The sequence below is a fragment of the Gossypium hirsutum genome, chromosome A02 (genome assembly GCF_007990345.1).
Source record: "Gossypium hirsutum isolate 1008001.06 chromosome A02, Gossypium_hirsutum_v2.1, whole genome shotgun sequence".
NCBI lineage: Eukaryota > Viridiplantae > Streptophyta > Magnoliopsida > Malvales > Malvaceae > Gossypium > Gossypium hirsutum.
In genome coordinates this window covers 5068610-5140698 of record NC_053425.1, presented here as the reverse complement: position 1 = coordinate 5140698, position 72089 = coordinate 5068610, and the positions used below count along the sequence as shown (strand labels likewise).

The window sequence follows — 72089 nt, the reverse complement described above, 5'->3', positions numbered from 1 at the left end:
AGCAAGAATTTTGTACAGCGAATTAAAGAGGGTTATGGGACGATAGTCTTTAATCCCAGTGGGGTAGTCACACTTAGGGATCAATACTAAGAAAGAGGAGTTGACACCAGTGGGAGCTCAATTTTCCCATGTTAGCAAGACTAAGATGCTGTTATTAGCGATTGCGCTCACCTTTATGCATCTTTTCTAGTTTATCGGTACTACAAATTTAGCAATCATTCGAATGTATATTTCTCTTTCATTGAACTTTTATGACAGTCACGACATATAATTATTACAACGATGAGAACAGGTAGTTTCAAATTTCATTTTTGTCTAGTTTTTTTTTTGTTTTAAATTTCATTTTGTCTAGTTTTTTTTTGTTAATTTGATGTTTGTTCCAATTTGTAATTAATTACAAGTATTTAGCGGGTTACATTTTCATTTTAATTTGGTACCACACAAACTTTTTATTGTATTGTCATTTAAAAAGAAATTATCATTACACGACAGAAAAAAGTTTAAGTGCTTAGTCCCAACGAGACAGAAATTGGTAATGGAAAGCAAAATGGAAAGGGAAAAAGGGTATTCAATCATTTCTCATTAGTCATTACCGACAGGTATGCTTACTTTAAGGTACCTAATTTTGTCTTTTTCTTTAACTCATAAATAAAAAAATTCTTTCACACCTATGCCTAAATTAAGATTCAATTTTTAAATAGCAACATTTAACAAATTCAAATTTCAACAATTATTGTTATTATTATTTTATTTAATTAAAACATTTGCTCTCAAACAAAACTTAGACACGACAATCATAAGATATCGGTACCATTAACACATTTAAAGTCCAAGAATTTATATTTTTCATTGTAGAAAGTCTAAGAACTTATGGGGCATTATTATAGTAGTATCGTACTATTTTGCAATAAAACTCCAACATGAACACCATTTGGAACTTTATATGCTATGCCATTGTTTATAGAAATTCTTTTCACTTTCGGTTTCTTGTTCATATACTTTTCATGTCTCAAGCTTCTTAACTTTATAAAGAAAGTAATACCACATAGAAAATGAAGTAAATACGCATGGTCGAAAATTTCAACCAAGCCTACATGTTTTCACTACGATCGCAACGTTAACGCGTACAAGACTAGGGCATGTGGATCCATTGTCCAAAATTTCGACTAAGTGGGACCTAAATGGACCTTATTTCATTTGTGAATTACTTAAAAGACTAGCTGACTATTTCCAAAGGTATGAAAATCAGAAAATTGTTTGACACTTCGGCTAGCAATAAGGTTTCTTTACCACTATAACAATGACTCTTCTCATAGCACCGTGGAAAGCAAAGAGCTCAATGATGTCTACTATACACTTGCTAATATTGCTACTTGGAGTGGTGGCTTTCGCCACCCCTTCTTTTGGTACCTACGAGAATTATGGGAAGCCTCCTACTCCTGTTTACAAGCCTCCTAAAGTGAAACCGCCACCATATGAACATAAGCCACCTGTTTATGAACCACCAAAGAAGGAGAAGCCTGAGCCTAAACCACCTGTTTATACATCACCAAAGAAAGATAAGCCTGAACCCAAACCACCAGTATATGAACCTCCAAAGAAAGAAAAGCCTGAGCCTAAGTCACCAGTTTATACACCTCCAAAGAAAGAAAGGCCTGAACCCAAGCCACCAGTGTATGAACCACCAAAGAAGGAGAAGCCTAAGCCTAAGCCATCAGTTTATACACCACCAAAGAAAGAGAAGCCTGAACCCAAGCCACTTGTGTATGAACCACCAAAGAAGGAGAAGCCTGAGCCTAAGCCACCAGTTTATACACCACCAAAGAAAGAGAAGCCTGAACCCAAGCCACCTATGTATGAACCACCAAAGAAGGAGAAGCTTGAGCCTAAACCGCTAGTTTATGCACCTCCAAAGAAAGAAAAACCAGAACCCAAACCTCCAGTTTATGAGCCTCCAAAGAAGCCACCAGTGTATGAGCCTAAGCCACCAAAGCCACCAGTTTATGCATCTCCAAAGAAGGAAAAGCCTGAACCCAAACCACCAATGTATGAACCACCAAATAAGCCTCCAATGTATGAGCCCAAGCCACAAAAGTCACCAGTTTATGCACCACCAAAGAAAGAGAAGCCAGAACCAAAACCACCAATGTACGAACCTCCAAAGAAACCTCCTGTACATAAGCCACCATATGGTCACTATCCAAGACACCCTCCATTGGGGAAGCCTCAATAGAGAGGCCCCATCAGCTAGCCATCCCCATGAACTGAGCTAGTATGCCTATATAGATAAATTAGTATCTATACAATAAGAGTTGCTGCCGACTCATGTTCTGTTTTCTTGTATCTCATGTAGTAAAGTTTTCTTTTACTAGCGAGAATACACACGACAATATTCATTGGGATGTCTATTCTATATCTCCTTGCTACTCAAAGAGAATATCCTGATTTCAACATATATTCCAAATGCCAACCACAGGATTGTTATCATAGACTTTTTCTTGTATTCTCATATATGTGCATGCCTTTTTGTTCATCCAAAATAGCTCCAGATCAACACAACATTACTTATGTTTTAATACATGCATGGCGAAATGGTGGTAATCATTTTGGCGTAACATAACAAAAATAAATCTTAAGGCACTCGTATATGTTATTTCCAACTTTCATTTTTCATTATTTTTTATATTTATATCCAACATGTATTTAAACGAGTACAATATATAATACTTTAAAATTTTTCTAAAATCAACATATCTGTATATAAATTATATTCATATCGAACAATCATACTCAGCCCCAAATAATTATCTTTTTCATTTAGATGAACCAAATGAGAGAGAAAAGCATCACCTTAAGAAATTTGGCTAGAAAACTATGCAATTTCATTTGTCAATGTTTTTCAATTTTATTTTAATCTGATTAATTTTATTCTCCTTTTGTTTTGCCATTAACCAGTAAAGAAAAAGTTAAGCAATGTATAAACAAATGTTGTGAAATAGTTTTTCAAAAAGTAAATATTGGACCATTTTTAGAATATATATATGCCATAATGCCACAAATATGAATTTGATTATTTCGATAAGAAAATCAACTGATAAGTTTTATAGAAAGGATTCTATAAAATTGTGATTTTATGTTATCTCTATCCTTTTTAATAGAGAGATGACAAATTAGATTTTTTCTCCTAATTTTTAGCATTTTTAGTTAGATTTGAATTTTTTCAAGAGGAAAAAGTTGAAAATCAAGAGAAAAAATCTAATTTGTCATCCTCCTATTGAGAAGAGATGGTAGAATCACTGTTTAATACAATTCTTTCTCTAAGTTTCAATAGTATAGTCTATCTCTATAAATTTCACACAATAATTTATATTATATAAAATTTTGACCTCTTATGTAATATTTAAATTATTTTTATAGAATTAATTGCACTAAACATCCTCAAAATATGACCCTTATTGTAAATCGGTCTTAAACTTCAAAATGTTCTAGGTATATAAATTATCGATGTTATATCAATAAGGTCCTTCCATTATTAAAACCATTAATTTAAAAGTTAAATGGAATGTAAAATCTTTTATAACTAAATTTAAAATGAAAATTTTAAATAAATAAAAAGTTGTCATATAATTTTTAAAAATAAAAATTAAAAATAAAATAAAATTGAAAAAAAGAGAACAATAAAATTTCTATAAATACTTCGAAAACCTCAAAATTAAGATTTTTTTGTAATTAACTCTTTTTTATATAATACTACTTGATAAACTTTCAGTTGGGATCATGTGTTTACCTAACCTTACCAATGAAAGGCCCTCGCTGCCCCACCATTTGTTCGAGAAGTGAAAGAATTGTTAAAATATGATTTGAGTTTATTTAAGTTTTAGATTTTAAAATTTAAGTTTAATTATTAATATTATTAAATTTTTTGGTTAAATTTTTTAGTATGATTTTTTTGAAATTAAAAAATACTCACTTGATAGTCATATAATTAAAATATAAATAAAATAATTTTAACAATGTTAATAATTGAATTTAAATTTTTAAAATTAAAAATATAAAAAATAAAATTTTTGAAAATAAAATATAAAAATTTAAATTTTTTATTTTTAAAAACTAAAAAAATTCTAACATATTTTAAAGCAGAAAATTTTCGGCTTATTAAATAATTAAAGGTTTAAATTGATTTGAGAAAAGATTGGCATCCATGTCAGCTGCAATACCTACAATTGTCAAATCCTTGAAACCAGGTTTTTTTTTTATAAAAAAATATAAAAAATAAAAATTACAAAAATGGCTTGAGGAGAAATTATTTACGGGAATGGGTTGTTTGCTATGGTATCTGTCGGTGCCACCTAAAATGTAACATCCCGAAATAGGGCCTAAACGGAACAGTGGTTACGAAACCACAAATTTGAGGTAGAAAAATTTATTTTATTATTATTTTAAGGTCTATGGCATGATTGCATGATTGTGTGAAAATTTCGTTTAGAAATTTTATCGATAGAGGGTCCAATTTGATATTTAGGACTAAATTGCAAAAGTTGTAAAATGTGTGTTCTAGTTCACAAAGGTATTAAGTACTTGTGAGTAATGGGTTTTTAAAGTGGAGTTCCTTGGATAGTAATTAGACCATTATACTATTTTGGACAAAAATACCTAAAGGAAAATAAAACACCATAGTTTTTAATTAAGGGCATTTTGGTCATTTAGTTATTAAAATGAATTAAAAACAAAATTAAAAGCCAATTTTTGTCCATCTTCTTCATTAGGCCGAAATTTCAAGGGTTCTCCATATCTAGGGTTTGTTCCAAGCTTCCAAGCTCCATAGTAAGTGATTCCAAGCCCCGCTTTTAATGTTCTTTACGTTTTTGGAATCCCGGTAGCTCGATTTAGCTTATGCTAGCAATAATTCAACCTAGGGTTCATATTTGGAAAAATACCCATAGGTGAAATTTGTGTATTTTTGTGTTTTATGATAGAATATGAGGTTTTAAATTATGTTAAATAACTTATGCTACTCGATTTTAAGTGAAAACGAGTAAAAGGGCTTAATCGGTAAAAATACCTAATAGTAATAAGTACATGTTAAAGTGTGAATTTGATGTTGTTATAGAAGGGAAAAATGATCAGCATGTCATAAAACATAAGAAAATAGGATGAAGTTTAATTTACGAGCCTTGGGGTAAAAGTGTAAATATGTAAAAGTTTAGGGGCAAAAATGTAATTTTTCCAAAGTTTGGGTCAAGGACTATTTTAATAAATGTGAGTATTAAATAAGCTAAATTTTTTTATTATAGATCAAGAAGAACAAAATTCGGAGTTAGACCGGGGAAAGAAAAAGATAGTGGACTAAATCGATATAGTTGATCGTATTTTGTTTCGAGGTAAGTTTGCGGTAAATAAATGCAATATTCTATTGTTTTATGTTAATGTTGTTAATTTCCAGCATGTGTATATTTATTTTATGAAATTATTCAAAGAAGACTCAAGCATGAATTGACGGAGAAGTAATTTCAAAAAGTCCCGGTTGAACCTTAGGAATGTGTGGGATACAAATGTCATGACATTAGGGTTCAAGGATACCATGTAAGACCATGCCAAGGCATGGCATTTGGTAAGGTCTCTAAGGCAAGGAAATCATGTAAGACCATGTCAAGACATGGCATTAATAAGTTACTATAAGGCAAAGGTCCCATGTAAGACCATGCCTAGGCATAGCATTGGTGAGTTCATAAGGCAAGGATACCATGTAAGACCATGTCAAGACATGACAATGGTAAGTTTCAAAAGGATACCACGTAAGACCATGACAAGTCATGGCAATGGTAAGGTACCCGTGTATCCTTAGTATTCCAAGTGGTTCAACGGGAAAATTTAAAGAGAATATCAAGGTAAGGTAAGGTAAGACGAGTTATACTAAAAAGGTAAGACAAGTTCATGCTAGAAGAGCAAAGGTAAGTACATAATGTTCATGTATGCTTGATAAGGAAAAAGGTAAGTAAAATGTATTAATAAATTTGATTAAGTAAGTAAGTATTTAAGTAAGTGAGTAAGTGAAGCAGTTTAAAATATGTCTATGACAATTAATGAAGTTGCATTAAGTAGTATCATGCCAAGTAGTAAGATAATTCTTATGAATGTTGTTATTTATTTGCATGCAAACTTACTAAGCTTAATGCTTACCCCCTTTATTTTCTTTCTTTTTATAGTTTTGTCAAGCTAACTCGGGGATCGTAAAGTACGTCGGAGGTCCGGGCACACTATCACAAGGATTATTTTGGTATAGCTAGACGTTTCATTTTGAGTATGGCATGTATAGCATCGTAGCTATTTTGTGTGTATGATCTTATGATATGGCTGATGAATGGTATGTAAATGCTTGATAATGATTAGCTGTTGGAATGGCTAATCAAGGACATGTTTGGTGTTATGTATGCCTAAATGCTAGTTATTCCATGGAAATCATGAAAAATGTGAAATTAGCTTTAAAACAGTATCAGACAGCAATAATGACGTGAATTTGGAAAATCACTAAAAATAGTAGAAATGGATTTAGATAGTGAATGAGATATAGAATTAAATATTATTGAGTCTATTTTCATATGAAAGAAACAGAGTAAATAAAGGAGTTGTATTTTACGAGATATTTAAATTTCTGTGAAATAGGGCCAGAGTGATTTCTGGATCCCCTGTTCTGACTTTAAAAATTTACTATAAATTGTAAAAAAATAATTTGGAGTTTTAACTTACATATATGAAATCCTTATTGAGTCTAGTTTGAAGACAAACAACCAGTATAATCATTGAAACTCTGTACAGGGAGATATTTGATTCGTAATACACAGAGGTCAGAGCAGTCAAACCCTGAAATAGGGGAGACTTTAACTAATAAAATATACTAATTGGCATGACCAAAAATTCTATAAAAAACTTAATAGATAGATATATGAGTCTAGTTTCAGGAAAAATTTATGGAATTGGATTTTGAGTTTCGGAACTCAATATATGAATTTTTAAGCGACTGTGACGCAGATAGACAGCTTATCTGGAAATTCTAAAATAAATTGTTTGAGCTGTTTAATTAAGGAATTAAGTGCGTTAACACCTCGTGTTTGACTCCGACGACGGTCTCGGGTACGGGGAATTACATAACATATAGAATGTAACCTCTCCAATCTGGTCTAAACGTTAGGTCCAAATTCGAAAGATTTATTAGCTACCGAAATAATCTAGAAAGCTATCGGAGTTTATAAAAAATTATTTTAAAACATTTGTTTATCTTAGAAGAAAACTTAACCTATTTTTAGAAAAACTCACAAGTTAATAGAAACATATTAAGTTTAATAGTTTCTTTATAACAGTGACTACTTTAAAAACTTAGTTAATTTCCCGTTTATTTATTACTCAATTGATTCATAATCTAGTATGGGAAAATTGAAATTCAACCTAGTTTTAATTAAGTGAAATAAAAATTATTTTATACATAATTAATTCTAAATCCATGATTCAATATCTTAAATTCAAATTAAATTTTATGCATGCTAATAAACCCTAACTTAAGTCTCATGCCATAATTTAAATAAAGCAATACAGTTCCAAAATAATAGGAAATATAAAAATATGCCTACAATACTTTTATATAAAAAACGATTCTGAGCCTTCCGAATGTCGCATCCGTAACATGTATTCAATTCAACACTAATAGTAAACATGCTTAAGATGTATTCAATAGGGTGGTAGCAATGTTAACACTAACAATTTATCTGTTTCACAATAACAGTAGCATGAAATATTCACTTCTTTTACAATATAGCCATAACACTTTATGTAACACCCCCTACTTGTATTCTGAGCCTAGAATAGGGTACGAGACACTACCAAACTTAATATGATCAATCATGTAAAAATCAGCCATAAAATTTCTTCTAAATTAAAAACTTTCATACCTATGTTTAACATCCCTTATATGGGCCTACGGGGCCCAAAACATACATTCAGGGTGGTTCGGGGCCAAACCGTAAACATATGAAACTTTTGCAACACTTAGAAAATTTTCACACTTTGGAGAATCACACGCCCGTATTTTCAACCCGTGTAACTCTCTGTTTATAACTTTATCACCCTTGTCAGTCGTACACTTCATATAAATAACAAGAAACGTGTATGGGCTCAATTCTCATTAAATTTCTCATATATACACACAATTTCATTATGTAATCATACAACATATATCAGCCATATCTCTGTAATCTAAATATATTTTCATAACAACTTATCTTGATTTCATACTATTTCATAATTAAGCTTAAATAACCAAAGTATTTGAAATATCATCTTATGCAAATAGTACCCATGAGGTATATAATTCCATAATTATGAATAAACACATTTATCAAACATTTTCTATATTCATATATCAATGTCTCATGTCTCCATATATCAATAACCGTCATTTTCATGAATTCTGAGTTCAATTTTATAATTATTTGTCTCGTGTTCAATTTATTCCATGTCGGAACTTTATTCATTAAAACATTTGAATTATCAATACATATGGACAGTACATTCAAGATGAACAATTATATAATCACAAATGAATTCATTTATCAACCAAGTTTTATACTCATATCTTATCAACTCGTACTTGTATCACATAATTCCATGTAACACTTACCAAACTTTGTCAAATTAGTGAACGTCTTATGGAATTGAGTACTTCGTTTTCTCGATGCCATAGTTCAACTATGGTTTTACACATATTCATACATTGATACCATAGCCCAGTTATGGTCTTACACGTAATCACATATCACATATTGATGCCATAGCCCAACTATGGTCTTACACGAATCACATATCTCACTGATGCCATATCCCAGATATGGTCTTACACGGAAATCACTTGTCACTTGTAGCCGAAGCTACCACTATTCACTGATCAGGTAGCCGGAGCTACCAATTTTCACTGATCAGATAGCAGAAGCTACCACTTTTCACTGGTCAGGTAGTCGAAGCTACCACTTTTCACTTGTCATTTGTCCTTGATCAGATAAGTGTAGCCGAAGCTATCACTTATCACTTTCATTAGTCCTTAATCAGATAAGTGTAGCCGAAGCTATCACTTATCACTTGTTGCCATGGTCCAACCATGGTCTTTTCCTTCAATTCATCTTGTCACTGAACTGAAATGCTCAATTTGATCATTTATTCAATTTTCTTACTTTTATATTATTCACGATTTTATCATCAATACATATGAAATAACAATCATGAAATTCATAAAATTAACAAATAATCACTAAAATTTAGCCATATAAACTCACAAGTTCAATTTTTGTATTATAACGATAATCATAATTTCATAATAAATATTCCAAATAAAACATTATATCATTTCTAATCCAACACTTATCGATTATAATCGGGTATGTGATCAATTTATACATGAGTCATTCATATATTTTTCCTCCCCCTCCTCTCCATCCACATCCTTGGTATAAATAACACACTTGTAAGTAACCTTATCCATAATTTTCACTAATTACATATGTGAATATTCAAGCTATCCACCTGTGTCATAGTCACTAAATTATTTATATCTGAAGCTACGAAACTCCAAATTAAGATCCACTAATTTTCACTGAAACTAGACTCATATATATTCTTACCATAAAAATTTCATAATTTTTTGTCGGGCAAATTAATACAGTTTATTCATTGAAGTCTCCCCTGTTCTGCTGTCTGATAGTTCTGACCCTTCTTCACTAAAAATTAATTATCTCCTCGTACAGGATTCGAATGATGTTCCCGTTTGTTTCTCTTGAAAATAGACTCATTCAGGATTCTAAACATATAAATTTAAGCCCTAATTATTTTTATCCAATTTTTTATGATTTTACAAATTCAAAACAGGGGAACTCGAAATCATTCTGACCTTGTCTCACAAAATTTATCATATCTGATGATTTAAAATTCCATTGCTTACATCATTTCTTCTATAAGAAACTAGACTCAATAAGATTTAATTTCATATTTTATTCATCCTCTAATTCCATTTCTACAATTTTTGGTGATTTTTTAAAGTTAGACTACTGCCGCTGTCCAAAACAGTTTTAGTGCAAAATGTTGATTTCCATTTTGCCCCAAATTTCACAATTCATACAATTCAGTCCTTGCTCAATTAACCCCTCAATTAAGATAATTTTCTCAATTAATACTTTTACTATACATTATAAGTTATTTTCATAACTATTGAAATTTATAATTTCCACATAAAACTCTAACTTCGAACTCTTTTACAATTAGGTCCCAAGCATTCACTTTCTATTCAATTCTTTCAATAAAATCAGCATATAAACAATTTAAAGCTCTAATTCCATGCCAAATCATCATATAATTCCAGCACATATTCTTAGAAACTTTCAATTTCTTTCATAGAATCAAAAACGAATGAATTCAACAAGTGGACCTAGTTGTAAAAGTCACAAAAACACAAAAATTTTAAGAAATAATCAAGAATTGAACTTAATTGAAGTAAAAATATGAAAAACCAGCTTAAGGTAACTCTTTCATGGCATTTTTGCTGATGAGAATGCAGAAAACTAAAGAGAAATATAGATAATTCCACTTTAGTCCTAGCTTTATTATGTAAATTTTGTAATTTTCCAATTCTGTCCTTAATTCTCCTTATTTTCTTGCTGATTTCATGCCCTTGCCGTCCAGCCCAAAGAGACCTTGGGTCTATTTTCCTTTTAAACCCTCTTTCTTTTATCATTTAAGCTATTTAATCATTTCCCACAATTTTGCATTTGATAAAATTTAGTCCTTTTTGTTCAATTAACTATCAGAACTTTAAAATTTCTTGACGAAACTTTAATACTAACTTATTAACACTCCATAAATATTTATAAAAATATTTATGGATCGATTTAAAATTCTCGAGGTCTCGATACCTCGTTTTTTATTTTAATTATTTTAATATTTATTTTTAGTACACTATTCACAATTTCAAAATTTTTCCTAACTTCACATTTAACTTATACTCACCAAATTAATAATATTTCCTACTCATTTATTGGATTTAGTGATCTCGAATCACTGTTCCGACACCACTGAAAATTAGGTTGTTACACTTTAGTTATTAAATCACAAATTCCAGAATAACACAATATTAGAGACTAAATTGAGAAAATAAAACTCTAAAAATAATTCAAAGAATATACAGAGACTAAACTAAACATATCATAAATTTCTAGGTAAAACTATAAAACAGAGGTTACACGGCCGTGTGGCCAGGCTGTGTGAGAAGCTATAGGTCGTGTGAAAGGGTTACACAGCCGTGTGTCTAGGCTATGTAGCAGATTGTAGTCCTATGACAAATGCAAAAATTAACCTATAGGAGAGACACGATCGTGTAGTAGGCTTTGTGGAAGGTTCTTGGCCATGTGATAATTGAAGTACCCTAACGTAACAGTGGCACATGGTTGTTTCGTGGCCGTATGGTCCTATTCTTACACACGATTTGTCTCGATTCACTTGTAAGAGAACATACACCTTTCACTGGGGGTTCGGTCGACGTTCCTTACGATCAAATTTGATCTGATTCACCTAAATTAGGTCCTTCAACAAAAAATATACACAATTAACAATTGGTATCAATATTTGGGAAAGATTCGTAAAAGATTTGGTAAGAACCGTAAAAGATTGTTTAATCATAACGTCAAATAAAAATACTACGAAAATTCGGGGATCTAAACATGTAACACCCCACACTTGTACCGTCAGGATGGAATACGAGGCGTTACTTAACTTGAACACATACATTCACACAGTTCCGGGTCACCATAATTAGGTCAAATTTAAAACTTTTCCGATCTTTATCAAAACTCCATAATAAAGACCTACGAGGCTTTAAACGTTCATTTAAAACTATTCAGGAATGTTTTGGATCTTCCCACGAACTCTGAAAAATATTACTAAATACAGGGGCACATGCCCGTGTGGGAGGGGCAACATGCCAGTGTGACCATTTCAACATGGTCGTGCTGTTGGCCCGTGTGGTCCACACGACCTAAGCACCAAGGGACATGCCCGTGTCCTCCACTCGTGTGGAATTAGTTCTAGATTCACACCAACAGGGGTTTTCACACGGCTTGGCACACACCCGTGTCCTTCACATGGCCATGACACGCTCGTGTCCTAACCCTTGTGCAAAAGCTTGGATATTCTGTTTTTGACTTCAGCAAGCCTTAAGGACCACACAGCCAAGGCACACGCCAGTATGCTAGGCCGTGCCCTTCACACGGCTAAGACACACGGCCATGTCTCTGCCCGTGTGTTTACTACCATGCATACTGACTTGTATATTTTACGTGTAGGGGACACACGATCTGACAGCACGCCCATAGGGATGGCCGTGTCTCATACACGTCCGTGTGCCTACCTGTGTGGACAAAATAAGGCTATTTACCAAGCCTCTTCTCCACCCTTACTTACATAATCTGCGTAAGATCACTCTATACCAATACAAGGGCACATCATATGGCCAAAACAACCACAATCGACAACATTTAAATTGTGCAAATTTACTCATCCATAAAAAGTAACATCTTCTATGCAATATCAAAATGAATATTGACCATTATCCATGGCCTTATACAAATGAAAAGATATAACCCAAGCCACACATTTGGCTAATTTCTCAAGGACACAAAATAATAAGGTCTAAGCTATATACATGCCATACTTAAAAACAAAAAGTCTAACTATACCGAGTACTTCAGATGATAGTGTGATCGTAGCCTCCGACGTCTGTTGAATCCTTGAGCTATTTAGGCATCACTATAAGAAAATGGGAAAATAGAGGGAGTAAGCATAAAACTTAGTAAGAAGCATACAAATACATAACAACAACTTTACCATTTAACAATATGCTCTTAATACAAAAGTAGGCGTAAGCATAACTTACTCATCACTATCCAATACCCATCATATAGCATATATCGAACTCTCATCTTATATATATATAACAAATAGGTACCTGTATCACTCACAACACAGTTATACTTTTCTCATGATCTTAAACTATAACTCTCACTGTTGAACAATTCAGAACACTACCGGATATTCATTAAGCCTCAAACATGGGGTAAAATGTCGATGCCATGTCCCAGACATGTCTTACACTAGCTTACATCTCGAGGTCGATGCATGTCCCAAACATGTCTTACACTAGCTCTCATCTCAATGCCGGTGCCGTGTCCCAGACATGGTCTTACACTGGCTCTCATAATGTGGCCAATGCATGTCCCAGACATGTCTTACACTAGCTCACAATAACTCGTATGTCATGGCATGAATATCCAATTTATTTTCTATGGTTCAACCGAGAATTTTACTATCTCAATCGTCATCATACATTCTCATTTCCACAATCAAACAATTCATGCTAAATTAATTCAACACATATAATGACAATGTAGTTGTGTTATTTGCATACAACTTACCTTGGGTTACAAAATATGGCGACTGGTCGGTCTAATCAATTTGCTTAGCCTTTCCCCGGTTTAAGTTTGAATTTTGAATTTCTTGATCTATAATAACAAAATTCACACATTTAATCATTTTATCGATCTAGGCATTCAATAAATCTATAATTGGGAAAAATGACCATTTTGCCTCTAGACTTTTTGCAAAATGACCATTTTACCCCTAGGTCCTAAAATCGATTTTTATCGAATTTCCTTATCATCCAAGCCCAACCTACCAATTATCTCTCTTATGACAACCCCAAATTTCCAATATTTCACAACATTACTATCTATTTTACAAAATTTACAAAATGGTCCTATTAGAGTTTTTTATGAGAAATCCCCCTAGACTTTCAACCATTTTGCACAATAGTCCCCTCATTTGAAAGCTCATGCTTTAAGGGGTCCAAAAATGCAAAAATTATCAACAAAAAGTATGTGAATCACTTACTTGCAAGAGGAATAGGTTGCTGAGATTTTTGAAGCTGAAAGCCCCCAAAAATGACTAAAAAAATCGATGGAGAAGAAATGGGGAAATAGGATAATATCATCTTTCTTTTATTGGTCAAAATAAGTCACCAACTTCACCTAATATTTGACTATTTTGATTTTCCTTGTCTCATGGCCGACCATCACCTATTTAATGGCCTAATTTCACTTTAAAGACCCCTAATTTATGATACATGGCAAATTTGACACCCTTAGCTATCAATTTAAGACTTTTGTACTTTATGCAATTTAGTCATTTTTTCACAATTGGGCTTACAAACGTCAAAATTAATTCACTAAATTTTTCATGCACTAATATAAATATGCTATGACTCCAAAATAACAATAAAACTTGTGGTCTCGAAATCACTGTTCCTACTAGCCCCAAAATCAGGCTGTTACAAAACATCGAAAATGAGATGTACTTAACGATTCTTGGTAAGGATGTTATTGAGGTAATTGAAAAATCAATAGAGAGAACGATTGAATGGAAGATTATTTAATTGGAAAAAGCAAATTAATTATCAACAATTAGGATGAAAATATGGTGTAAAAAAAAGGGAAAGAAAATAAAAAGAGAATAAATAGAAAGATAGAGAGCAAATTCTATTATGATTTGAAAAGGGGCAATATGAAAATCTAATTAGAAAAAAAAAGAGAAAAAATGGTAAAATTCTAATTCTATTAGAATTTTGAGTAATTAGGAAAGAATTAGTTAAATTCCTAGGGTGTCCCATGGAATTTTCCTAAGTTTTATTGAAATTGAGTTTGAAATGAAAGGAGAAGAGGAGGCTCAAACCTAGGTCTTTAGGGAGAGGCGTTAACCACTTAACCGTTGAGCCTATAGTTCATTTCTTACTTATTTTAGACACTTTATCGTATATATGTATATTTTGGGGCATTTTTGTTGAAATTACGAAATAAAAAGAGAAGAAGAGGGCTCGAACTTAGGTCTGGAGGGACTCTAGCACTTTAACCATTGAGCCTATAGCTCATTTTTTGCCTAATTTAGACACTTAATTGTACATATTGCTTTCTTTTCAGGAGACTTGCCGAATTCCCAAAATAAAAAGATAAGGAAAAGGCTTGTTTTATCTTTAAACCTAATCGTATATATTTTAGTGTAGCTTTTATCTTAAGTTGCTGAAAATTAAAAGAAAAGAAATGGGAGGAAGAGGCTCAATTTTTCATTAACTTATTTAACTTATAGTTCTTAGCACATTCCGCTTTAGTTTATATATAACAATTAATACTCATAGTCAAGTCTCATTGTTAATATTTTAATTTATTTCTCTCTCAGTAAATTATAATAAAATGATTTAGATACACGGTAACTATCCAAAACACCAAATAGCACATAAGTGCTTAGCCTTAAGGCATCGTATCACATCCCTCCAAAACAAAAGGCACATATAATCCCTATTGGCATGTCAATTATATCCTACGGTTTTAAGAGATCACAAGACTAATTTCCACAATTACCCATATTTAATTACTGTTTTAATGCACATAACCTCTTTTCATATTCATCCCTTGACACCACAATCTCGTACATAATACATGCTTATTGGACTCACATTTAATTGCACTCTAAGTGCCAGAATAATGCTCTTTGAGCTATCATATATCAAATCTCATATGTGTGCATTAAAAGTAGTATACCACATATCATATTCACATTTTTTTCACATATTACCTGTTGTAATAACACCACACAACACAACTTAACTTTCTTAGGCATGACTTTTCAACAAAAGCAATAGGTATATGAAAGACTTTCTCTCGGAACTTAGGATGGGGGTTTAGGTTAGGAAAGGGAAGAAGAAGACAGTGAAAATTCCTAATAGAAGACCAATTTCCAAAAAATTAGGCAATTTGCCCAATTGGTCACCCCCTGTTGTTGGAAAAGCGTGTTTGGAAAATACAGCAAAAAATAAATTTAGGGAAAAACCAGAGTTTTAAAATTTTTTCCAAAATAAGATCTTGGTTTTGATATCTAAAGTAATAAACACTTAATCAAAATTTTACAATTTTTATTCGTTTAGGATAAGCGCTTCGACCAAGTAGTCTTCTCAGTTATCTTCAAGCTCACGTCTGTCGAGTGTGGGCTCGCTTCGAATCAGAAAATTTATCACAAAAATTACTAGTGGGGTAATTTTATAATTTCTTTAAACTTTTGGGTTAAGTTGTAAATCAAAAAAATATCTCTAGAAATTTTATGGAATAATCTCTTCAGAGAATTTTCTCTCTACAACTTTCTCTTGAATTCAAGTGTGTGTAAATAATGACACAAGGCTCACTTTATATAGGGAGAATTTAGAGAGTACAATTCTGATCAAACTTAATCAATTTAATATTAAATTAATATAATATTTAACAAGATAAATGTTAAATCTTCTTAAAATAATAGAATGTTTATCTACAAGATAAACATTAAATTAAATTAAATATTAAACTATTAAAATAAAATTATTTTTGGAATAGTTAATCTAAAATCAAATTCTCTGGTAGAATTCTAGTAGGAATGTGATGCGGTCGTTGAGAGCACCAAAAATATCCTATCCTTATAAAATAATGAAAAAATAATAATATAAGGGAAGTAGGGTCAAATCCTCAGGGACTGGATTTGCACAAGTGCTTGTCCCTAGAAATCCCGGACAGAATCGTGCCCAAGAAAACCTGCGTACCTTAAAAAAACAGAATTAAAAGTTTTGATTGAATCGAAATTGGGAAAATTAAAACTAAAATAGTAAAGATAAATAGAGTTGAGGAAAAAGAGTTTCTTATGGAGAGCCCGCCTTGGGTTCAATCCTCAACTTTTAGGTGATCATTCTCAAACAAAATAAGCCAATTATAGTAGAAGAAGAAGCCTACGACCACCAGTTCCAAGATTTTAGACTTATTATTTAGATGAACCTGACTCTAGCCAACAATCGCTTTTGTGGGACCATCTTATACTAGATCATCACTTCTCAATGGTGAATGCCATGCCATTTTGTCTTTTGGGCTCGCCAACCTCTGACGCAATAAGCTAATGAACCAACTGGTGAAACCTTCCCAAAACATACAAAGCAGTCGTTCCTTACACAAGTTGAAAAGATCACCTTTTAAGGGACATGGACGGAAGTGTTAGCTCCGTAATACGAAGAAACGATGAATACTCGTTGAGAAGGCTAAGCGCGATTCTAAGCCTCATGAACCCTTTTTGGGGAATTTTGATAACCTTCTACTAGGTAAATTTAGTGGCTCATGCTTTTTGGGGAAAAAGAAATAAATGAAAGTGGAATTTTTATTGAATAATATAAAATGAATAAAGACTAAACTTTTTTGGAAATGGAGTGTTTACAGAAAAGATGAGTGAAATTTGTGTCACTTAATCCCTTATTTATAGTACTAGGAGACCTAGTCTATTCCTGCTTAAATTCTAAAAGATAAATGCAAATAAATAAAGATAATTAAAGATAAATAAAGATAAATGCTAAAATTAAATCTAAATAATAATCTTTAATAATTATCCTAATATAATTAAAAATTAAATAGAGACTTGTTTTTATAAAATCTCTTCTTTGCACTTTCGCCCTCCAAGTCTTCTGTACTTTGCATTTCTTGCACCACTTCTCTCCTACTTCGCATGTTCGCCCATTTTATCTTTAAATTTATGCTTTTTACCCTCAAATTTCCTTTTGCCTTCAATTTAGTCCCTACAAGATAAAAAACCATAAATAGCTCAAATTAGTAGGATCATACTAGAAATAATCATATAATTAATACATTAAAATATGTCATTCTAGAGTATTATCAAATTCCCATTACTTAGCTCATGCTTGCCTTTATGTATGGTTCCTATCCACTGTGAAATCTAGAATTTTTCCATGAAAGAAATATCACTCCAAAGTTTTAAAAGAAGTATACATAATGCATATGAAAAATAAAGAGAACCCTTAGCTTTAAAACTAAAAAAGTATTCCAATTAATACACACAAAAATCAAAATCGACTTGGATTATTTCATGAAAATTAGGTAAACTTACCAAGACACCTTATTTGTTCCCACCTTTAGTCTCTAAATGCAATTTTATTATTAAAACATATTTTTTTTTCTTTCTTCTTCCTTTTTTTTTGCTTAAGAATATATTAAACCTTTTGACGCGAAGAGAGAGGACAGCCAAGCACCCAACTTCGATTACTCAACCCAACATACTCCTAATTTATTATATTTATATATGTTTTTTTTAAGAATATATTGATCCTTTTGACGCGAAGTAGGATGAAAACCCAAGCACCCTACCCCGGTTACTCAGTCAATCACTTTTTTAAGCTGCACTCATAACCATGGAGACATCAAATTTTATTATTATTGTCGAAACCCATTTTATTTTGAAAGCAATGGGGATCGACTTTTTGAAACGAAAATGTGGAGTCGCCACCAATCTCTTTATTTAGGTGCGATTGAGCCACCTACTAAAACGCTTTATTCAATGAAAAAAAAATTGGTTTAGGTAAAATAAAGAAAAACGGGTTCGGGAGTCGGTTACGCATGAGGAAAGGTTAGCACCCTCATTACGCCCAAAAACTGTTACCAAATTGATTTCATGCTGTCCTTATATCAAAAGTTTTTAAAAGAAAAGATTTTCCAAAAAAATGTTGAATAGCTCAAATTAGTGGTTAAAAATATCTCGTTTCAAAGATATGCAGTTTCATACCTAGTACATTAGATACTATCCCTTATACCTTTAAGATGTGATCGATTTTCGAATTTTGAAAAAAAACTCATACATTAAAATTATAAAAGGTTATCCAAATATTTGGTTCACCGGAAAAGTCATACCCAGTACGATTGAGCACGATTTTTTGAATTCCCCAAATATTAGATATTGCCTTATTTCGAAATTTTTGAATAACAGAAATTTAAAAATTTGCTTAAAAAACATTTTATTTATTTTAAAATAGACGAAATACTTAATGCATTGTAAAAAAAAAGTTAATGAATATGAAATAATATACACAAAGCACAATAAACCTCGCTTAATACATCTAACAATCATTCTGGGTATAATGTAATCAAAGATTCTTTAAGCATGGATAGTGAATAATTATTACAAAATAATAATAATAATAATAATGGGGCCAAAGTGAAAACCCGCAAAGGGCACTTTGAGACCCAAATAAGAAATGGAAAGGGCCAAAGTAAAAACCCGCAAAGGGCGCTTTGAGACCCAATAATTAAAAAGAAAGAAAAAGAGAAAAAAAGGAGAGGCCAAGGTGAAAACCCGTGAAGGGCGCCTTGTGACCAAAGGGGATTTGAGTTGAAAACCCGAAAAGGGCGGCTCAAATATGGATCCAAAGTGAGGAGACTGTGATCTTGATATACCTGAATTAACCATGAAGGGGATATGTTGTATCTTGGGGCATTGACAAAGTGCTTCTGATCTCTTAAACACATGTTGAGTTTGAATTGGTCTTCAAGAAGTTTGTACAGAGAAGCTCGGGTTGCGATAACAAGGGTACCTAGTCTTCATTTTCAGTAAATTGATTATCTTTATCCTTTCTTTTTCAAGATATACATTCCTAAATTAATGGCCATTGTTGTTCTTTTGATAATTTACTTTGAATTCAAGATTAATTTCCATTCTTGTTCATTATTACAATTTGATTGCAAGCATGTTGCATTGACATAATGATGAATGAACTAGTGATGTTCTTACAATAGAAGTTTTGCATATTACTCTAGGAGTTTCTAGATAATGCAAGAATCTGAAGTGAGATAATTGTTTGAAATACGCTCAAGTTCAATGATATATTTGATAAATCGCCTTTTTGAGATCTCTATCCAAATGATAATGGAGCAAACAGGCAGGATATAGTATTGATGATGCAATTTTATTTTTGAGAAAAAGGAAATGACGTTTATACAAAGAGCAGAAATGCACATTTGGCTATAGCACCTGAGAAGTGAGGTAGCAGATTAAACAAAGGGAAATTCAACTATGAGTTATAATGTTTTGTCTTAAAAGGAGTAGTAGAGGGGACGTTGGAATTACAGTGGGGCAAGCTCGCCAGACGAGATAGGTTGTTTCTTTGGGATACTCCTTTAAGATGATGGTTGAGAAAATGCGTCAGTAATAGCATATTAATGAGCAACGAGTGACAATACCCTAAATTGTTAAAATAGAATCATCCTCATTTTTGCATATATTATCCATAACACATTTAGTTAGGAGCATTGGGTCATAGCATCCTAATAATTTGGCATAAGCATGTGCATATAAAATAGAGTCTATAGGATAGGTCCCCAAGAGGGCGGTGTAGCAACGTTGGTAAAGATTGAAGATCTTACTTCCCTGAAGTTGCAGTGGAGTAGATCTTTGCAGATGGTGAATCTTATCTCTATGTAGCAGCAATGGAGCAGATTTTACCACCAAGCTTTATCTCTCTGAGGTAGCAAGAGAGTAGGTTGAAGAATGAGTCTTATCTTCTTGAGGTAGCAAGGAAGCAGACTAGGAATTAAAGATTTTATCTCCCTGAAGTTGCAGTGGAGAAAGTTGAAGTAAGTTGTAGTGGAGCAGATTGAAGATGGTGAATCTTATCTCCATGTATCAGCAATGGAGCAGATTTTACCTCCAGCCTCATCTCTCTAAGGTAGCAAGGGAGCAGGTTGAAGAATGAGTCTTCCTGAGGTAGCAAGGAAACAGGCTGAGAATTGAAAATTTTATCTCCCTGAAGTTACAGCGGAGCAGATCTTCGCAGATGGTGAATCTTATCTTCATATATCGACAATGGAGCAGATTTTACCACCAAGCCTTATCTCTCTGAGGTAGCAAGAGAGCAGGTTGAAGAATGAGTCTTATCTTCCTGAGATAGCAAGGAAGTAAACTAAGAATTGAAGATTTTATCTTCCTGAAGTTGCAGCGGAACAGATCTTCGTAGATGGTGAATCTTATCTCCATGTATCGGCAATGGAACAGATTTTACTTTTAAGCCTTATCTCTCTAAGGTAGTAACAGAGCAGGTTAAAGAATGAGTCCTATCTTCCTGAGGTAGCAAGGAAGTAGACTGAGAATTGAAAATTTTATCTCCCTAAAGTCGTCACAGAGCAGATTTTCACAGATGGTAAATCTTATTTCCATGTATTGGCAATGAAGTAGATTTTACCACCAGCCTCATCTCTCTGAGGTAGCGGGAGAGCAGGTCTTATCTTTTTGAGGTAGCAAGGAAGCAGACTGAGAATTGAAGATTTTATCTCCCTGAGTTTGTAGCGGAGCAGATCTTCGCAGATGGTTGAAGAATTTATCTTATCTTCCTGAAGTAGCAAGGAAGTAGACTGAGAATTAAAGATCTTATCTCCCTGAGATTGCAGCGGAGCAGATCTTCGCAAATGGTGAATTTTATTTCCATGTATCAGGCAATGAAGCAGATTTTACCACCAGCCTCATCTCTCTGAGGTAGCATGAGAGCAGGTTGAAGAATGAATCTTATCTCCCTGAAGTGGCAGTGGAGCAGATTGAAAATGGTGAATTTTATCTCCATGTATCGGCAATGTAGCATCGACAATGTAGCAGATTTAACCTATCAACCTCATCTTCCTAAAGGTGTTTGGAAAAGAGAAGCACCAAAAAGCTAAAAAGCCAAAATTGAACAAGACCAAGCAAAATCGGTTCTTTTGAAGTCTTTGCTCTATTCCCGTTACACGTCAATGAGCAAAGAGGGGCAGCTGTAGTCAACCAATTTTGCCCGGGCCCATTTAATTTATTTAAATAAACCCAAATAAATTGAAATATCTATGATCATGTCCAAATTTTACATCATCAGGCCCAAAATAATAAAAAGTAGCCCAAATACATTATTTAACCCAATTAAAGCCCAATCCTAATAAACCTAAAGTCTAGCCCAAATCCGAAAGAGCCCAGCAGAAAAGGGAATTTCAGCAGCAGCCCCTGGAATATACTAGAAGTGCACCAGAGAGACGATTTCTCACGCACAGCTTTCACGAGGGGCTTTCTCCGTACAGTCGTTGCACCATACCTGCAAAAGAATATACGAGGAGCAGCAACAGAATGTACAGCCAAATGACAGAGGGAAAATGTATTTTTATTTTTCATTTATTCTGTAAATTTGGGCTATAAAAAGCCATTATTTGTACCTTGATTCTGTAGGTACACAATATCTGTATACACGCACAAAGAATAGAGGAAAGCAATTTAAGATTGATAGAGGTGATTTCCTATTTTTCTTTTTTCTTTTCCAGTTTTTTTTCCTTTTATTTTCTTCTTGGTTTGCTCATATTTTTTTTACATAACTGGAGACCGATGAGAGCCCCAAATATTTCTGCTATGCGGATGTGAGGGCGAGAGGTCAAGCAATACCGAAACTCTTCGTATTTTATGAATCTCTTTTTGTTTTTTTTTTTTAAATAGTATGAGACTTGAGTTTCTTTTCAAATAAAGTAAAATAAAATAAAATACTTACCAAACTCCTCAATGGGTGGTCGAGTACCTACAGCAGCAGAATCGGGAATGGTTTCGCGCGCCGCTGGACACCAAATCTGATGGTGATTCGGCCGCATGCAGAAGGAACCGTAGCAAAAATTGCGTTCTGATTTCAAATTAAAAAGATGGGTGTTGTTCTGGAAAAAAAAGGTGCAAATGAAGGCCTAAGGGCACACTTTCAATGCGGCGCCGTTCCAAGGGAATTAAGACCCGCGCGCTGACCCGCTTAATTAGCAGGATCCGCACACCCATTCACAAAATGGGGAAATTGCGCATCAAATCCTTCATGTCGCGCTGGGCTTTCAATTTGCGCTTAATTTGTTTACTTTGTTTTTTTGAATTTGGCCATATAATTGTGCGTCTTTTCACTCTGATCTGTGTTTTAGTGTAGCGTTGTGGGGCGGGGTATTTACAATTTTGGTTCCTACATGTTTGTGCGCATGGCACATTGATCTTATTCTTATTTTATTTCATTTGTAAATTGTTTCTCCTATTTCAATTTTGTTTCAATTAAGTCTTATTTTTTTTTTATTTTATTGCACATACATTTTTTTTACATGCTTAATCATTGGTTGTGATATTTTGGGTCGTTTTGATAGCTGAATTTTGTAATTTTTTTTTGTTTTTGTCCTATTATTTTAATAATTGGTATATTATTTGAAGTAAAATTCATTTTGGTTTGTGTATGCTATTAATTCTATGTTTTTTTTTACATATCTTAATGTTTATATTCTTTTGAGAATTTATTATTTAAGTTGTTATTTAACGTATATTTAATACTTACATGCATCATAGAAGTCATATTGTTTTTATTCATGTAATTTTTAATAGGTTTGAATATAATTATGTTCCTAAAATTTATTACATATAATTTATGATAAAATCAAATCAATCTTATAATTCATTTTTTTATTCAATATTATTTTGAACATACAATTATCTTTAAAATTTCTTCATATGTTCATTACCCATATTAAATTATTATTTTTATAGTACGTGTTATTAATTTTGTATAAGTTATGTAAATATTTTCTATGTATATATCCTTTTTTCTAAAATTATTTATGTGTGTAATATTTTTATTATCGTGTATATTATTATTATTATTATTATTATTATTATTATTATTGTAATAATTATTCGCTATCCATGCTTAAAGAATCTTTGATTACATTATACCTAGAATGATTGTTAGATGTATTAAGCGAGGTTTATTGTGCTTTTTGTATATTATTTCATATTCATTAACTTTTTTTTTACAATGCATTAAGTATTTCATCTATTTTAAAATAAATAAACATGTTTTTTAAGCAAATTTTTAAATTTCTGTTATTCAAAAATTCTGAAATAAGGCAATATCTAATATTTGGGGAATTCGGAAAATCGTGCTCAATCGTATTGGGTATGACTTTTCCGGTGAACCAAATATTTGGATAACCTTTTATAATTTTAATGTATGAGTTTTTTTCAAAATTCAAAAATCGATCACATCTGAAAGGTATAAGGGATCGTATCCAATCGTACTGGGTATGAAACTACATATATTTGAAACGAGAGATTTTTAACCGCTAATTTGAGCTATTCAAACATTTTTTTGGAAAATCTTTTCTTTTAAAAACTTTTGATATAAGGACAGCATCAAATCAATTTGGTACCAGTTTTTGGGCGTAATGAGGGTGCTAACCCTTCCTCATGCGTAACCAACTCCCGAACCCATTTTTCTTTATTTTACCTAAACCAAATTTATTTATTTTTCATTGAATAAAGCGTTTTAGTAGGTGGCCCAATCGCACCTAAATAAAGAGATTGGTGGTGACTCCACATTTTCGTTTCAAAAAGTCGATCCCCATTGCTTTCAAAATAAAAAGGGTTTCGACAGCTTGGCAACTCCACTGGGGACTGAACAAAGAGAGTCAGGCCATAAAATTGATTGTTTGCTATCCTTTTAATTGAAAATTTGTTTTGAAAAATTATGATTCTTTTAATTGCATTTGCTTGTGTGATGGTTGTGTTTCGAGTCTTGTCTAATAAATATGGCATTACAGTGCATGACTGTTGTGGTTATACATATTAAGTGGGAGTAAGAAACTATGATTTCGTGAGGTTTTCACCTTCGTATGGGCTAGTGGATTACTTTCGGGATACATCTGTACCTATGATTCCATGAGATTTTCATCTCCGCATGGGAAAATGTATTCCCCTGAACCGAACTCAATCTATATGAGCCTATAATGGGTGAGGATTGAGGAATCTGCTGGTTCGGGTACCTTTTACTCTAGAATCGAGCTTCATATAGTGAACCTTAAGAACTATCCTTAGGTAGAGCCACGTCAAACCTTAGTCATTACCCATTTGTGTGTTATGATTATCTTTATTGTTATACTTGTATTTTATTGCGCATATTTGATACTAACTTGTGCTTTGGTTGTGTTTTGCATGACATTGCATACTAAAGGAGGTGTTGGTTCGTATTCGATTGCTAAGTTAGAAAGTTTAACATGGAGAATGAATTTCTTAGTAAAGTTGAGGATAATGAGGCCGTCCGTGCATGGTCAGAGAAGTTGCAAACCAAGAAAGGGGATAGCCTGATAGAAGGATATACATTAGAGTTGCAGAACTTTACCCGCATCAATGTAACACAGCATGAGCTGCAGGAGTTGAAGGATATATGGACTCGTTAGGATGAGGGCACTAAACAGTTATTCTACCAGAGTTATGGTGATATACCGTACTTGCTCGATGTTAAGGTGGACAAGCGTTTGTTCCGAGGTATGGCTAAATTTTGGAATGTTGCTTATAATTGTTTCACATTTGGAGAAGTAGATTTGGTTCCTACCTTAGAAGAATACACTACTTTGTTGAGGAGTCCAAAGGCTCAAGCCAGGAAAATTTATGCTGAGCTTACTAATAGTCAAACTTTTGCAAAGAGGCTGGTGAATATTTCGGGGATGAGTGAATCTTGGGTCACTGTTCGAATTCAACAGAAGGGGGATAGTAAGTGTATTCCTTAGGAAAATTTGAGAGATTTGATTTTGACGCATCCAGATGAGAAGAAAAGGTTTGAAATTTTTTCCTTAAGCATCTATGGATTGGTGATTTTTTCTAGGGCTTTAAGACATGTTGATGAGGCAGTCACTGATCTGTTTGATGGTCTCGGTAAAGGAGTCACACTTGTACCTACAATACTGGCCGAGACGTTTAGATCTTTGAGCATGTGCCGGAAGGCAGGGGAAGGTCGATTTATTGGTTGTGCACAGTTGTTAATGGTATGGTTTCACGGGCATTTTTGGAAAATAGATAAGGTATCGTACCGAATTTTCTCCGAAGGTTACTCCCGTTAAAAGAAGAGATAGCAATGCAAATGAGAGATGATATTTTGGAAGAGAAATGGATGGAAATTCTCCAAAATCTCAAGGAAGATGATGTAGAGTGGAGGGCTTTCTGGATGGTTCCTGACGAAATCTTGTATCGATGTGGAAGCTATAATTAGGTGCCATTATTAGGAACCTGGGGAGCTACTGGATATACTCCTTTACTTGTACTAAGGCAGTATAAGTCGAGGCAGTTCATACCTACGACGCACGGGTTGGCCTAGTGTGAACTTCCATATAAAGGAGACCACTATAGGAAGAAGGTTCGAGAATTGTCTGATGCTTGGAGGCAAATCCACTGAATGAAAAGGCTGACTGTTGGTTCTATGGTAACACCCGAATATAATGGATGGTTTAGGAAAAGAGTCAATGACAATATTCCTAGACCAAGTTTGGAAAGTGCTCGACCAATGGAGGAACAGTTACAAATTACCCCGTCTGAGTTGGAAATTATAAAGCAGGATTTTGAGAAGAAGAGTTCTGAGTTCGGGAAGAAGATTGAGCAGTTGAAAGAAGAAAAGATGCACTTGAAGTTAGAAGTGGAGATTCAAAAGTCAGAGGCAGAAAAGCTACAGAAAAGGAAGGGTAAAGTTGAGGAAGATTTGGAAAGTTTGAAAACAGATTATAAGAAGCTGCGTTTATCAATGAGGATTGCTGGGCTAGGAAAAACTTCGGAACAATGGCGCCAAGAGGTTCGAGAAGAAAGGGCTAAGGCAGATCAATGGAAAAAGAGGTTCTAGGAGGCTCAAGCTCGGAACGAAGCTTTGGAAAGAGGTCTGTCAGAGAGTAAGAATGAGAAGGATAAACTAAGAGCCAGAGTGGCGGAACTTGATAGATCTCTATGTTTATGCCGGAATCGTAATTCTGTGACTAAGTTGAAAGCAATCTTAAGTAAGATCGAGGAGATGAAAGGGAAAATAGAAGAGTTAGAAACTGTATTGCAGAGTTGTGAAATGAGGATTGAGTTCTTGGAGGCAAATGAGGAGTAATGGAAGAATCAACTTCATCACTCTCAGGACCAAGTTAGAAGCAGGGATTACATCATCGGAGAGGCTGTAACGTAAATTCGAGAAGTAGCTGACTACTTGCAGTCTTTGGCAGTACAAGCAGATGTATTAAGTGTGAAGTACGAGCTGGAGTCAGATAGGGGACAAGAACTAGCTTCATTGCTTAGGAAAATTAAGGCCCTGAGTGTTAGGGTAAAGTCGTATTTGTAACTCAGTTTTATGTAAAGAGTTTTATTTTCTAGTGAAATTTCCTAACAGGAATTGAATCAGAATTGATGTCTCCTTTACATTCATGCATTTTGCATTACATTACATCATATGCATCAAAGGTCATAATAAGATTCTAATTAATTAAAAAATTATTTCAGTAATCTAGAAACCAACCAAAACACACCAAATACGCATCCCTACGGTACGAGGAAAAAGACTAAGTCAATGGACAAAAGACTGGAAAAGTTAGAATAGATGCAAAAGGATATACAAGAGCAAATGCAGTCACAAATGCAAGAACAACTGGTTAAGATTCCGCAAGAGATAAAGGAACATATGATGGAGTCTCAAAGAGAGATGATGAGTCAGTTGTCCCAATTGCTGCTGGGAAGAATGGATAAGGGAAAAGATCCAATGGATAATATGGGAGAAAGTAATGAAGACCCCCAATATCCTCCTGGCTTCACTCCTGTACATATGCAGACACAACCTGAGATTAATTTGCAGAGGCCATCTGTTACGATCAAGCCTCAGCAGTTTCAGGCCGGGGTTTCGGTTCTAATAAATTTTCAAGCTGGTTCAGGTTATAATCCTGGTAATAACTCACATAATCCAATGGTCCCTGATTTGGATGAAGTTGCAAAAGAGGAAAGAGCAAAGGCAGAATCGCAAAGGCAGTTGGAAGAACGGTGCAAATGGTTGGAGGAAAAGGTCAGAGCAATGAAGGGTGGTGATAGACATCTTGGGATTGATGCAAAGGATCTAAGTTTGGTCCCAGACTTAGTACTGCCATACAAGCTCAGGATGCCAGAATTTGAGAAATACAATGGAACGAGCTGTCCTGAAGCTCATATCACTATGTTTTACAGAAGGATGACAGGGTATGTTCATAATGATCAATTGCTGATTCATTGCTTCCAAGATAGCTTGGTGGGAGTAGCTGTTAAATGGTACAATCAATTGAATCGAAACAGAATTAGTTCATGGAGAGATTTAGCACAGGCATTCATGAAGCAATACAGCCATGTGACAGATATAACTCCCGATAGAATTACTCTACAAAATATAGAGAAGAAGCCAAACGAAAGTTTTAAGCAGTATGCGCAGAGGTAGAGGGAAATGGCCATTCAAGTTCAGCCACTGCTCCTGGAGAAAGAAACTATGATGCTCTTTATTAACACCTTAAAGGCTCCGTTTATAACTCATATGCTAGGAAGTGCCACGAGAAGTTTTGCGGATGTGGTCATGATAGGAGAAATGATTGAAAATGCCATAAAAATAGAAGGATAGACGCGGGAGAAAGTGCTAAAAGGTCTGTGCCACGGAAGAAAGAGAATGAGGTGAACAATGCGAATGTGGGATATTCGAAGTCTATTACTGTGAGTCAACCAAAGGCAGCAACTGCCGGTCAGGGTTCATCACGGTAAGAGTCAGGGACCAGGCAGAATAATGAGAAGATTCAGTTTACACCAATTCCTATGACATACAAAGAGTTATATTAAAGTTTGTTCAATGCACATGTGGTGGTACCTTTTCACTTAAAGCCCATACAGCCTCCGTTCCCTAAGTGGTACGATGTTAATGCTCAATGCGAGTATCACGCAGGAATTATGGGCCATTCGATAGAAAATTACACCACTTTTAAAAAGCTGGTTAAGAGATTTATCCAGATGGGTATTGTGAAATTTGATAATGCGCCCAGTGCTGAAAATCCACTGCCTAATCATGCTGATGGCAAGGTAAATGCAATAGATGGAGGTATTGGAAAAAGGACCAAGAGGGATGTTTCAGAAGTAAGGACACCTTTGAGACGAGTTTAGAAAGAGATGGCAAGAAGGGGATTAGTTACTTCAAGCACAGAAGGAAATGATAATGGGATGGAAAATTATTGTGATTACCATCATAAAGAGGGACACAGAATTCAGGAATGTGAAGAATTCAGAGCTGTAATTCAGGGTCTAATGGATAGCAAGGAAATGGAGTTTTATGAAGAGATCAATGAGGAGGAATATATATGTGCGTCAGAGTTCACATCAAGTCCAAAAGTCAATGATCTTGTGGTTATTATCTCGCGTCCTAAGAATGAAGTAGGAATTCAAATGGCGCCAAAGATTATAATTCAGAAGCCATCAGTTTTTTCTTACAAGGATAGTAAACAAGTGCCCTGGAACTATGAATGTAATGTGACAATCCCGGGAAAAGAAAGTTCAGTTAGCCCGTTAAAGGAGGATCAAAATATAGGTTCTCATACACGCAGTGGAAGGCAATATGATACCCGAATAGAACTGGTGAAAGAAAGAGAGGTGCTGGTTGAGCAAAAGAAAGGAAAAGCAATTGAGCTTGATGTGCCTGTTAATGAACCAGTGAAAGAAGAAGAAGCTAAGGAATTCCTGAAATTTTTGAAACATAGCGAGTACAGTGTGGTGGAACAGTTGCGTAAACAGCCAGCCCGCATATCTATATTGGCTCTACTCCTGAGTTTAGAGGTGCATCGGAATGCATTGATGAAGGTACTAAATGAGACATATGTAACCAATGATATTTCTGTCAGTAAGCTGGATCGGTTGGTTAACAACATAAGTGCAGACAATTTCATTTTTTTTAATGATGATGAGATTCCACCAGGAGGAATGAGATGTACCAAAGCTTTGCATATAACGACCAGATGTAACGGATACACGCTGCCAGGGGTATTGGTAGATAACGGTTCAGCATTGAATGTGTTGTCTTTGTCCACACTGAACAAGTTACCTGTGGATAGTTCTTATATGAAAGGATGTCAGAACATAGTACGAGCATTTGATGGCACAGAGAGGAGAGTCATGGGGAGAATTAAGGTACCCTTGTTAATTGGCCCAACCACGTATGAGGTAGATTTTCTAGTAATAGATGTTAAGCCCTCTTACAACTGCTTGTTGGGAAGACCTTGGATACACTCGGCAGGGGCAGTACCTTCATCATTACATCAAAAAATGAAGCTGGTGTCAGAGGGGCGGTAGGTAACAATAAATGCTGAAGAAGATATTATCGCGACCGTGAGCAGTGATGCACCGTATGTAGAAGTAGATGAGAAAGCCGTTGAGTGTTCTTTCCGGTCTTTGGAGTTTATGAATGCAACATTCATCATTGAGGGAAGTAGAATTCTGGAGCCAAAAATGTCCAAAACTATGATGATGGGTTTGCAGTTGACGGTAGGCCGAGGAGCTATGCCAAGAAAAGGACTTGGAAGATGCCTTCAAGGAAGAATTACAGTTCCAATGCTGAAAGACAAGCAGGATCGCTTTGGTTTGGGGTTCAAGCCAGATGCAAGGCAAAAGAAAAAGGAGCTAGAAAGAAGACAAGAAAGAAGAAGAGCCCGAGTGAGTGGTGGGGAAATCAAGTGGGAGCCCATGATAATTTCTCATATCTCTAAGTCTTTTGTATCAGGAGGTATTATTTATCCCAAACAAGGGATGTTGGAGAAAGAAAGCATGGAAGAAGCATTGGGAAATGTGTACATTAATGCCATATTTGAAGAGAAAATTGAAAAGGGGATTTTGTCAAATATTCGTCCATATGAGCCTAGGAGTGTTCTAAACAATTGGACCGCGAAATATCTCCCTGTAGTTTTTAGAGCTTACTTAGAGTAATGTTCGAAACAAACTTGTTGTTTTAAGCCTAGAAACAATAAAGATTTCTTTGTGAAATAGGCTCATGTTTAAACATCATTATTTCAATGAAGTACATTTTTGCTATCATTTTAAGTAAATATTATTCTTTTCACAAGCAATTATGTTATTCTTTCTAAATAATTATCCTGATTCTTTTTTCAATCATTCACAAACATATCACACAAAACAATAATTACCAAATTCATTCATTATTTGTATATTTTTGTACCTATAATAGGTCCCTGGATATCAATGTCATGAGCGACGCTGTTACTGACTCATAATCACTATTTGAGCGAGACATGTGTTTAGAGGGATCTCAGGACTTTGAAGATGACAGAGACTTTGATTTATCTCCAGATTTGTTAAGGATAGTAGAACAAGAGGAAAAGTAAATTTTGCCTTATAAAGAAGCTATAGATATGGTGACTTTGGAAGAGGGGAAAGTTGTAAAAATTGGAACATGCATAGCTGAAGAGACAAAGCGAGACCTTGTCAGGTTACTTCAGGAATTCAAAGATGTTTTTGCATGGTCATACCAAGATATGCTCGGTTTAAGTCTTGACATTGCGGTGCATTGTCTTCCCATAAAAGAAGATTGCAAGCCAGTACAGCAGAAGCTTCGACGAATGAGGCCAAATATCGTCTTAAAAATCAATGAGGAAGTCAAAAAGCAGTTTGATACAGAATTCCTTCAAGTGATGAAGTACTCAGAATGGGTAGCCAATGTTGTGCCTGTTCCTAAGAAAGATGGCAAGGTGCGAATATGTGTGGATTATAGAGATTTAAATAAAGCAAGCCCAAAGGACAACTTCCCTTTACCTCACATTGATACACTAGTGGATAATACGGCTGGTTACTCATTGTTTTCCTTCATGGATGGTTTCTCGGGGTATAATCAGATCAAGATGCATCCTGAGGACATGGGAAAGACTACTTTTATAACCTTGTGGGGTACGTTTTGTCACGGGGTGATGCCATTTGGATTGAAGAATACTGGAGCGACATATCAGAGAGCTATGGTGACGTTATTCCATGATATGGTGCACAAAGAAATCGAAGTGTATGTTGATGATATGATAGCCAAATCTCGAACTGAAAAGGAGCACATCCTGGTGTTGAGAAAGTTGTTCGTGAGATTGAGGAAATTTCAATTAAAGCTTAATCCAACAAAGTGTACTTTTAGGGCTAGATTCGGAAAGCTATTAGGCTTTGTGGTCAGTGAGAAGGGAATTGAGATTGATTCAGACAAGGTCCGGGCTAAACAAGAGTTATCTCCACCACATACCCAAAAAGAAGTTCGAGGTTTCCTTGGAAGATTAAATTACATTGCGCGATTTATTTCTCAATTAACGGAGAAGTGTGACCCTATATTTCGTCTTCTTAAAAAGCATAACCCAGGGGAATGGGATGATGAATGTCAAAAGGCTTTTGATAAAGTTAAAGAATATCTGTCAAGTCCTCCAGTGTTATCACCCCCAAGTTCAGGCAGGCCGTTGATATTGTATTTAACTGTGTTTGGTAATTCAATGGGATGTGTGCTTGGTCAACATGACGAATCAGGGAGAAAGGAAAAAGCGATATATTACCTCAGTAAGAAATTCACTGAGTGTGAGTTGAGATATTCGCCAATTGAAAAATTGTGTTGCGTTTTGGTTTGGACAGCACGAATATTGAGGCAATATATGTTGTATCATACAACTTGGTTAATTTCAAAATTAGATCCTTTAAAGTATATGATGGAATCAAATTCCTTGAACGGGAGGATGGCTAGGTGGCAAATTTTACTTTCTGAATTTGACATAATTTACATGAGTCAAAAAGCTGTAAAGGGAAGTGCAATAGCAGATTTTTTGGCCAGCCGAGCTTTAGAAGATTATGAGCCCTTGAATTTTGACTTCCCCAATGAAGAGATAGTGTATGTGGCACTTGCTGAAGAGGATAATACAAAAGATCATTTTTGGAAATTGAATTTTGATGGAGCCTCAAATATTGTGGGTAATGGAGTTGGGGCAGTTCTGGTATCTCCAGATGGAGATCAGTATCCATTCACATGTAAATTGGATTTTGATTGTACAAATAATATGGTAGAATATGAAGCATCTATCATGGGGCTCAGAGCAGCTATAGAGCGCAAGATCAAATTGTTGGAAGTATATGGAGATTCTGCATTAGTAATTTATCAACTTCGAGGTGAATGGGAGACAAGAGATTCCAAGCTAATCAATTATAGAAAGCTGGTGTTGGGGTTAGTTGAAGAGTTTGATGATATTACTTTCAATTACCTCCCGCGTGATGAAAATCAAATGGCAGATGCTTTGGCTACTTTAGCTTCCATGATCAAAGTAAGTAGACAAGAGGATGTGAAGGCCATTCAGATGAGTATTTATGAGGCCTCGTCTTATTGTTATAATATAGAGGAAGAAGAAAGAGATGATCATCCTTGATATCATGATATATTGCGATATGTGAGAAATCGTGAGTATCCAGATCAAGCCACGGAGAATGACAAAAGAACATTGAGAAGGCTTGCCTGTGATTATGTTTTAGATGGAGAGATTCTGTACAAAAGAAGGAAAGATCAGGTACTTTTAAGATGTGTGGATGCCGTGGAGTCGAAAAAAATCTTGGAAGAAGTACACGAAGGTGTTTGTGGAACGCATGCCAATGGGTTCACAATGGCCAGACAAATTATGAGGTTTGGGTATTATTGGTCCACCATGGAGGGAGGCTGCATTAATTATGCCAAGAAATGTCATAAATGTCAAATTTATGGTGATAAGATTCACGTGCCTCCCTCGCCTTTGCGCGTTTTGACTTCCTCATGGTCGTTTTCTATGTGGGGCATGGATGTCATAGGACTAATTTCACCAAAGGCTTCAAATGGGCATCGTTTCATTTTTGTGGTCATTGATTACTTTACCAAGTGGGTGGAAGCTGCTTCGTACGCCAATGTAACTAAATCGGCAGTCAGTAGATTCTTAAAGAAAGAAATTATATGTCGATACGGAATGCCTGAGAAAATCATATCTGATAATGCACTGAATTTGAACAATAGTACAATAGCAGAGGTCTGCAGTCAGTTTAAAATCAGACATCATAACTCATCACCGTATCGCCCGAAGATGAATGGGGCAGTGGAAGCAGCTAACAAAAATATCAAGAAGATTGTGGGGAAAATGACCGAAACTTACAAAGATTAGCATGAGAAGTTGCCATTTGCTCTTTATGCTTATCGAACATCTGTCAGAACTTCTACTGAGGCAGCACTGTTCTCATTGGTCTATGGAATGGAAGCAGTTCTGCCCATTGAAGTGGAGATACCTTCTCTTCGAGTTTTGTCAGAATTAAAGTTAGATGAAGCAGAATGGATACAGTCTCGTTATGATCAGTTGAACTTGATTGAGGAAAAGAGGCTAAAGGCTATTCAGCATGGACAGATGTATCAAAAAAGAATGATGTGGGCTTATGACAAAAAGGTTCGCCCAAGAGAGTTTTATGAGGGAGATTTGGTTTTGAAGAAGATTCTCCCCATACAAAAAAATTTCAGAGGTAAATGGATATCGAATTAGGAAGGGCCCTATGTGGTGAAGAAAGCTTTCTCCGGTGATGCATTAATATTGGCCGAAATGGATGAAAGAAATTTATCTAATCCAGTGAACTCGGATGCAGTCAAAAAGTATTACGCTTGACAAGGGAGGGAAGCTAAAGTAAAAACCCGTAAAGGGAGCTTTGAGACTTTCAAAAAAAAAGGGGGCCAAAGTAAAAACCCGCAAAGGGCACTTTGAGACCCAAATAAAGTGAATACCCGTAAAGGGCGCTTTCAGACCCAATAATAAAAAAAAAGAGAAAAAAAGGAGAGGCCAAGGTGAAAACCCATGAAGGGCGCCTTGTGACCAAAGGGGATTTGAGTTGAAAACCCGAAAAGGGCGGCTCAAATATGGATCCAAAGTGAGGAGGTTGTGATCTTGATATACCTGAATTAACCATGAAGGGGATATGTTATATCTTGGGGCATTGACAAAGTGCTTCTGATCTCTTAAACACATGTTGAGTTTGAATTGGTCTTCAAGAAGTTTGTACAGAGAAGCTCCGGTTGTGATAACAAGGGTACCTAGTCTTCATTTTCAGTAAATTGGTTATCTTTATCCTTTCTTTTTCAAGATATACATTCCTAAATTAATGGCCATTGTTGTTTTTTTGATAATTTACTTTGAATTCAAGATTAATTTCCATTCTTGTTCATTATTACGATTTGATTGCAAGCATGTTGCATTGACATAATGATGAATGAACTAGTGTTGTTTTTACAATGGAAGTTTTGCATATTACTTTAGGAGTTTCTAGATAATGCAAGAATCTGAAGTGAGATAATTGTTTGAAATACGCTCAAGTTCAATGATATATTTGATAAATCACCTTTTTGAGATCTCTATCCAAAATGATAATGGAGAAAACAGGCAGGATATAGTATTGATGATGCAATTTTATTTTCGAGAAAAAGGAAATGACGTTCATACAAAGAGCAGAAATGCACATTTGGCTATAGCACCTGAGAAGTGAGGTAGCAGATTAAACAAAGGGAAATTCAACTATGAGTTATAATGTTTTGTCTCAAAAGGAGTAGTAGAGGGGACGTTGGAATTACAGTAGGGCAAGCTCGCCAGATGAGATAGGTTGTTTCTTTGGGATACTCCTTCAAGATGATGGTTGAGCAAATGCGTCAGTAACAACATATTAATGAGCAATGAGTGACGATACCCTAAATTGTTAAAATGGAATCATCCTCATTTTTGCATATATTATCCATAACACATTTAGTTAGGAGCATTGAGTCATAGCATCTTAATAATTTGGCATAAGCATGTGTATATAAAATGGAGTCTACAGGATAGGTCCCCCGGAAGGCTGTGTAGCAACGTTGGTAAAGATTGAAGATCTTATTTCCCTGAAGTTGAAGTGGAGTGGATCTTTGCAGATGGTGAATCTTATCTCTATGTAGCAGCAATGGAGCAGATTTTACCACCAAGCTTTATCTCTCTGAAGTAGCAAGAGAGTAGGTTGAAGAATGAGTCTTATCTTCCTGAGGTAGCAAGGAAGCAGACTGAGAATTAAAGATCTTATCTCCCTGAAGTTGCAGTGGAGCAAGTTGAAGTAAGTTGTAGCGGAGCAGATCGAAGATGGTGAATCTTATCTCCATGTATCAGCAATGGAGCAGATTTTACCTCCAGCCTCATCTCTCTGAGGTAGCAAGGGAGCAGGTTGAAGAATGAGTCTTCCTGAAGTAGCAAGGAAGCAGGCTGAGAATTGAAGATTTTATCTCCCTGAACATAAAACATAATGATAATATGAGTGTATATAATAAATTACATGGTTCAAAATAGGGTTCTTAAAAAAATATTATACACATAAATAATTTAAAAAAAAAGGATATATACATAGAAAATATTTACATAAGTTATACGAAATTAATAACACATACTATAAAAATAATAATTTAATATGGGTAATGAACATATGAAGAAATTTTAAAGATAATTGTATGCTCAAAATAATATTGAATAAAAAAATGAATTATAAGATTGATTTGATTTTATCATAAATTATGTGTAATAAATTTTAAGAACATAATTATATTCAAACCTATTAAAAATTACATGAATAAAAACAATATGACTTCTATGATGCATGTAAGTATTAAATATACGTTTAATAACAACTTAAATAATAAATTCTTAAAAGAATATAAACATTAAGATATGTAAAAAAAATATAGAATTAATAGCATACACAAACCAAAATGAATTTTACTTCAAATAATATACCAATTATTAAAATAATAGGACAAAAACAAAAAAAAAGTTACAAAATTCAGCTATCAAAACGACCCAAAATATCACAACCAATGATTAAGCATGTAAAAAAAATGTATGTGCAGTAAAATAAAAAAAATAAGCCTTAATTGAAACAAAATTGAAATAGGAGAAACAATCTACAAATGAAATAAAATAAGAATAAGATCAATGTGCCATGTGCACAAACATGTAGGAACCAAAATTGTAAATACCCCGCCCCGCAACGCTACACTAAAACGCAAATCAGAGTGAAAAGATGCACAATTATATGGCCAAATTCAAAAAAACAAAGTAAACAAATTAAGCGCAAATTGAAAGCCCAGCGCGACATGAAGGATTTGATGCGCAATTTCCCCATTTTGTGAATGGGTGCGCAGATCCTGCTAATTAACCTGGTCAGAGCGCGGGTCTTAATTCCCTTGGAACGGCGCCGCATTGAAAGTGTGCCTTTAGGCCTTCACCCTTGGAACGGCGCCGCATTGAAAGTGTGCCTTTAGGCCTTCATTTGCACCTTTTTTTTCCAGAACAACACCCATCTTTTTAATTTGAAATCAGAACGCAATTTTTGCTAGGGTTCCTTCTGCATGCGGCCGAATCACCATCAGATTTGGTGTCCAGCGGCGCGCGAAACCATTCCCGATTCAGCTGTTGTAGGTACTCGACCACCCATTGAGGAGTTTGGTAAGTATTTTTTTTTTTTTTTTACTTCATTTGAAAAGAAACTCAAGTCTCATACTATTTTTTAAGGAAAAAAAAACAAAAAGAGATTCATAAATACGAAGAGTTTCGGTATTGCTTGACCTCTCGCCCTCACATCCGCATAGCAAAAATATTTGGGGCTCTCATCGGTCTCCAGTTATGTAAAAACAATATGAGCAAACCAAGAAGAAAATAAAAGGAAAAAAAACTGGAAAAGAAAAAAGAAAAATATGAAATCACCTCTGTTAATCTTAAATTGCTTTTCTCTATTCTTTGTGCGTGTATACAGATATTGTGTGCCTACAGAATCAAGGTACAAATAATGGCTTTTTATAGCCCAAATTTACAGAATAAATGAAAAATAAAAATACATTTTCCCTCTGTCATTTGGCTGTACATTCTGTTGCTGCTCCTCGTATATTCTTTTGCAGGTATGGTGCAACGACTGTACGGAGAAAGCCCCTCGTGAAAGCTGTGCGTGAGAAATCGTCTCTCTGGTGCACTTCTAGTATATTCCAGGGGCTGCTGCTGAAATTCCCTTTTCTGCTGGGCTCTTTCGGATTTGGGCTAGACTTTAGGTTTATTAGGATTGGGCTTTAATTGGGTTAAATAATGTATTTGGGCTACTTTTTATTATTTTGGGCCTGATGATGTAAAATTTGGACATGATCATAGATATTTCAATTTATTTGGGTTTATTTAAATAAATTAAATGGGCCCGGGCAAAATTGGTTGACTACAATTATCATTAAACGAAATTTTAATTTTGAAGGACTAGGAAAAACAATCAAGTGTTAAAAATAAGTTTCAGCAACATCCTAACAGTCATGAACATAACTTTAACAGGCAATTATATTAAGTGTCCTCTTTGCATTTAGACTTAATTGATTTTACTATAAGCAAGATCGGATTAACTCTATTAATCATAATTATTTTAGCCTAATAGAAATAAAATAGTGGAGACGAAAAAAAACTAGCAAAATCATAATTAACTCAGTAAACAAGAATCATGCTCGCAGGTCAAACAGTGGGTAAATCCTGGTTAAAATCTTGGGCATGAAAAGAGGCAGAATATTCTAAAAAAAATAAATGTGGGCAGAAACGATCATAAGGCAGGAACAACAGTAACACAACAGTAAAAACAGCAGATAAAATGACTTAAAAACTGAGGAATGTCTCCCCCTACTTAAAATACATTTTCCTCGATGTGAAAAAATAATATTAATAAATATGATGAAAATAAAGGGTTTAGAACACTCCCCATGTCGTTTTCGTTATTGTTTTCACCAATTTTTAAATTTAATATTTCCAATTCCTCGATTCTTCTGTATATAGGAAGAGAGATAAAATTTATTAACATGAAAGAAAATAAAGAAAATATAAAATATAAATAAAATAAAATAAATAAAATTGGGTTGCCTCCCAACAAGCACTTATTTAACGTAGCTAGCTTGACGCCCCAACTAGTATTGGGGCTGTTCCAACTGAATTCTTTCATTTGTATGGGCTTGAAAATTCTCCCTTTTTATCACATCCACCATATTTGGGTTGAATCGTCATTGCGCCTCTTTCTTTGTTTTTTTATTTTCCTCAAAGAAAATCTTATATGTGCCTATCAAGGGGTTAATCCATTTTAAGTCGGCAATGGTCACATCATTCTCCAAAAATGGACGCTTGAGATGCTCGGGAAGTGGTTTTAATTTCAAATCTGGTGCCTGCACAACAGAAGGTAAAAGTCTAGTATCCATAGGAGCCAATAATTCATTAACAGATTTAAAATCATCAAACATCATTTTAGATTTATCTCTATAAGATGACTTAAAAGTTTCTTCTACTAATGAGTCAATTATGTCAACACGGTTTACGTCCAAGATTTCACTTGGGTAACTAATAGCGCCGTAAACGTTAAACTTCACGATCTCTCCTTCAAACTCTATCGTGAGAGTTTCGCTACGCATGTCAATCTTAGTATTTGCAATACTAAGGAAAGGTCGGCCTAGCAAGATGTTTGAAGATCCAGAAGCATTATGCTCTTCCATTTTTATCACATAAAAGTCTGCAGGAAAGATAAATCCGTTGACTTTCACTAATACGTCCTCAAGGACTCCTTCGGGATGCACAATAGACCTGTCTTCCAACTAAATGATAACACCTGTTTTCATCAAAAAACTCACGTTAAGTGATTCATAAATAGAAAAAGGCATGACATTTATGGGGGCCCCTAAATCACACATAGTTTTTTTAATTCCTAAGTGACTTATTTTGCATGGTATTGCAAACATGCCCCTATATTTGCATTTCACTGGCATCTTCTGGTGTAACACTGCACATACATTCTCACCAATGCTTATCCTTTCATTACCAGTTACTTTTCGCTTGTTGGTGCAGAGCTCTTTAAGGAACTTGGCATATCGTGGAATTTGTTTGATAACATCCATCAGTAGTATATTGATCTTGACATTTCTAAATGTTTCGAGCTTTCCGATATTGGTTCAATCGTCTTAGGAATGGAGGTTGAATTATGGGCAGTGGAGGTTTTGTTCAAACCTGTTCACCGTTTTCGGGCTTTTCTTGGGCGGAATCTTGGCCAACATTTCTACCAGGAATTGATTTTAGTATTTTTCCACTTAGCAACGTTACTGTATTTGCATGTTGTCTTGGATTAGGTTCCGTTTGTGACAGCAACTTCCCTTGTGAGGTCATTTTCTCAATTGATATGGTCAACTATCTTATAAATGCCTTGATTTTCTATTGAAAATCCTTTGTTTCCTTTTGGAAATGAAGAGTTTACCATAGAATTTGCTGTTGGAAAGTAATAGTTTGCCGTTGTATCTGCTGTTGGAAATCAAGCACATTAGCTGCTAATTTATTGACAATGGTTTCTAGAGAAGTACCTGAATATTGCATTTGTTGTGGAAACTGATTTTGGTATGGCTGGTTATACTGCAAGTTTGCCTCATAACTCAAGTTGGGATAGTATCTCCATCTTAGGTTGTAGGTATTAGCATAAGGGTCATATCGCCTTTGTAGTGGCCTAGGTAAGTTTCCCACAGCATTCAAATAAGCTATAGTATCATCATACAAACTAAGACATGCATCAGTTGTATGTTCAGATGTAGCACATATTCTACATAGTCGGGCCGGTCTTTTATTTTTTGTAAAAAGAGAATTCACAATATTAATAAGTTTATCAACTTTATTTTCTAAGGTTGAATTACTTAGCCGGTGAACCCTTTTAGAGGGCTTAGGATTGGCTCGAAACTGCTAAGTATTTACAGCCATTGTAGATATCAAGTCCCTTGGTTGTTTGGGAGTCATGTTGACAAAAGCTCCTCTACTGGCGGCATCCACCATATTCATCTCTATGGGCTTTAAGCCTTCATAAAAGTATTGGAGTAGGGACCGTTATACCATGTTGTGGGCAACTTGCACACAACTTCTTAAATCGCTCCCAATAATCGTAAAGAGACTTTGATTCTTTTTGTCTTATTCCAACGATCTCCTTTCTTAACTCAACTGCATGTGATGTTGGAAAAAACCTGTTGAGAAACAAACGAGAAAGATCAGCCCAAGTTGTAATAGATCCAGGGGGAAGATAAAATAACTATTCCCTAGTAGAATCTGCTAAGGAAAAATGGAAAGCACGCAGTTTGATTTGATCCTCAGTTACCCCATAAGGTTTCATGCTAAGACAAATTATATGAAACTCTTTCAGATGTTTGTGGGGATTTTCGTTTTGCAACCCACGAAAATTTGGTAGTAACTAAATTAAACTTGACTTTAGTTTAAAATCAGTATCCATAGTAGGATACGCGATGCACAATGGTGGTTGTTCTACCGTAGCTTCGGCCAGTTGCTTAATCGTTTGAGCCATTGGTTGATTTGCTAAATTCGAGTTTTTGTTAACCTTAGCGTTAAGCACTTCTTCTGGTGAATCGACTTTTACTTTTTCACTTTCAAGTGTTTGAGTAGGGTTTTCGTTAACCCTAGACTCAACTTCGTCGTCAACTTCGATTTTTGGTGGTGGGTTACTCTGAGTCCCAAGCACTCTTGATTGCTTTTTTCGTAACTTTGTCTCATTGCAGTTAATTCTCGTAGTCTTCTCTATTTTTGAATCAAACGCAAGAATACTTGGAGTAGATCTGGTCATAAGAAACAAAGAAACAAGATTAGTATGTTACCAATCCTCGACAACGGCGCCAAAATTTTATGCGCTTGTTGCAAGCACCAAAAATATCCTATCCCTATAAAATAATGAAAAAAGAATAGTATAAGGGAAGTAGGGTCAAATCCTCAGGGACTGGATTTGCACAAGTGCTTGTTCCTCAAAATCTCGGACAGAATCATGCCCAAGAAAACCTACGTACCTGAAAAAAAACAGAATTAAAAGTTTTGATTAAATTGAAATTGCGAAAGTGAAAATTAAAATAGTAGAGATAAATAGAGTTGAGGAAAAAGAGTTTCTTATGAAGAGATTCCAGCCTCCGATTGTCTCAATCTTCCTTGGGTTCAATCCTCGGGTTTTAGGTGATCCTTCTCAAACAAAATAAGCCAGTTATAGTGGAAGAGGACGCCTATGACCGCAAGCTCCAAGATTTTAGACTTACGATTTAGAGGAACCTGACTCTAGGCAACAATCGCTTTTGTGGGACCATCTTATGCTAGATCATCACTTTTCAATGGCGAATGCCACACCATTTTGTCTCTTGGGCTCGCCAACCTCTGATGTAGTAAGCTAACAAACCGACTGTACAACCTTCCCAAAACATACAAAGCGACTGTTCCTTGCACAAGTTGAAAAGATCACCTTTTAAGGGACATGGATAGAAATGTCAGCCCCGTAATACGGAGAAACGATGAATACTCATTGAGAAGGCTAAGCGCGGATTCTAAGCCTCATGAACCCTTTTTGATAACCTTCGGCTAGATAAATTTAGTGGCTCATGCTTTTTAGAGAAAAAGAAATAAATGAAAGTGGAATTTTTATTGAATAATATAAAAGGGATAAAGACTAAGCTTTCTGGGAAAGGGAGTGTTTACAAAAAAGATGAGTGAAATTTGTGTCACTCAATCCCTTATTTATAGTACTAGGAAACCTAGTCTATTCCTACTTAAATTCTAAAAGATAAATACAAATAAATAAAAATAATTAAAGATAATTGAAGATAAATGCTAAAATTAAATCTAAATAATAATCTTTAATAATTATTCTAATATAATTAAAAATTAAATAGAGTCTTGTTTTTATAAAATCTCTTTTTTGCACTTTCGCCCTCCAAGTTTTCCATACTTTGCATTTTTGGCACTACTTCTCTCTTAATTGCAATTTTGGCCTATTTTATCTATAAATTTACGCTTTTTGCCCCAAATTTCCTTTTGTCTTCAATTTAATCCCTACAAGATAAAAAAACCATAAATAACTCAAATTAGTAGGATCATACTCAAAATAATCATATAATTAATACATTAAACTATGTCATCCTAGAGTATTATCAGAATGTAACTATTTCACTGTTTAACCACCCATGACTAACCACTTCTAGCCATCAAGACGTCGTTGTCGCAGCCATTAGCACTGCCGCGTCTGGTGATGTAGGTGCGACACCCTTACGACACCCTGAGTTGGTTCGGTATGGGTCGATGATAACCTGATCGGTCTAATTTAGCCACCGACTGACTGTCAGCCCAGTTTCACATACCGGGCCCGATTCGACCTGTAAGGCCTTGACTAAGTTATTTTTGATTCTGTAAATATTTGACACAAATATGTATCTGCTTCAGTGGTTAAGTGTTCTGGGTGCGTGTATGAGCTCTTGGGTTCAAGTCCCACCTTTAGTAATTTTGGTTATTTTTAGATCTAAACCTTACCCTTGTTGAGTGGGCTTATATAAAATTGTATGTTAATTCATAATAGAATGAGCCTACTGGTTTGTGTGGTAAATGAGTTAGTGTGTTGGAGGTCCTATGTTTGAATCCCTTCGCATGTGAGGATGATTTTTTTGCTCAGTTGCATGTGAGAGTTTGGATGGAGTTGGGATTCTGAGTTAGTTGTGGGATAGTGGGGAGGAATTTGTGGGATTTTGATAACTCTTTCATTTTATTTTTATTTTTTTCTTTTTCAAAAATTTCTCTCTTTCCAAAAAAAAATGACCTCAATTCTTCCTTTTGCTTTTCTCTGCTCTTTTGCTACTTCCTTCTATTTTCTTTTCGATCTGTCAATGAATCCTTCCATCTTACTATTTTGTTTTCTTTTGATTGTTCGGTAAGTCTTGTATTGTTAGAATCTTAACGCTTGTTGATTAAGTGTTTATTAAGGGGGTTGTTTTTGTTACTCTCTGTTTAGGCGAAGGTCAAGAATCTATTGGTGCTCCTGCAGCGATTTGAGTGTTAGGGGTTCAAGTTCATTGGCGGTTTGGGTGGTCTCGGTAGTGCTTGTGCATCAATCGATACTAGGCTAGTACCCAAAATGTGAAAAATGAGGTTTCAGCGAAAGCCAAAAATACTTACTGTCGATGCCACACGGGCATGTGGTTGGTTGTGTACGAGACATGGTCGTGTGATCGACGAAGGCATGGTCGTGCGCTAGACACGGACATGTGAAGGCATGAGAGTGATCATGTGAGCCACACGGGCATGTAGGCCCAATTTTCTAAAATTTTCCCTAGGGTCGCACGGGTCATTCTGATAGACTGTGGCCTACTGTAGGGTCGGCAAGGGCTAACCAACCCTAGATTATGTGTTTCGATATTTTGATAGTATATTCTAAGTACGACACTGATATGCATTTTTGGTTATTCTGCTAATTATATATATCTGATATCTACATGAGAGCATGTCAAGCATGATATTTCTATATTTGTATACTGTTTCTGTATTTTGTAACTGTACTTAGGGTGGGGTTTGTATATATAGAGGAAGTGATCTAAATGGTGACTTTTCGCCTATATTCTGACAGCTTGACTGCATATTATCTGTAATGTGTCGAATCGACACTATATGGTATATAGGGATGGGTAGGTGTTTTTAACCCCACATGGTGTGATGGGATGGTCGGAGATGGTGTGTAGAGAATGGGGGTAGGACTCGCTGTATCTATTCTGTTTATTTGTATTTGTATCTGTATCTGTAAAGGACTTTAGTCCGAATATGAATCTAAAACAGACTGTGTATGTATTATATGTATGAAAAGCATGCCTAATTTTATTGGGTTGTACGCTGAGCTTACGCAAACTCACATCTGTTGTCTGTTCTGTTTAGGGAATCCACAGACTTAGGAGGATCGGTGTGATGGAGCCTCTTGGTAACCACGAGTTTATAAATGGTTAATAATTATGATTTTATAACGATTTTAAGGATTATTTATGGAGTTTTGTAATTTATAGACTCTCCTGACTGTTTGATTTTATTTTGGGATTTTGATTTTGATTTGACTATTTATTTGCGATGGTTTACTAAAACAATAGTTTTCTGAAAATACGAACGAGATTACCAAACTAAACGTTTTATGAATTCTGCTATAACTTACGTTTTGACAAATAAATAAATTAAACAAATGCTTTCAAGAATATATATAAATGAATATGGGTTTTTAAACGACTCCGTCTTCAAAACTCTACCTTGTGACATCTCTTGATTCGGCCATAACGTCTAAGCCGATTTTGGGGTGTTACATGACTAGTTTTTGGGTCTTGGTCTCGATTTTAGGCTTTCAAGCCCAATTTACGATCTTAGTTTCAAATTTCAAGTTTAATTACCTATTGGGCCAAATGTCTGACTTGAAAGTGAACTTTCAAAAATATCATAGTAATTTTAATTGATTTGATTAATTTAATTTTACTTGATCAAAGTTAATTTTTCCAAAAATCACTTAGATTTTCCAAATTAAAATTTCAAGAAAATTCTTTAATCAAATTCTCTAGTTGAACAATTCTTACGACCACCTAATTCAATTCCACATCAAATAAATCGACTCAATCAAATTATTCCAAAAGTTGTAGAATTTTCTTTTGATTCAAATGTAGTTTGATCGAGCTTTTTTTGAGCTAGTTGAGGGACCAATCGAACATATACAATTAAACTCTAGTGATTGCAATTATGTCCAGAATCATCGTTTCGATAATTCACAATTACATAATCATGGAGTCAGTTCATAAGAAGTACCATGATTGAAAAATCTTTATTGTATACTCTTTACGAAAGCAATTCATCCAACTGCTTTGTCCAATAACCTCGTCATGTGTGTGCTACCCTTATATGATATCCTTGATTCCTTTGAGTTAAATCCGTTCACTGAATATAATCCTATTTTATCTCATTATCACCATTGTGTCTTCTTAATGATTAATATGATCACTGCCAATAAATAATTGTGGTAAATTGCTCGTTCGAGAACGAGCAACTCGTGGCCATGTTCCATATTTATTAATCCACACAATGTCAATGAGAGGATATCATTAACTCTTTAATTGAGCTATGAATTCCACTATTGCTAGTAAAGTCATGCCATACACAAGTCATGTACTCAACATGCCGACTACGGGCTCGATGATCTTTAGAGCATAAGCCTCCACTTATATCAAAGCACATGAGCTGCAAACAAATGGTCAGTGACTAACTCAGGATTTAGGTAAATCACACCATTAACGTCACAAGTGAATTAATTTACAAACAGATTCAGAATTAATTCATCTTGGGTCCAATATAATGTATTATTCTACCAATGAATACATCTATGTCTCTACTCATGGAGTCAACTGCTCCAATATCCAAGACTAGCCATCCCCCCAATTGGAATTGTAAACGACATAACAATCCTTCTTAGAATTTAAATTAAATGTTCATTTTGATTCTTTTACGGGATTACAGACTCATTTAGATTATCTATTGAAGTAAGTTGTCTTTCTCGCAATGTAAATATTTTTTACAATGCCACTTATATTCAGTTTGAACTTTAGACAATCAATGAACTAATATTTACTTGTCAGAATTTCGTTATGCGTGTAAAATATAAAAGACATAAATACAAAATACATAATAGTAAAATGTGAAATTAACTTTATTTATTTATTCATTGTTCAAATAAATAGAAAATGATTACATGTTTACTACAATATGGGCACATTTCCCAACACCAGTTTCTCCTTTTTTTTTCCAATTAGGTCGTAACTCAGTTAAAGCACACTATTTTCAAATTAAACCACGTAATCAAATTTTGTTTTATATTAATTAATAAAATAAAACTTGAGTATATTATTTTAATATTTTAATTAATTATTTAATTATGACCCTAATTTTGGTATCTATTTTAAGCCTTCGATTTATTTACAAGCACACAAAGATAACCATATAAATTGAGGCGTGCCCACTCTTGGTTTTAACAAACCTGATTCTTTTAACCAGGTTTTTGGGGTGTGACATAGGCAACACCACCCCCTTTTTCAGTCAATCATCACATCATCATCTGTTTTTTTTAAAAGATTTTTTATTGGTGCTGTCATTATGTCAGGCGACACTCGTATGTATTTAGCAAAATACTCGTGAAAATATGGGTATATAGGGTAGGAAAAGAACAAAAAAAAATTCATGGTGCTGCCAGTCTGTCAGGCGACACTGATGATTTTTGTAAAAAAAATATTGTCAAGAAAAAAAGCTGAGACGAAAATTTTTTTAATTAGTTCCACCAATGTGTTAAGCGACACCAGTGATGTTTCTAAATAAAAAAAAGTACTGTCAGAGAAAAGAAAAAAGCTGAAAGGGAAAAAAATTTTTGGTGCCGCCTAACATGTATCAGGTCCCGTGATGTTGACAACTTTGTTTTTCTCTTTCAGTCTAATTTTTTTTAAATTCATCGGTGTCACCTAACATAATGACGGCACCAATAATTTTTTTTAAATAATGGTTACATAATAATTAGCTGAAAAGGAAAATAGTGTCGCCGATGTGTCAAGCAGCACCAATGGATAGCAAATAGCTTATTCCCATAAATAATATCTACTCAACTCATTTTCGTAATTAATTAATTAAAATTTTATATTGTTTTTATTAAAAAAAAAAAGACTGAAACCAGCATTCCACTTTGACTTTCCTGCACTGTTTTGTTCCTTTCCATTTTCAATACCTAAAGCAATTTTACCTGCTCAAGATCCATGTTTTAAGCCCACGTTTTCTAGTGTATTCCATCGTTTTAGTAGGTTGTTGAAATCACATCTGTTAAGTTAATTAGGTGGATTAGATTAGAAATTTACCGAATATTGAATCGATTTTTAAACCAAACATTTGTTATTGATAAAAATCTAAAAATAGGAACAAAAATTAAAAATTGAATCCATTTGAGTTATAATTTTAATATTTTATCAACGTGATCCTAATGAAAATTTTTATGTCTATTTTGTGATACATATTCGAGGTTCGTAACTGCTCTATCTAATAATATCGTCTTAAAAATTTAAGTTGGTGATCTCTTCTTGAGAATACGATGTATTTTATCATTACATCTAATCAATTGTTGGTAAAAGTTAATGAAAAATCAATTATATTAATATTTATATGATCACTTTTAAATTTTAATTAATTATTAAATAATATATAGATGTAACTATCAATTACGATGGTGACTTCCCCACGTACTATTTACACAAACAAAATACAAGAAGACAAAATATTAAATTTGAGATTTCAATTCATAAATTAGTTTATATTTATATTTTTGGCACCGACAGGCATCCATGTCTTGTTTTGAAAAGTTAAGAAGTACGAAGAAATCTACTTTTGATCGTTTTTCAAAGTTTTAACTGAAATTAGAAAAGATGAAAATTATAAATTAATGATTACAGTAATGAGAAAAGATGAATTTGGTGAGATTAAAAGCATAGAAATTTAAATCTACTTTATCTTTATGTTGTTCTCAAGTGGGGGGTACCTTTGACCATATGTTGCTAATCTTAATTCAAGGCTGCTTTTGGATCTAAGTGTTAGGCACTCACTCCTATGATTCTTTTTTCCAAAATTCCATTTACACATAGGATATATTTGATGTTGAATTAATTATTTATTTGTGTTAAATTATAAAATAAAAATTTGAAGATTAAAATATATTAAATCTTTATATATTTCGTGCATTTGAAATTTAATTTTTTATTTTTGTTTTCATAAATTTGGTTGCTTTATTTTTAGTAAAAATTTAGATTCGGTTATTACCATTGCTAAATTCCTGTTATTAAATTTATTGGTGTGATATTTTAAAATTTTAAAAAAATCTTTGTAATTATGTAACAATAAAAACAACATTGAAAATATTTGTGGACTTTTTTTTCTTAAAAACATTTATTCGAACTTATCATGATAAAATATATTTTTTGTTGTTGGAATAGTATTTCCTAAGAAAAATTGTGTCGGCATCTTAATTGAAATGGTTAACAATATTATGTAGTTTGAAAAACTAATGACATTATAAAAATAGAATGAACAGATTATGTCATTAATTAATATAAATATACATATTGAATCTCAAGTTTCAACACCGTATATGATCAATTAATATCATTAATGCCAAAAAAAAAAAGCAAGACAATCTCAAAAAAAAATGAAAAGTTATATTTTAATTAAAAAGTTAACGATATTAACTATTTGCACAAATTAATATCATTATAAAAAGATAAAGATAAATTTACATTAGAAATTAAAGTATAGAGGCTAAATCTTAATTTAGACATAATAGAGAGGTCAAAATTAAAATTTAACATTTTTTAAAATGCAAAAAAAAGGAAAAAAGAAAGAAAAGGAAAGCACCATGGTAGTGCATGTGTAAACAAAGGACTTACTTTTATATAGACTTAAATAGATTAAATAGAATTAAATCCGAATTTAAGTATGGAGTGTGAATTCATTCGTATTGAAATGATAAAAAGAAATAAGAAAAGAATATAATTGTTGTAAATCCTTGATAATATGGTTCTTCATATAAATTTCAAAACCTCCAAGTTTTTGTTGTATCTAAAGGATATATAAAGTATTTTAATTTTCTTATTTTTTTATTTGTAATCTATGATGATTGAAGGTCAATAAATAAAATATATGAATCAATAAGTGGTTGGGTGTAATGGTAAGGTAAATTATATTTCCAAGAGAAAGACTCAAGTTTGAATCTTGCAAACGACATTGTTGGAAGGGACAACCACAAACTTTAAACTTGGACCATAAAAAGGATATAAAGAATATCAAAAAAATAAATAAAAGATACAAAGATACCTATAAAAAAGTTGAGGGACTAAAATGACAAGGGATGAAGTTAGAAGATTTTATATTGAATTAGCCCAAGGATCAATTAGCCAATTACCCTATGCTATTTTGAAGAGTAAATTCACGTCCCTTCAATCTTTCCGTTGTTCATATTTTTCAAGGGAAAAACCTTGTCTTCACATCTTCCATTCTTCCTTCCACGGAATAATACTAACTTCAAATTAAAAGTTTAAAACTCTGAGTATTTTTAAAGGGATTTTTTTAATTCCTAATTGATACTTAAATTATTATTTTCGCTTTAATTTATCTTAAGATAAAATATTGATAATAAAAATGTAACATATTGCTAAAATAGATAAAAATATGCCTAAATACTAAATTGAAAAAAATATAATTCCATAATTAATTAAGTACTTTATGATAACTAGATTGATTTTATGTATTTGATATTTTATTATTTCACTACGATCTGTACGGCAACACTCGTATAATTTTATTCAATCATGACAAAGACGTGTGTATCCATAGTCCAAAATTTCAACTAAGTGGGACCTAAATGGACCCTATTTCATTTATGAACCATTTAAAAGATTAATTACCATGACTATTCCAAAGGTATGAAACAATAAAATTGTTTGACACTTAGGCTAACAGTAAGGCTCCTTTGCCACTATAAAAAGGGTTCTTCTTATAGCACCATGGAAAGCAAACACTTCAATAATGTCTACCACACACTTGCTAATATTGCTACTTGGAGTGGTGGCTCTCGCCACTCCCTCTTTTGGTACCTATGAGTCTCCCAACTATGGGAAGCCCCCTACTCCTGTTTATAAACCTCCTAAGGTGAAGCCCCCACCTTATGAACATAAGCCCCCTGTTTATGAACCACCAAAGAAGGAGAAGCCTGAGCCTAAGCCACCAGTTTATACGCCTCCAAAGAAAGAGAAGCCTGAACCCAAACCACCAGTATATGAACCTCCAAAGAAGGAAAAGCCTGAGCCTAAGCCTAAGCCACCAGTTTATACGCCACCAAAGAAAGAGAAGCCTGAGCCCAAACCACCAGTATATGAACCTCCAAAGAAAGAAAAGCCTGAGCCTAAGCCACCAGTTTATATGCCACCAAAGAAAGAGAAGCCTAAGCCTAAACCACCAGTGTATGAACCACCAAAGAAGGAGAAACCTGAACCTAAGCCACCAGTTTATGCACCTCCAAAGAAAGAAAAACCAGAACCCAAACCACCAGTTTATAAGCCTCCAAAGAAGCCACCAGTGTATGAGCCTAAGCCACCAAAGCCACCGGTTTACACACCACCAAAGAAAGAGAAGCCAGAACCTAAACCACCGGTACATGAGTCTCCCAAGAAACCACCATATGGTCACTATCCAGGACACCCTCCACTGGGGAAGCCTCAATAGAGAGATCCCATCGGCTAGCCATCCCAAGAACTGAGCTACTATGGCTATATGGATAAATTAGTATCTATACAATAAAAGTTGCTTCCTACTCATGTTCTATGTTCTTGTATGTTCTTGTATGTTATGTAGGAATGTTTTCTTTTACTAGCGAGAATGCTTATGGCAGTACTCATTGGAATGTCTATTCTATGTCTTCTTATTTCTCAATGAGCAATATCCTGATTTCAATACAAATATTCCAACTGACGACTGCAGGATTACTTATCATAGACATTCTTGTATTCTCATGCATGTGCATGCCTTTTGTTCATCCAAAATAGGCCAGATCAACACAACATTACTTAAGTTCCACTACATGCATGGAGAAATGGAGGCAATTATGTTGGCCTAACATTACACAAATAAATCAAAGTTCGTGATGAATATTATTCCGACCCTTCATGTTTTATGCATGTTGGACACTTCATGTGACATGTATTTAGATATGGTTACAAAAAATGATGCTTCAACGAATCTCAAACTTAAAAAAAGAAAAATTAATATACCTATATTTAAAGCATACACTTATTAAACAATAACAATTAAATCTGAATAACATAGATGATGCAAAATTCAATATAGCCCCCAAAAATGCTAATTACAAAGTCCTTCATATGAACAAGAAAGGAGGGAAAAAATGTATCACCTTAAAAGAAAATTTGCTAGAAAACTATGCAATTTTATCTCTGTGAATGTTTTTCAAATTTACTGTTATCTGACTAATTTTATTCTCCTTTAGTTTTGCCAAACAAGTAAAGACAAAGTTAAGCAATACAAAATGTCTCAAATATGAATTTATTATTATATAAAATCTGACCTCCTAACATATTTTTTTTAAAACCTTTTATATGCGTGATATTATACTTTATGTAACATTTTAATTAATTTTATATAGTACTACGTCGTAAACTTTCAATTGCTATTATGTGGTTACGTAACCTTATCAATGCAAGGCCCCCACTGCCCCCACCATCTGTTTGAGAAGTGGAAAATTTGCAGCTTATTACATAATTAGAGGTTTAAATTATGATTGGTGTCGATGTCAGCTGCAGGAGTTATGTAGCTTAAAATGTCAAATCTTCGAAACCAGCATTCAAAGTTGACTTCCCTGCACTGTGTTTTGTTCCCTTCCCTATTTTTCAATACCTAAAGATAATTTTACCTGCTCAACACCCTTGTTTTTAGCTCACGTTTTCTAGTGTATTCCATGGGTTAATATAACTTTTAGTCCCCCAAATTAAGTAATCCATATTTCATGATGTGAAATTGTATCATATTATCACTTTTTTTTTCATTTTCAAGTAATAATTTAGTGTAATATGAGAATATCACATCATCAAAACATTTACGTTTACTCTGTTCAGGGATCAAAATGAACCAAATTGTTAAATTTAAATATCAAAATAAATTAGAAAAAAATTAAAAATACTAAAACGTACCTAATTACTAAGTTTAAAAACTTAAAATTATATAAGTAAATTTAGTATTTATATTGGGATGTCTTTTAGTTTGTTAATTACTTTGAAATTTTAATTAATTATTCAAAATATATACATGTACTTATGAATTATGGTTGTGACTTCTCCACGTATTATTTACCCAAGCAAAAACAAATACACAAATTATTAAAATTGAGATTCAAATTCATAAATTACTTTATATATATTGACACCGACAGACACACCTAGGCATCCATTTCTTGCTTTCATAAGTTAAAAAGTGATGAAGGACCTTTTTTTTTTTCGTTTTTCAAAGTTTTAACTTTAATTAGAAAAGAAAGATTAAAAGCTTTGACCATATGTTGCTAGCCTTTTTCTTCTCCCTTTTTTTTTATGCTTGCTTTTGGATTGAAGAAGTATTGGGCACTCATTCATATGATTCCACTTGTAGGCTAAGATATTTTTTAAAATATTATAAAATATTTACACCTATTTGAATCTTTTAAACCTTTAAATAGGCATATTTAAACCCGTTTAAATTTATATATTTATTATTGTTGTAGTAGTTACAATAATAATCAAGCTAAAATTTAATTAGTAAAATTTTAAAATTATAATATATATTCTTAAAATTTTTGTATGAATTAAAAAGAATTGATATGTAGAGTGAATTCATTTCACCCATACGAAATGATAAGAAAAAGCACGAGAAGAAAATAACCGATTACTTTTTCTTTTATTTATTTTATTTACTTAAAGAAAACCGACATGTTGAAAGAGATCTTGTTGTCGTTTCGTACATGGAGATTTTGTTGGTGGAAGTAGCCATTACCTAAGTGTTTGAAATCAAGCAACCATGAATGTTGACCATTTTGATCCTTGAGGGCCAAACCCACGTTACGTTCATTTTATCCATATATTATATTAACCGAATTCTGACTGTTGAATATGAATTTTTTTAATTGATTACTTAGGTTGGAAATTACCATGTATGTAAATTTTAAAGTTTAATTATATGTTGATATTATGTGTGGGTTTTAGTTCAAGTCAATCAGTTTTTGTTTGGATTTTTTTTAATTCTTAGTTCATTTATAGTGTAATAATTTGATTCTAGTTGTTCGAACATCTTTGTATCTAACTATATTGTAATAGTTCAATTCTATCGATTCTGGATTTATATTTGTACTTCGATTGTAATATTATGTATACTTTAAAAAAATTAAGATAAATAACATAAATTTTTTTAATGTTTAGTCACAAGATATTATTAATATTATGTTTAGGTAGACAAATTTTAAAGTGTTGATTTGAACCAATTGTTATCATGCCAAGAAACAAAGTACAAACAGAAGTGGGCACGTTTGATGACATTACAAAAAAAGAAAAAAAGAAAAATAGGGAACAAGAAATTGTTTACGCATTAGTTTTCCTATTTTTACAAATCTTAGTTCAATAAGATTAATTCACTATCTTTGAACTCAATACAACAAGTGATCCTAGATCTATCTCTCCCGGTATAGAATCTTTGCTTTTGTACTCAAAGACTAAATCTCTCACTACTAAATTTCCTCGAGAATTTAATTTGTAAAACCAACAACAATAGGTTTTACTATCCCAAATGCACTCTCACAATAACGTTACTCTTGGAACTAATACATACTCTTAATACTTATTAAATAAATTTATACAAGTTTCTCAAATATATAGAAGTTTTCAAGACTTGCTAATATATTAAGGATCAATTACAATTCCTTCTAAACAACAACTAATATAGCTGAATACAATATAATAATAACCAAAGTAAGGTGGACTGTTGGAAGATAAACCTTCAAGTTTTGTCCCAATCCAACATCCTTGATCTAAGGGATTTGGTGTGATTGATTTGATCCAATCCAATCCTTAATATATGTTCCTCCAAACAGACTGATCTTCATGGATAAGCTTGAATAATTCCACAATATCAACATAGTTCAAAGATTTTATTTCAATAATTTGCCAACATCAAATACGACAAATAAGATTTTATCACAGTGATGTTGGAAGTGGGCACTTCCATTATAACGCTCTAGTTTTCTTATTTTTGTTTTTGTATAATATTAACACAAATGTGTATCTGCTTCGTGGTTAAGTGGTTTAGGTATATGTGAGAGGTCCTAAGATCAAGCCTTACTTTTAGCAAATTTTAGTTAGTTTTAAATCCAAGCCTTATCCCTGTTAAGTGGGCTTTTATTTAATTGTCTATGAATTCATATCAGAATAAGTTTGTTGATTTGAGTGGTAAGGGAGTTAGTGTGTTAGAGGTCCTGTGTTCGAATCCTTGTGTGAGTGAGGGTATTTATTTTTGGCTCGGTTGACTGATAGAGTTTCGATTTAAGTTAAATGCTGAAGTGGTTGAGATTTTGTAGTAATGGGAAGTTGGGGAAAAATCCAATTGAATTTCTATTTTGTTTTCCTCTCTTGCCGAAATTTTCTGAGTACTTTTGACGTTCTTTTCTAAAATTTTTCTTATTTTAAACTTCCACTTCTGATCGCCTTTTTTTTTATTCCTATTGACTATTCTGTCTTGCGAATCATCGAGTTTGGGTACTAAAGGTAAGTCCTCTTGAAGTTTTAGATTTATGGGAATCGATATCGGGTTTGGTAATGTACTGTTTTCTTGTTTAGGTGTTGCTCAATGAGTTCAAAACGTGTCTTCCAGCGTGTAGTGCATGTTCAGGCTATCGTATCCATTCTGGTAAGTAATCGAACATTCGTTCGAAGTGGTTTCTCGAGTTTGTCATTTGGGGGCTTATGGATGGTTTGGCTTCGATAGTTGGAATTGATTGGGTTTTTGGTGTTGTTCTTAGGCTTTAGGAGTCACAGGATTAGTTTGTTATATCTGTATCTAAATATCTGTATCTATGTTTGACTGTGCATATAAATCTGCATGTTTGTTTGCTTAATTCTATTGGGTTACACACTAACTTTACATAAACTCATTGTCGAAACCATTTTTTGAAAAATGGGGTCGACTTGATTTTGGAAATGAAAACGAGAACATGGGAGTCGCCACCAATCCTTTTTGATGAGGTGTGATCAGGTCACCTCGTAAAAGTGGTTGTTTTTAATAAATGGTTTGATTTATTTAAACAATGATTTTGGTCCACGAAATTCGAAAAAAAGGGTTCGGGAGTCGGTTACGCACGAGGAAGGATTAGCACCCTTGTAACGCCCAAATTGGTACTTAGTTGATTAATTAATGTCTTAATGTCGAATTTTGAAAACTCGAAAGGAATTTAGAATACGATCCCTCTTATACAATCGATTTTCGGTGGCTTTATAGCCGAATACTAAAAGCTTGCTACACATTTCTACTATTATTTGCCTTGTTTCTGCTGCTTTGTTTTTTGCTATTTTTTTGTTTTCCTCTGCAGGTTCGGCATTCGGTCAACGAAAGCAAGTGGCCATTTTGGTGCTAGCGTGCCAGGAGAGTCGACCCTCGAGCAGAGTGCACGCTGGGGGCGTACATGGAGAGCGATGCTCGAAAGAGAGCTAGGGTTTCTAGTTGGCTGAAGCTTGTTTAAGTTTTGGGCCGTTTGGACCAAGGGTATTTTGGGCTGCTTGGGTTGATTGGGTTACATTTTTTTTTGGCTTGCTAGGCCATTGTAAAAATGGACTGTTTATTATTTTTATTTTGGTTTATAGTTTATGGGCCCCAGGCAAAAAATGCCCATTACAGCTGCCCCTCTTTGCTCATTGTCATGCAACGGGACTAAAGCAAAGACTATAAAAGGGCCAATTTTTCCTGGACCTGCTAAGTCTCGACTTCTTTTGATGTTTTTTCCTTCAAGTAGCTTCATTCCAATCCACTGCATCTTCAGGGGTATAGGAGTTGTTGTCTTGATCCACTCCATTACAACTACTTGTAGCTTTAACTTGTTCCACTGCAACGTCAGGGAAATGAGATTTGTGGCTTTAATCTATTCTTCTGCAATCGTAGCTTGACTTGCTATATTGCAACTTCAAGGAGATAAGACCTGCTATCTTCAGTCTGTTCCACTACGGCTTCACGGAGATAAGACTTGTAACTTTGACTTGCCCCATTGCAACTTCAGGGGGATAAGGTTTATAGCTTTAACTCTGCTCTATTGTGATTTCAGAGAGATAAGATTTGCTATCTTCAATCTGCTCCACTGCAACTTCAGGGAGATAAGACTTGTAACTTCAACCTGCTCCACTACAACTTCAGGGAGATAAGGTTTGTGGCTTCAATCGCTCTACAATCATTTTAGGGAGAAGAGATTTGTAACTTCGATCTACTCCGCTGGAACTTCAAGGAGATACGAATTGTGGCTTCAAGCCACTCTAGTGCCATTTCAGGGAGAAGAGATTTGTAGCTTCGATCTACTTCGCTAGAACTTCAAGGAGATACGAATTGTGGCTTCAAGTCGTTCCAGTGCCATTTTAGGGAGAAGAGATTTGTGGCTTCGATCTACTCCGCTGGAACTTCAAGGAGATACGAATTGTGGCTTCGAGCCGCTCCAGTGACATTTCAAGAGAAGAGATTTGTAGCTTCGATTTACTCTGCTGAAACTTTAAGGAGATACGAACTGTGGCTTCGAGCTGCTCTAGTGCCATTTCAGGCAGAAGAGATTTGTAGCTTCGATCTACTCCGCTGAAACTTCAAGTAGATATGAATTGTGGATTCGAGCCGCTCCAGTGCCATTTCAAGGAGAAGAGATTTGTAGCTTCAATCTACTCTACTGAAACTTCAAAGAGATACGAATTGTTGATTTCAACCTGCTCCACTACTGCTTAAGAAGATAGGATGGTGGCTTAAATCTACTTCACTACTGCTTAGGGAGACAAGATTCGCCGTCTTCGATCTACTCCACTATTGCTTGAGGAGATAAGATCTCTAATCTTCAGCCCACTCTACTACTACCTAGGGAGATAGGATGGTGGCTTAAATCTACTCCACTACTGTTTAGAGAGATAAGATTCACCGTCTTCGATCTGTTCCACTGCAACTTCAGGGAGACAAAGATCTGTAATCTTCAGCCTACTCCACTATTACTTAGGGAGATAGGATGGTGGCTTAAATCTACTCCACTGCAACTTCAGAGAGACAAGATTCACCGTTTTCGATCTGTTCCACTGACTTCAGGGAGACAAGATCTGTAAATTCACCGATGTTGCTACACCATCCTCTAGGGACATGATCTGTAGAATCAGTTTTATGTATCTATGCTTATGCCAAATAATTAGGATGCTATGATCGAAATAAATCAAATTCTCCTAACCATATGTGATGCTTATGTCAAATAATTAGGATGCTATGATCGAAATAAATCAAATGCTCCTAACTAGATGTGTTATGAATGATATATGAATGCAGGAATGAAAATGATCCTTTTTTAAAAGGCTTAAGGTATCATTGCTCGTTATTCATCAGGACATTATCGCTAACGTATTATGCTGTCATCTTGTTGGGCTGGTATTCTTGACAGAAAAGTCAAAGAAACAATCACATTTTGCTCAGTAAGTTTGCCCCGCTGTAATTTTAGGGAGTTCTTTTTTTTATCCAACTTACTGCAACTCAGGGTATAGGATTTGTTTCGTCTTCAGTCCATCCCACTGCAAATCAATGGTATAGAACCTGTAGCTTCTTCAATTAATCTGTCACACCCCTCACTGGGTAACATGACCAGATGGATATACAGAATGACAAATTTTCGCGAATGAACCCCTTTTAACGCTTGGGTTAACATCGTCTGCTACTCATTGAGGTTACGTTATCGACATAATATCTTGTTTTTTTTTTCATGTAACTGATATTTTTAGCAAAGAACCTGGAGGGATAGGCACAATTTTAAACTCCTTTTTCTCAAATATTTTCGACCCTTAGGCTTGGTGAGTTATAAACAATAGTCCTGTTTTAAGTTCTTGTATTATTTAGAAGCTTCAAAAGTAATATGAAAAACTCCTTTTATAAAAGTGTTATTAGTCCACTAATCATTATTTCTATGCAAAATGCTTGAAACAGATCATAACAATGGACCGAAAGGAAATTAATTAAGAGCATAGCTCGAAGCAAATAAATTAATCAAGTATCGCAAATACAATTAAAAGGGAAATTTATTGGGACGTATCTTGAAAAGAATAAGGTAATCAAAGATAGCAAATTCAAAATGGGTAAAATAGAAAGCTAGGTGCCCCAGATATAGCAGCTTGAGCTTCTCTGTACCCACTTCTTGAAGACTACTTTGAGCTCAATCTGTGTTTAGGGGATCCAGAGTACTTTGTCGATGCCCCAAGACGAAGCATACTTCTTGATTGTTAATTCGAGCATAGTAAGACTACTGTATACCCCACTTTTATTTGAATTGCCTTTTACAGGTTTTCAATTCAAAACCCCTTTGGTCTCAAAGTGCCCTTTGCGGGTTTTCACCTTGGCCTCTCCCTTTTTTTTTGAAGTTTCAAAGCGCCCTTTGTGGGTTTTTACCTTGGCCTCCCTCTTTAGGTGAAATACTTCTTGATGAAATTCGAATTCACAGGATTGGGTAAATTTTTACCATCCATCTCGGCTAGAATCAATGCTCCTCCCGAAAGGCTTTCTTCATCACATAAGGTTCTTCTCAGTTTGACATCCATTTCCCTCTAAAATCCTTTTGTATGGGAAGGATCTTTTTCAAAACCAGGTCCCCCTCATGGAATTCTCTAGGGCGAACCTTTTTATCATAGGCTCGCATCATCCGCTTTTGGTACATCTGTCCATGAAGGATAGCTCTTAGCCTCTTTTCTTCAATCAAGTTCAACTGGTCATATTGAGATTGGATCTATTCTGCTTCATCCAACTTCACCTCTGACAAAACTCAGAGAGAGGGAATCTCGACTTCGATAGGCAAGACTGCTTCTATTCCGTAGACCAAAGAGAAAGGCATTACCCCGGTAGAGGTTCTGACTGATGTTCGATAAGCAAAGAGGGCAAATGGTAACTTCTCATGCCAATCTTTGTAGGTCTCAGTCATCTTCCACATAATTTTCTTAATATTTTTATTGGCTGCCTCCACTGCCCCATTCATTTTCGAGTGATATAGTGACGAATTGTGGTGTCTGATCTTAAATTGACTGCAGTCCTCCGCTATCGTACTATTGTTCAAGTTTAATGCTTTGTCAGATATGATCCTCTCCTGCATTCCATACCGACATATAATCTTTTTTTTTCAAGAATTTGCTCACTGCCAATTTTGTAACATTGGCATATGAAGCAGCTTCTACCCATTTAGTGAAGTAGTCGATAACCACAAAAATGAATCGATGTCCGTTCGAAGCCTTTGGCGATATTAGCCTAATCACATCCATGCCCCACATAGAGAAAGGCAATGGAGAAGTCATGACATGCAACGGAGAAGGAGGCACATGAATTTTGTCTCTATAAATTTGACATTTAATACTTCTCTTGGCGTAGTTAATACAATCCCCTTCCATGGTAGACCAGTAATAACCAAATCTCATAATTTGCCTGGCCATTGTAAAGCTATTAGCGTGTGTCCCACAGACACCCTCATGGAAGATTTTCTTAGCCTCTACAGCGTCCACGCATCTCAATAGCACTTGATCCTTTCTCCTTTTGTATAGGACCTCCCCGTCCAAGACATAGTTAATGGCCAATCTTTTCAACGTCCTTTTATCATTCTCGGTTGCACGGTCCGGGTACTCACGATTCCTCACATATCGCAATATATCGTGATACCAAGGGTGATCATCTTTTTCTTCATCTTCTTCAATATTGTAATAGTAAGCCGGAGTTTCATAAATGCTCATCTGGACGGGTTTTACATCTTCTTGTTTATTCACCTTAATCATGGAAGCTAAGGTAGCCAAAGCATCTGCCATTTGATTTTCGTCCCTTGGAAGGTAGCAGAAGGTGATGTCATCGAACTCTTCAATCAATTTAGGGACCAATTTTTGATAATCGATCAGCTTGGGATCTCTTGTCTCCTATTCCCCCTTGAGTTGATAAATCACTAGCGCAGAATCTTCATACACCTCTAGCACTTTGATCTTTTTCCCTCTTTTTTGGACTTGAATTTGATAATTATCGACCTTGTAATATTGGCATATGAAGCTACCTTTACCCTTTTAGTGAAGTAACCGATAGACACAAGGATGAAACGGTGTTGGCCAGAAGTTTTTGACGAGATCAGCCCCATAACATCCATGCCCCACATATAGAAAATTTGTGAAGAAATTGAGGAGGGATAAAAGTCTTGTCTTCCTCTATTTGGCATTCACGGCTTGACTGATACAATCCCCTTCCATGGTGGATCAGCAGTACCTGAACCTCATGATTAGCTTGGCTAACGTAAAACCATTAGCATGTATCCTTCTGACACTCGTATAGACCCTTTCTAGCATCTACAGGCATTAGTAGCCCAAGCATATCTTGACGCGATCATGTGAAAACATTTTTGAATTCTTGGAACGACTCAATGACGTCTCACTTTGTCTTTGTGGTGATGCAAACTCCGATGTTTGCCTTTTTCTCTTGTTCTAAGCTTACTGTCCACTGACTTTTTGTAAGGTAGGATCTGTTTTCATCTTACTCTATCTTCCTTAACGAATTAGGAGATATGCTACAATCTCTGTCATCTTTCAAGTCTTGAGATCCCTCAAGACACATATCTCTCTCAAAAGGAAATTCTGGGTCAGTAGCAACGTCGCTTATGTCGTTGATATCTGGGGACCTGTTGTAAGCAGATTCCAAAGAATAAATAATTCTAAGGATGATTATTTGTAGGTATGATAATGAATGAAAAATAAAGGAATATTTGAAAGAAAGTCCAAAAGACAAAATAATCTAAGAATAATTATTTGTATAGTATGAAATGGAATAAAAGAATATTTGATCAAAAAGATGCATTTCATTGAAATAAAGATTTTTGACACAAGCCTATTTCACAAAAGGATTTTTATTGCTTCTAGGCTTAAAGCAACAAGTGTGTTTTGAATATTACTTTAGATTAGCTCTAAAATACAAGGATCTCTTCCACAGTCTCATGGTTCAAAACACTCCCCAGTATGCAATAGCAGATGCTCAAAAAATTCTATTCCCGGGTTCCCTCTTCTAATACGTTGTTATTGTTTAGATTCTCCAACATTCCCAACGAGTCTTAATTTCTTCAATTGACTAACCATCAGGCCTTACACTAAGGCCCTTAGCTCGATGCGTTCTTGGATCTCATGCCTCCATCTATCACGGAACTCAAAATGTTTACCCCTTTAACAAAAAGGTTGGATAACAGATTTTCTGCACCAGAGGGATCATCGAATTTCACGATACCCAATTTGACAAGTCTTTCAATTAACTTTTTAAAAGCAGTACAGTTCTCGATGGAATGCCCTGTGATTCCCGCATGGTATTCACATTGGTCATTTGCATCATACCATTTAGGGTATGAAGGCTGTATTGGCTCTATGTAAAAAGGGCATACAACATGTGCATCAAACAAAACTTGGTACAACTCCCTATACGTAATTGGGATGGGCGTGAACTGGGTTTTTCTGAGTTCGGTCTTGGATCGGGTTCTTGCCTTGGGGAGACCTGATGGCTGGTAGTTATCGTCCTTGGCTGGCTTACTGCAACCGACTCTGAATGGCCCTTGTTATACCTACTCGTACTATTCACTTCCTTTTCCTTCTTCTTCGGGGCCTTTAAAGTCCACTCTCCCCTTTCTTTTGTTTCTGCCAGAACAACAGGTTTGGCTCGATCATTCTTTGGATTAAAACCTGAACCCATTAGGAAGTTCAACAGCGTCGAGGTACCAATCTGATATTGGGGCCTGATAATGATGGGTACCCCTTCTGGATACGCGTCTAGTCGAGTCAGGACACTTATTGGGGTAAAACCTGGGGAATAGATGAGGTCTTCATTATCATCCCCACTATTGATCACTGGGCCACTCCGTTTTTCAAGTTCTCCAGCTAGCAACTAGGTTAATTGGCCCATTATATTCCTTTGGAATTCTAGCATTTGTTCCCGCATCTCTCGTTGAATTTTAGTCAATTGCTCTTGCATCTGTATTTGCATTTGCTCTATTCTCTCCAATATTTGGTCTATATCCTTTGTCGATTCTGAAATAATTTTACCTAATTAGGGTCTTTTTGGGAAAATCTAATGCATATAATAAAATGCAATGCAAATGCATGAGATGCATACAACAACAAGAGAGGCGTTGATTCTGAATTCAATTCCATTAGAACTTTTCTAGAAAATAAATTTCTTTACATATTCGACCTTATCCTAACACTCAGAGTGAAGACATCGATCTTTTCCTTCATATCCAGATGTCAAGATCAAATCTCGCAAACTCTTCAAGGGGGTGCCTCCTCTATCTCCTTTTTGTTTGATTCGGGCCGCGACTCATTGCTCACTTATCCCACGATACTCGTTAGCTTCTTTAAGACATGACGGCTCTTGAATAATCTTTGTTGGCTTGAATCCTCAGGCAATGAAGCAAAGTCATATATGGACTGTCAGCCTTCTCTTGTTGTTTACTCGGACCATATTCAAATGGTCGTATTATATTTCACTTTATCAAGAAATTCATTTTATCATGACAAGCTATTCTATTTAGCAATCGAATATGACACCTTCTTTCTATGATGATGTAATGCAATGCAGTCATAGACAAAACAAAACAAAATATGTCAGCACAGAAGAAATAAACAATAAAATAGAACACCTATCTGGGTGACCACTAGGGTTTGGCGTGGCTCTACCTAAAGCGGGTTCCTATGGCTCACTATATGTGGTTCAGTTCTAAAGAAGAGGTACTCGAACTAGCAGATTCCTCGGTCCTCACCCATTATAGGTTCATATGGACTGAGTTCAGTTCAGGGGAATACATTTCCCTATGGCTGCACGGAGATGAAAATCTCACGAAGACATAGGTACGAATGTATCCCAAAAGCGATCCACTATCCTACACAGGGGTGAAAATCTCACGAAGGAATAGTTTCTCACTCCCACTTAAAAGGGTAAGATTGACCAATCATGCAATGCAATAAGCAGAAGGATGCCTAAACTTCAACCAACACAACAGTTATAAACTGCAATGATAAGGATCGTAACAAGGACGAATAAAATGCAACGAAAAGATCTCTTACAATGAAAATGCAATGTGATCGAAGCAAAATCAAACGCATCAGCACAGAATAAATAAACAAAATAAAGCACTTATCCGGGTGACTACTAGGATTTGGCGTGGTTCTACCTAGGGTGAGCTCTTAAGGCTCGCTATATGCGGCTCAGTTCTAAAGCAAAGGTACCTAAACTGGAAGATTCATCGATCTTCGCCCATTATAGGCTCATATGGACTGAGTTTAGTTTAGGGGAATACATTTCCCTATGGCTGCACGGAGATGAAAATCTCACGAAGACATAGGTACAAATGTATCCTGAAAGTGATCCACTATTCTACACAAAGGTGAAAACCTCACGAGGGAATAGTTTCTCACTCTCACTTAATGGATGTAACCACAACGATCATGCAATACAATGTGCGAGGATATATGCATAAGAACTTGAAGCAATAAAGAAAATAAAAATAAAACGATGAAAAGTGTAAGAAAAATGGATGAAATGCAATGAAGGGATCGTAAGTTTAGAACGAATTTTCAATTTTCGAAAAAGGACAAAAATTAATCAATTTATGGCTCGACTCTCAAAGTCCCCAGTGGAGTCGCCAAGCTGTCGAAACCATTTTTTGAAAAACAGGGTCGACTTGATTTTGGAAATGAAAACGAGAAAACGGGAGTCGCCACTAATCCTTTTTGATGAGGTGTGATCGGGTCACCTCGTAAAAGTGGTTGTTTTTAATAAATGGTTTGATTTATTTAAACAACGATTTTGGTCTACGAAATTCGAAAAAACGGGTTCGGGAGTCGATTACGCACAAGGAAGAATTAGCATCCTCATAACGCCCAAATTGGTATCTAGTTGATTAATTAATGTCTTAATATCGAATTTTGAAAACTCGAAAGGAATTTAGAATACGATCCCTCTTATACAATCGATTTTCGGTGGCTTTATAGCCGAATACCAAAAGTTTGCTACATATTTCTATTGTTATTTGCCTTGTTTCTGCTGCTTTGTTTTTTTTGCTATTTTTGGTTTTCCTCTACAGGTTCGGCATTCGGTCAACGAAGGCAGGTGGCCATTTTGGTGCTAGCGTGCCAGGGGAGTCGACCCTCGAGCGGAGTGCATGCTGGGGGCGCACATGGAGGGCGGAGCTCGAAAGAGAGCTAGGGTTTCTAGTTGGCTGAAGCTTGTTTAAGTATTGGGCCGTTTGGGCCAAGGGTATTTTAGGCTGCTTGGGTTGATTGGGTTAGGTTTTTTTTTGGCTTGCTGGGCCATTGTAAAAATGGACTGTTTATTATTTTTATTTTGGTTTATGGTTTATGGGGCCCGGGCAAAAATGGCCCATTACACTCACATTTGTTGTCAGTTTGACAAGTAATCCACAGACTTAGGCGGATCAGTGCGGTAGAGACACAACGGTGACCACTCGACTGTAAATGGTTTAAAATTAGCAATTTGTGGTTTATTTAAGTTTTTTGGTAATCATTTTAAGAGTTTGTAATTTTTGGGATTCTCTGGACTTTTGTTTTGGGTTTTGAACTGTTGATTCTGGTTTGACTGATTTTCTGCATGCTTGGTAAATTGTTTTATGAAGTAGACGGTTTTTACGCCAAAAGAGGTTTTCCTAAAAACAACAAATCGGGTTTCTAAATATGCCACATTTATTTAAACTTCTGCTTTAATAAGTGTTTTGAAAAAAATAATTAATTAAATAATGTTATCAGTTTATTCATGAACGAACTCGTAGTATTAACTTGAATGGTTTATCAGGTCAACACCATTTTTCAAAACTCAATCCTTGTGACATCACCAAATTTGTCAAAACGTCTAGGCCGGGTTTGGGGTGTTACATCCATTGACACATAATAGCCACTTCAAATACTTGCCTCAACAATCTCCCCTTTTAAAATTTTTAGAATAAAACCAAACAGGACATGAAACTAATCAACCAAACCAACAACAACTCCCCCTTAGCATAATTCCCTCAATGCAACTTACTCGACTTAGAACATAATTAAGCATATTAACCATTAATGTTTTGTGTAAAATTCGCATTAATAATCAAAAGCTACTTCTTCCTTCCTTACTTCTTTTGCAGCTTCAACAAGCATTGTGGGCACACCTGCTTGCTTCATCTTTTTATTTCTTTACTAAGTGGAGAGTGGAACATTGGGACGCTTGATCCTAGCTTTACCAGAAAAAAGCTTTCTTTAACTGAGCATCTTCATCAAAGCTCGAATCATATTTAGTCTTTGATTCATAAGATTCAAAAGGGCTTTCTTCAACAATCTTTATTTTATTGCAAATCAACTGTCAAATGTATTTACTAATCTAATGAGAGGACTCAAGTCTCACAAATCAGCTGGGAATGCTTTAATTTGAATCAAAGCCTCAGTAGATCAATCTATTAAAAAAAATTAAAGAAACGCAAGCCTGAAACATAGTGGATCAATTGGTTCCAAAAATAAAAATTTTCGTAAAAGAAAATAAATAATCAAAATTAACATATAGTGGATGTGAATGCTCCTAAAAAGACCCAACACATAAATAATTATAAAATTATAATGTCTCGAAATTTTGAGTGTCCGATTTCACGAAATTCTGATAAAATTATCGTAATGTTTACTGAGAATTAATAGTGTTATAACTACCTAGAAAACTTCTATTAATGCGAAATTTATATTGGAGATTCAAATTCTAAATTATTTAAGTTGGTGGTAATTTAGTAATTTTGATATTTTTTTTCTTTTGTTTCAGCTGAAGATTAAATTGAAAGAAAAGAAAAAAAAATCTAGTGATTCAAGGTTGAGAGACTAAAATGGACCAGGAAAATTACCCTAAGCTAATTTGAAAAAAAAAATTCTTAGTCACTTTCATTCATTCTTGTCGCCATTCATAGTTTTTCAAAGAGAAAAACCTTGAATCTTCCTTTCAGCGAAAAATACCGATTTCAAAGGGAAAATTCGAAACTCTACATCTTTCGTGTGATTCTAATCAAACACAATAGGCGAGGAGTAGTGAAGCAATGAGGATAAAGCCCTCCATGAAACACCTTTAATCACAGTCTAATCTTTGGTTCCCCGGTGAATACACCGTCGCTATAAAACACTACAATGCTAAATTTATCAATGTTTTAGTTTTATGTACCAATTTAATCTATTGTTCATATCTCAAGCTTCTTAGCTTTTTAAAGAAAGTAATACCTCATTGAAATAGAAGTAATATACATAATGTAAAAGTTTAATTCACCATTTAATCCTTGAATTATATTTGTTTTTTGGTATTTAATTTTTTATCTCACTTTTGTCACTTAAATTATCATTTTTGTCTTAATTTAATCAAAAATTTAAAAATTGTCAATAAAAATGTAACAGATGGCATATTCTTATCGAATAATTTTAGGATAAAATGATATTAAAATGATAATTTAGGTATGTGAAAAAAATACTTAAATATATTTCAAAAATTTAGTATTTTACCATAACTAGATTTATTTATGTATTTGATTTTTTTTTATTTCTTTTTTTTGTTTCACTACGATGCCTACAACAACATTTCTATACTTTTCCTTAATCATGATTAAGCCTTGTGTATCCGTAGTCCAAAATTTCTACTAAGTGGAACCTCAATGGACCCTATTTCATTTATGAATTATTTAAAAGATTTACTAACATCTAGCTGGCTATTCCGAAGGTATGAAAACAAGAAAATTGTTCAACACTTGGGCTGTCAGTAAGGCTCCTTTACCATTATAAAAAGGGCTCTTCACATAGCATCATGGAAAGCAAACAGCTCAATGATGTCTGCCACACACTTGCTAATATTGCTACTTGGAGTGGCCGCTCTAGCCACTCCCTCTTTTGGCACCTATGAGTCTCCCAACTATGGGAAGCCCCCTACTCCTGTTTATAAGCCTCCTAAGGTGAAACCCCCACCTTATGAACATAAGCCACCTGTCTATGAACCTCCAAAGAAAGAAAAACCTGAACATAAGCCACCTGTCTATGAACCTCCAAAGAAAGAAAAACCTGAACCCAAGCCACCGATGTATGAACCACCAAAGAAGGAAAAGTCCGAACCAAAGCCACCAGTTTATACACCTCCAAAGAAAGAGAAGCCTGAACCAAAACCATCAGTATATGAACCACCAAAGAAGGAAAAGCCTGAGCCTAAGCCACCAGTTTATACACCACCAAAGAAAGAGAAGCCTGAACCCAAGCCACCAGTGTATGAACCACCAAAGAAGGAAAAGCCTGAGCCTAAGCCACCAGTTTATACACCACCAAAGAAAGAGAAGCTTGAACCTAAGCCACCAGTGTATGAACCGCCAAAGAAGGAAAAGCCCGAGCCAAAGCCACCAGTTTATGCACCTCCAAAGAAAGAAAAACCAGAACCCAAACCACCAGTTTATCAGCCTCCGAAGAAGCCACCGGTTTATGAGCCTAAACCACCAAAGCCACCGGTTTACACACCACCAAAGAAAGAGAAGCCAAAATCTAAACCACCGGTACATGAGTCTCCCAAGAAACCACCATACGGTCACTATCCAGGACACCCTCCATTGGGGAAGCCTCAATAGAGAGATCCCATCGGCTAGCCATCCCAAGAACTGAGCTACTATGGCTATATAGAAAAATTAGTATCTATACAATAAGAGTTGCTTCCTACTCATGTTCCATTTTCTTGTATGTCATCTTGTAATGTTTTCTTTTACCAGCGAGAATGCCAATGGCAGTACTCATTGGAATGCTTTTTTTATGTCTTCTTGTTTCTCAATGAGCAATATCCTGATTTCAACAGATATATTCCAAATGCAAACTGCAGGATTACTTATCATAGACATTCTTGTATTCTCACGCATGTGCATGCCATTTGTTCATCCAAAATAGGTCCAAATCAACACAACATTACTTAAGTTCCACTACATGCATGGAGAAACGGTGGCAATTATATTGGCCTAACATAACACAAATAAATGTAAGGCAATGCTGTATGTTACTCTGACCCTTCATGTTTCATGCATGTTTGACACTCTATGTGACGCATTTTTAGATATAGATATGAGATATGATCCTTCAACAATGCTCCAACTTTAAAAAAAAAAATTTAACATATTAATATTTAAATCATACTGCTATCAAACACTAACAAATTCAAATTCAATAACATAGATGATGCCAAATGCAATATCCCTCCAAAATGCTAATTACAATGTCATTCAGATGAACTAAAAAGGAGGGAAAAAATGCATCACCTTAAAGAAAATTGGCTAGAAAACTATGCAATTTTATCACTCTCAATCTTTTTCAAATTTATTGTTATCTGACTAATTTTATTCTCCTTTAGCTTTGCCAAACAAGTAAAGACAAAGTTAAGCAATACATAAAAAAATATTATGATTTTTTTCAAAAATAAATATTGCATTATTTTTAGAATATATGTCATAATGTCGCAAATATTAATTTATTATATAAAATTTGACATCTTAGCATATTCTTTTAATATCTTTTTTCTGCATGATATTATATTTTATGTAACATTTTAATTAATTTCATATAGTACTGCGTCGGGTACTTTCGATTGCTATCATGTGTTTACCTAACCTTATCAATGCAAGGTCCCCACTACCCCGCCATCTGTTTGAGAAGCGGAAATTTTGCAGCTTATTACATAATTAGAGGTTTAAACTAGGATTTGGTGTCGGTGTCAGCTGCAGGAGTTATGTAGCTAAAAATGTCAAATCTTTGAAACCAGCATTCCACTTTGACTTGCTCTCCACGATGTTTTGTTCCCTTCCTATTTTCAATTTCTAAAGCAAATTTTACCTGCTCATGATCCTTGTTTTAAGGTCACGTTTTCTAGCTGCATTCCATTGTATTATGAATGTGGTTAAAACTAGTCCCGATTGATTAGATCAAGATTAAATTAGTAAATAAAAAATCAACGGTTCAATCTATTTATTAATTTTTAATATTTTTATTAATTTTATAAAATTTTAATTAATTAATTATTGTTAAAAACCAATTAAATCAAAAATTGGTGTTGAAATATAATATTTATAATTGTTTATATTATTTTTAATTTACTATTTGTGTTTTCTAAAAAATTATACTCGAAATCAAGTAAATATTAATCATAATAGGATGCCAATGAAATTTTGGTGGTACCAATGAGAGCTTAGTTTAATAATAAAGAGGAGACTTTTGAGATCCCAATTTCTAATATATAAATGTAACTATCAATTACGATTGTGACTTCTCAACAAAACATTTACAGAAAAACAAATACAAATACACATATGAGATTTAAATTATGTATTTTTTACACCGACAAACACAATTAGGTCGATAGAAATCTACCAATTATGATCACTTTTCAAAGTTTAAATTAAATAAAAATTATGATGATAATAATAATAATTTGATGATGGCAGTAATGAGAAAAGATGAATTTGGTGATATTGAAAGCATAAAAAATTTAAAGGTTTTTAACAACTTATTTTTATCTTATTCACAAGTTGGGGTACCTTTGACCATATGTTGCTATTCTTATTTTATGGCTGTTTTTGGTGTTGGGCACTCATTCATGTGATTCCACTTGTAAGGTAGGAACTATACATACGCGGAAATGAAATTCATATTTTTGAATTTTAAATTTTTTTTAAAAAAAACCACCATCCTCACATAATTTTAATTAATATAACATTAATTTTAGTTTTTGATGTTTACATGTTTTATTAATTTTGTAGCGACGTAAAAATTTTAGCTTGGTCGCTAATTGTGGTGATTTAGTGAAAACTTGAAAACTGAAGTTTGATTTTAAAATAAAGAGGGAGTCGCCACTGATCTTTTTTCTAGGTGTGATCGGACACCTAATAAATCATTCTTCTTTTGAGAGAAAATTCATTTTTTTAAATGAAAAGAAGGCAGAGTTTAGGTCTACGTTAAAAGCCAGAGAAAAAGTAGGGTTCGGGAGTCAGTTACGTGCGAGGAAGGTGTTAGCACCCTCGCGACGCCCAAAATTTGTATCTTGTTAAACACATGTTGTCTTGATTTTCAAAAATACGAGTTCAATGTAACATTTAATCGTGATCTGATTGAAAAGACGGGAATTTTTTAGTTTTTCGGATTTTTTAGAAGAGTGTTCCGTCTTTAACACGAGTCGATTGATGTTCACCCAACATAGCGATGAAATCGATGACTTAATGTTAAATCGGTACGTTGCCTTGCTTATTGAAATTGATTTAAATCATGAATAAGAATATTTTTTTTATCAAAAACAATAGAAACTTATAACAATATTGTAATAAAAGGCGATTTACGAATACATGAAGCGGATGATAAAAAAATAACTATAAAGTATTCACGATGTATTTGATATTATGCACGATAATAATAACATTAAACACGAAAGAAAATAATGGATTATATATATACATATGTTATATAATAATATGTAAGGTGACAGAAAATGTAATATTAAAAATACTAATAAGACTACATCTACATAGGCGTATTTATGTATATATATTACATAATAATAGTATTGAAGTACGCATAATATATATAAAATGTAGTATTTAGAATACATACATAGCATAGTATTCAAAATGTACACATAAGATAGTATAAAACTAACTAATATAGTATAAACATATACATATATAAAAAATGCATATACATAATATATAAAAGAAAATATATGCGTGTAAATATATGTACATAAGATCGTATAAAAATATATAATTATGATACCAAAGTATATACATAATATATATATATGAAAACGTAATATAATATTAGAAATATACATACTAGAATAAAAATATATATATATGTAGCACATGCTAAAAGAATATTCACACAAGTACACATATATATGTACTAAAATATATATGTAATAATATCATTTAAAGAAATACATATTAGAAATGTCTATACATAACATGGGATTTAAAAATATATATACATAATTAATAATAATAATAAGTAAATATAATGCAAATAGTAAATATAAAAGTAAAAAGAGAAAATATAACATATAAGCACAAATTAAATATAATGATGATATAAAAATAAAATAATAATATGTTAGAAATAAATAATAAATATAATAATGTAAAATGGTAAAAAAAAGTATATTCATACGTATATAATAAAACATATAATAATAATAATACCAATAACAATAAATAATAGTAAATATAATAAAAAAATTATCAAAATTAATTAATTTAATAATAAAGGAATGAAAATAAACTAAAAGGACTAAAATTGAATAAAAACCAAAGTTTTAGGGCTGATTTGAAATAAAAATAAAAGAAAAGGACGAAATTACAACATGTGCGTAACCTGGAGGGGCCAAAAGAGTAATTTTCAAAAACCTTTAAAACGATCCGCATCACGGAGGATCAATTTGAGAATCATAATAAACTTCAGGGCCAATTTGTAAATAAATATAAACCTGATTTAAAACACTAAAAATGCAGAATGACCGATTGCGCAAATAGCCCCTAAGAGCAAAAACATGCGGATCCTAGCT

The 72089-nt window shown here is 34.3% G+C and overlaps 3 protein-coding genes and 1 long non-coding RNA gene across 4 annotated transcripts; all 4 read left to right on the top strand.

Annotated features, from left to right (window-relative positions):
- The first annotated feature begins 1167 nt into the window (after window positions 1-1167).
- On the top strand, window positions 1168-2653 carry LOC107940537 (repetitive proline-rich cell wall protein 1). The gene has a single exon (XM_016873978.2). The coding sequence runs from the start codon at window positions 1301-1303 to the stop codon at window positions 2231-2233; it is 933 nt and encodes a 310-aa protein (XP_016729467.1). The 5' UTR covers window positions 1168-1300; the 3' UTR covers window positions 2234-2653.
- A 33770-nt stretch (window positions 2654-36423) lies between these two features.
- Window positions 36424-38000, top strand: LOC107940538 (uncharacterized). The gene is made up of 2 exons (XR_001695467.2): window positions 36424-37274; window positions 37724-38000. It is a non-coding gene; the product is annotated as an uncharacterized lncRNA (long non-coding RNA).
- A 12215-nt stretch (window positions 38001-50215) lies between these two features.
- LOC107940546 (repetitive proline-rich cell wall protein 1) lies at window positions 50216-51129 on the top strand. The gene has a single exon (XM_016873990.2). It carries the CDS (start codon window positions 50250-50252, stop codon window positions 50943-50945), a length of 696 nt encoding a protein of 231 aa, XP_016729479.1. The 5' UTR covers window positions 50216-50249; the 3' UTR covers window positions 50946-51129.
- Window positions 51130-67328: 16199 nt separating this feature from the next.
- Window positions 67329-68347, top strand: LOC107940545 (repetitive proline-rich cell wall protein 1). The gene has a single exon (XM_016873989.2). The coding sequence runs from the start codon at window positions 67345-67347 to the stop codon at window positions 68125-68127; it is 783 nt and encodes a 260-aa protein (XP_016729478.2). The 5' UTR covers window positions 67329-67344; the 3' UTR covers window positions 68128-68347.
- Window positions 68348-72089: the final 3742 nt, after the last annotated feature.

Bases quoted from the DNA above. Each gene is read 5' to 3' on its own strand.
- LOC107940537 (XM_016873978.2), top strand. From the start codon at position 1,301: ATGACTCTTCTCATAGCACCGTGGAAAGCAAAGAGCTCAATGATGTCT.
- LOC107940546 (XM_016873990.2), top strand. From the start codon at position 50,250: ATGTCTACCACACACTTGCTAATATTGCTACTTGGAGTGGTGGCTCTC.
- LOC107940545 (XM_016873989.2), top strand. From the start codon at position 67,345: ATGATGTCTGCCACACACTTGCTAATATTGCTACTTGGAGTGGCCGCT.